The sequence below is a fragment of the Aythya fuligula genome, chromosome 19 (assembly GCF_009819795.1).
Source record: "Aythya fuligula isolate bAytFul2 chromosome 19, bAytFul2.pri, whole genome shotgun sequence".
In the NCBI taxonomy this organism is placed as follows: Eukaryota; Metazoa; Chordata; class Aves; order Anseriformes; family Anatidae; genus Aythya; species Aythya fuligula.
Window position 1 is genome coordinate 2749881 of NC_045577.1, and position 70327 is coordinate 2820207.

The window sequence follows — 70327 nt, forward strand, 5'->3', positions numbered from 1 at the left end:
CGGCATCGCGCCCGGCTCCACACGGGGCCGGGGGCACCGGAGGCAGAGAGGAGCCCGGCGTTCACTCGTCTGAGGGCAAAGAGCAGTGGAACGCACGAAGTGCCGGACAGCTTCGTTATCACGATGCAAAAAAAAAAAAACAGCTTCAAGTATCGAAGAAAACAAAACACGCGGCCAAAGGCTGGGTCGGCCTCTCACCCCTCCCCTTCCCTCACTCGAACACAAAGACAGAAGAAAACCCTGAGCAAAGCGCCGTCTGGATTCAGGAACCAAAGCAGGAAAGAAAAGAAGAACACAGCCACAGGAGCCTTCCAAAGTGCCTAGTTGTGCACTTGTTCAGAGATCCACACTCAGTACAGGACAAACTGTAAATGCCTTTAAAGCAGGCCTGTTAGTCACAGTAAAAATAAAAAATTATAATTAAAAAAAAAAAAAAAAGCCATACTTGGCTTTCACATGGCTGCCCCCATCCTCAGCATCATCACGCACGAGCCTGGTGCCCATGGGCACCCCACATTTCCCCATCCCAAGCCGGGGTGTATGGGGCCGGGCAGCAAGGCTGCACCGAGCCGTGGCTTTGGGGACGATGGACTGAGATCCCTCGGGGGATGTCCCCCACGGCCGGGTGCTCTCTTGGATCCACCCTCACCCAGCTGGGTCCCCGCAGGCAGCCCAGCCCGGGGACAGCAGCTCTGAACCACAAGCGGGCAGATAAATCACACAGGGCTTCTTCCCAGGAGGGCCTGTCCGGAGGACGAGCCAGAGGCCAAACGCCTCCTCCTCCCACTGACCGCTTCATGGAGGGGCACGAAGCTGATTAAAAAAAAAACAAAAAAACATAAAACAACCCTTTTTGTACCCAATACACTGCAGCTAAAGACGGAAGAGCAGACTGCCGGCCCCAGCGAGGTCCCAGCCTACGGCAGCCACCAAGGGACGTGGCTTTGGCAGCCCCCCCCGTGGGGCGCCGAGCAAGGAGAAGGAGACAAGGAGCCGCTCGGGGCGGGAGAGCGAGAGGAACGAAACCCAGAACCCAGCCGCATCGAGAAACAACACCAAAGGAAAAAGGGCAGGGCTCAGCCTGCAGCCCACGCATCCTCCCTGCACGCACGCCGGGACGCGGGGGCAGCCCCCGCTCCCTGCGCCGGGTCCTTCGCCGACCTTCCACCGACAGAAGCGTTGAACAATTTCCCCCACCCTGTGCCACTTGGCTAGAGCCGTTCCGCGAGAGAAAAATCCTGGCCAGTCAAACCACTCGTACCCTAACACATCTTGCTTTCCTGTGAAGCGACGGTGAAACTCTCTTTTCAAGGAAAAGGTTAACGATGGCTTTACTTCTGAGCTGAGAAATGGATGGGGTGGTGATGGCGGGGGTGGTTGGGGGGTGTCTAGCTTTTCTCCTCCCCTTCTTAGAAAAAGAAAAATAAGGAGAAAAAAAAAAAAAAAAAAAAAAGGAAAAAGCTACAATCTTATAGACTAACCTCAGGAATATCAAAAAAGGAGCCCAATAGTTTTTTCTTTTTTTAAGTAGGTCGCCACAGACCTAGTCGTTTACAGTATAACGAATGCGATTATTTCCTTCATAAATTTTAAATACAAGCAGAATAAAAATCACATTTTTTTCAGGCAACAGTAGCAGTTCAGTAGGTAAGTGGCTTGATCACATTTTTGTTTTGTATTAGTAATGCATGCAAGCAGCTTTAGTATTACAGATCCCTTATAGGTCACAAAACGTTTGCTCTCTTTATAAAGTCCCTCCGTAAGTACCATCTTGTCTTCTCACCGGAGTTTCGGGCCGGCTGGAGGAGCCAGAACCTTGTTCAAAAGGTTGCGGAGTGCTTTGGGTATCCGATGCCATAGCATCTGTGGCAGCTGCCTCTTGTATAACAGAGCCAGCCCCTTCGGCATCCTCGCTCTGTTCAAAGGACTGGCTGGATCCATTGCTTAGATCTACGTTCACCGTGTTAGTTCTCAGAGCTACTATAGTTCCTGAATCGCTCCTCCTTTCTGCATAGATTCGCTGCTCAAAGACCTGAGCAGAGTTGGGCTGGAATTCGGGATCCAGGGGGACACTGTTTGTGGTGGAGCCCATGACCGTGCGGTACATCTCCATCCCCTCCGGCAGCATGGACTTAATCTTCGGGAGCCAGCGCTTGCGGACCCGGCGGGCGTTGGTGCACATATCGGCCGCTATAACATTCATCTCGCTTTCCTTAAAGCTCGGGGCAAAATTCTGACAATACACTGCAAAGACAGGGATACACAGAGCTGAGGAGTCAGGGAAGCAACACCACGAGGCCGAGCAACTGCAGCCTCGCCCAACCTGGACGCGCGCCGATCGCCAGCAGGTGGAGGAGCTCGGACCCGCAGAAAAGGGCTCCTCAGCTCCAGGGGCAGCCGGGAAGGGATGCAGTGGAAGGCAGAGAAACCCCAAAGGGACTGGAGGAAGGGGGGTGGAGAAAGACCAAGCACTCCCTGGGGACCTGGAGAGCCCTGGCAGCACCAGGCTCCTGACCACTGGCCCCAGCTGCCAGCAGGGAAAGGCCAGAGGAGAAATGGGTGCACAGGAGGGCAACAGAGGCTCCTAAAAACGAGCTCCATCAGTGGCTCTGAGAACGTGGTGGTGCACAGCTAATGGGGAGGGGTGAGCTCGGTGAGCCCAGCCCTGCTCTCCACACGGGTAAGGCACCCGATGTTGTGGAGCAAGATCCAAGCACTGCCTTGACAAACAGCCATCGGTTACAGCTTGTGCACCGCCTCTTTCTAATACTTCCATTTTTATTCCTAAATCTTCCACCCTGCACACAACAGCATGCTGTGGGCACTGTCACTGCACTACGAAGCCTTTCCAACCTCCAAAATGACCTACGAGCCTCAACAGGGAGCACAGCTTGGCTGAAACGCTGCCTGCCCAGGCTGCCGGGGGGCTCTCGGAGAGCTCCACGCACAGGCTACAGGCAAGCACAAACAGCATTTCCTAGTGATTCTCTCTTTATGTACTGAACATCTGCTGGTTTATCCTTTTCCTCCATGTGCTGCAAATCTCAGAGGGTGGCTGGAAGGCCCCTGGAGTTCAGCAGCAGAGCAACAATCAGGGAGAGGAAAAGATTTATCTTCCAAATCTCTCTCTCTCGCAAAAAAAAAAAAAAAAAAAAAAGCTTAGAGTTTCATTTTCCAGCACAATATTTACATAAAGATTTACTATCCAGAATCCAGCGAGGGTGAGAGAACATTTGCTTTCCACCATATATCAAGCACACGCTGGACAGGCTCCGCCGTGCCGACCGTCAGCACTGCCCGCGGCACCGCGCTGCTCCGGCTCCAGCCAGCGCCGTGTCGGCAGCGCCCCGGCACGCAGGGGGAGCTCAGCAGCCACGATTAACCACGGGTTTCTGGAGCCTGCTGCAGAAAACTGAACCACCTGGGTGCCAGTAACACAACCCTCTTTTATCAGCACTGGCTGCTGGGCACAAGCTCGCCAAGCGAAGGGCACTCCGTCAGGTGCCCCACACTGGCTCCGAAGTCAAGAGTGTAAGCGGTGACACATGGGGACCTTACCTGCAGGACAGGGGAAGGGGTGCTCGTTTTGAACAGCTGAATCTTTCAGGCCCCAGCTCTAAGGCAGCCCAGCTGCTCTAGGGACAGACCTGCTGAGCCACACGGCACGATGCAGGGCTTTGCTTGGGGTTCAAATGTTAAAAACAAAAGCTAGTGCTGCTTTACGCAAACTTTTAAAAAGGAAATTATTTGCAGCAGGGTTCCTTTCAATCATTTTTTTAAAAAAGTCTATAAAACATATTCTAAAACATGTAAGCCAGGGCACAGAGACCTGGTTGTGCAGTATCAAGCTCTGCTTGATGCTAAAAGCTTGATTTTGATGTACTTCTTAGAGCACCCAATAATTAACTGGGAAATTTGTGTTTTAACACATAGCAAAACAGTTAGGTAGCAATAATGCTTTCTGTTAAGATATTGCCAAATAATAAAAAAAAAAAATCAGAACAAAAAATGACATGAAAAATTAATTTCCCTGTAACCTAATTTCACCATTAAGCTCCCCCTGTAACGCAACAGAGCGGGCCTTCCCTCCTTAGGTTTCGGCTTTGCTCCCGGCATGCTGTTCCGACACAGCAGCAGCAAACCTCTCTCCTTACATTTCACTGCATTAAGGACCCTGCTGTCCAGGGGCTTCCTGCTGGGGTCGCTGGTGGAGGACCGGATTCCAGTTCCGCAGCTATTGGCAAGTGTGTTCCTGCAAGAAAGGCAAAGGAAGATCCTTAACTGGGGACTCCGGGCCCAGCAGCCCTCCGAAGCCCCGCACAAAGACACCAGCCTCTTCTGCTTAGTTTGGGCAGGGGGCACCGAGCTACGAGATTTTAAGGCACAGAACTGGAAAATTTGGTGTTGAGGCTCAGGCATCGCTGAGAAACAGCAGAGAAATAAGCGTGGCATACACAGAGCATGGTGTGCTCACACATCATCTGCTAACGTAGTTAAACCACCAGAAAATAAACCAAGTCCCTGGAGGGAGCACGGGCTGCGAGAGGACATACCGATCAAAGAACGTGGCCAGAAGACGTCTCAGGAGGACCTTGTGTTTGACACCGGCACATAAGTGGCAATTCATCAGCTGCCCCCGCGTGATGTAAACACCTGAGCCTGGAAGAGAGGGAGAATTCAAAGTTAAGCCCTCGTGCTGCTGACAGGGGCCGCCTTCGACCCGGGATTTCTGCTTTGCTGCTCGGTCACGATCCCGACACAGCCCAGAGGGGAGTGTGCAGCCAGCAGGGGCATGGGCAAGGCTGGCGGGGCCGCTATTACAGCCCCTCGGGGTCTTGGCAAGAGCCAGGTAGTGGCACTCCCAATTTTAGCCATGCAGGAAGGAGGTCTGTGGAAGTCAAATGAGTGGAATTTTTTTTTCTCTTTTTCTTTTTTCTTTTTTTTTTTTCTTTTTCCAAAGACACACAGTACAAGGCTTTATCCTGTGATACCATATACATAACCAGTTTATCTATTTTTTTCTGAAGGAAGAAAACCCCAAACCGTTTGGCTTTTTCTTCTCTCCAGTGAAAGATCGAAGAGCACAACTAAACTGAAAACAACAAGAACAAAAAAAAAAACACCCAGCACAGAAAGCAGCACTCATTATGCTACAGATCTAACCGTTTCCAAAAATCCCAGCCCCTAACCTCTTGATACTTCTGGTGAGCTGGGAATTTTTGCTTCTAATGCCCAGAACTGCTGACTTTGAAACACACGGGCTTTAGGGATGTTCTCCGGCAGCTGGAGGAGCCCTGCCAAAGTGGCTTTAGCCATGCAGAGGTTTGGCAGCAGACCCCGCAGGTTCCTTCCCCTTCCCTACAGAGTGCCCAAAGGACAGGAGCACGCAGGCAGGGGGGAGCTGGGGCTGGGGCTTGGGCTTGCTTTTAATTAGGGCTAAATAACAGGCTATAGCGGGATCCAAAACACCCTACACTCCCGAGACATAAAAACATCTACCGGAGGAATAAAATTACCTCCTGGATTTCCAGCACAGCCTTCAGATTATTGTCCTTAATCTGCGGGATGAAGGCAGAGCTGCTGGGGGGTGGCTGTGCTGGGGGGGAAGGCAGCACCCCCGGCTGGGGGGGGCCCAAATTTGCTGCTGCATGGGGCAGTGTGCCCACCGAGCCCAGGGTTGCCAGAGGTTTTCCTGACCTTCGTGGAAAAAAGCTTGCAGAAGGCAAGCGAGCACCAGCGCGGGTTTCAGAGCGGCTCCGCGCACTGCATCTGCCCGTCGGATTTGCTGTGAGCATTGCGAGGCTGGTTTAAGACCCTCTCAGAGAAAGCTGCTGAAGTTTGCAGAATCAGCGATGGCACGAAAAATCCGAGACAAAGGAAAATGCTCGGAACGGAGAGTTTACGTGAGCCCTGGGTCCGGCCCCCCCCGGCTTGGGGACAGCAATTAGCTGCAGCGCCTTTCTGCCCCCAGTAGCAGTATTTTAACACAGAAGCCAGAACGCCAGCCGCTACCAAGGGTAACTTCACTTTAATAAATAAAAAATAACCCGGGCAGCCACTATCAGTTAGAGATATTAATCTACTTTCTTTTTCCAGATTGAAAAATGTAAATCAAGCAGAGCTGCCTCGAGCCAATTTGCAGCTCGCACTGTGAAAATAACCTGCACCACTTGATGTTTTTAAGAAGTCTCACCGAAAATGTAAATTTGTACAAAATGAATATTCCAGATACAAAATAAATACCGGTGGCTTTGTGCTGCGTTGTGCTGAGTGCTTTTCACTCCTGCCTGCCCCTGCAAACCCACCGTTGATCAGACAGGAGCCGTTCTGGGCAATCCCTGAAATGAAGATTCCCTCTGCAAACTGATGACAAAACCCTGCTACTCACCCAGAGATAAGAAGCCAGAAAGGACTACGGGTTTGGACTGATTGTGCTGCCATGCCTCCTTTTTACAGCGAGGGCTTTGCAGGTGTAAAGGAGGCTGCAGGTAAGGGACGTGGCACACAGGTCACCTCACCTACACAGCTACACGGGGGGAAAACAGGCAACTGCCATGCCGTGGGGGCAGCAAAAGGGATCTGGGGGAGCTCCCTGAAGCTCTTCAGACCAGATTCGATCCAGACAGCGCAGCACAGCTGCTCTGCCCTGCCCTGTGTCCAGCCCTGCAGCACCGGGACCCCCGCAAGCACCACCTCCCACCCCAACGCCCCTACGTCCCTCACAGAGCAGCCCTGAATTCTCCAGGGACAGTAAATTGCCCCCAAACCAAAAATAAAGATGCATGAAAGGACCGAGCAAAATTGATTCCTTCTCCTCCTTCCAACCGCAGCGTATGACAGCTTAAAACATCCCCCATTTAAAAAAAAAAAACTTCGACAGGTTTTTCAAAGCTTGTTCACTGACACAAATTTAATTTCTATTGCTTTGTAAATCTTATAGTGTGATGATTTTTTTTTTTTTTTTATAAGATCTGTGCATCTAAATCAAAATACAATTGCAATGCAGCCCACACCAATCAGGAAGAACACAAGCTGCAGAATTCAATTAAAATGCTAAATTAATTCAATTGAATAAATCCTGTTAATGACACATTTTTCTATCAGCAAATTAAAGGAAACTTAGAACTTTTTTAAAAAAAAAAAAAAGATGATTGGTGATGAATAATCCAGAAAGACACTGCAAGGGCACACAAAGCACACGGCTCCAGCAATGGTGCGAGATGAACAACGCATTTCAAGAAGGAAAGTATCAGTGATCTCCAGCGATTGCCAGGCTAAGAAAAGTTCCCCCCCTTATTACCTGCAACGAGCTCGAGTTTCTCTCCAGGATCTCCCTCTGAGTAGAGTTTTGGGTGGCAGCGGTATCCGATTTGACTGATAAGACTGGCTGGGAGAGCAACTAAATCCCGGCGTATGAGGACACAGGAGCGGTTCTCCAGCGGGATCTGCTCTGGCTTTTCTTGAGCAACTTCAAAATTAAAAGGGAAAGACATGAACACGGATTATTAGGCAGGCACAACGTTAAGAGAAGGTCAGGTTTCAGCTTTTCAGGAAGCTCCTGCAGCCACCCCTCGCTCCAGCAGCCGCTGCCTCGGGTCTGCAGCCCCATGTGGAGGCTCACCGGGCTCTCCACGGGCAGCAGCAGCCTCGCAGTTGTGCCTGGATGCTGTGAGAGGGACTCCTGGAGCCTAATTACACTTTAACTGGTTCTAGGTTAATCATTTATGAAAGTGGGCAGCTCTGCACATCTGCCATCAGTCTGGAAATGAAGCATGCAGCACCGGCTTCCCTGAGCACTCGCAGAAGAACAGGCTGGCAATCCAACCGCGGTCTCTAACACAGGCACTGAACTGCCCAGATTTGATAAATATCTACCTCAGAACCCTAAATGCTTCTTATGTTTTCCCTGCTGAAGTTACGGTCAGATTTTGCAGGCACACACAGCCCCAGGGATGGTCACCAGCTCACCTCCCTCACCACGACAAGAGACCAAAAATTGTGTTGAGCTGCGGCTGCAGGACCCAGTTACATGACTGCCATTTCCCTGCAGCATCTCCAGAGCCCACCAGCAAACACTGATGCTGGAAACCCCACGCAAATGCTTGAAAGCACAAATCCCAGCAGAACAGGGCTGACACGGGCGTACAGGGACTGTAGATGCACCAGGACAGGCTGGGAGCAGCTACAGCTCCTGGGTTTCATCCATCCCTCCCCAGGAAGGGCTGATAACGTGGCAAGTGCCATGCATGAAATCAAGTCCAGCTCTACGCTGCGATACCCGTGAACACCGATAAAAGAAAGACCAGCAATTAGAGCTTACGAACTCGAGACCTTCCCTCCTCAGGAGGCGACGCGCTCCGCAGCCGCGATGCCCTGTGGGCCGTGCTTCCTCTCTGCAGATAAACCAGCCAGTTTTGCAGACCTGTTGCTGCAGTAGCAGCACAAAGGGTCAGTGTTCCAGCTGGGACGTGCACGCCGTATCCAGTTGCTCCCTGCCACCACCGCAGGGGCTGGACCCGTCGGTGTCCTCCCCGCAGCACCGAGACCCTGCGCCGGGGCTGCGAGGGGCGCACGGCTCGTCCTTGTGTGACTCAGGACTGATGGCAGCAGCACAACCCATGTGCACACCTTCAAGCCCATGCCCCTGCCATCTCAGCCCTGTTATTTACACAAAGTGGCCGTGCTCCGTCCTGCTGCCGTGCAGGTTTAGGGCAGGAGACCTGAGGGACCTGTGCGCCCCGATGGTGATGGGCAGAGCGCCTCCCGTTAGGCACAACGCAAATAAAACAAAAGAGACGGGAGCCAAATATCCTTTTTATACCAGGGAGAAAAAAAAAAAAAAAAAACAAAATGGCCAGCTCTGCTGTCCTTCAGACGTTTGGTTCTGGCAGAGCGTGCCCACAGAAGCACTATGGCAGCACAAAGGCCCCTGCGAAGCAAACACAAACGTGGAGGGGGAGAGGGACGAGCAGCTCCTGCGAGGCACCGCAGGATGCTCCCGGCCAGCATCCCCTGAGTGCTTCTCTGCCGTGTACAAACCCAACCACATTCCTCCCAATTTCAGATGCCATCGACCTCACACGGCACTCGTTCTGCCGGTAAGTCCCCAGGAGCCTTGGGATGTGCAAGGTCTTTAACAGCAGCAGTGGGAGAAAGGCTCCGTGCTGCTGGGGTAAGCAGCTGCCAACAGCTTTCTGCCTTGCACGCACGACCCTGAAGCAGCAGGGTCACAAGGCAGAGGTGACAACGGGGCCATGTCTGTGCACATGGCTTGTGATAATTGCGATAATTGTGATAAATGCTGAGAGGGAGAGCAATGCCTGCTCCGAGCCTCTCTGCACACACACGGCATCCACGCTGCCGAGCAGAAATCCACCACAAAACCCCACCACAGACAGAAGCAGGATGCTCTGCCCTATTTGCGTAAAACTGCAATATAATACTTTATTTTTTTTTAAACTAATGACTCAGGTAAGAATTCCCCAAGATATTTATCTCCATCCACAAACTAGCAGATCCTGTGCTGCTAAAGAGAAGCTGATAGCGATGCTCAGGAAGGTTTCAGAGGCCTCCAGTGATTATTTTTTTTTGCAGGTATGAACTGCAGGTCTCCAGAGGAAGCAATTGCAATCAATACAAACACTTCAGAGCAGAAGGGACAGCCAGAAGGTCCTCACTACTTCTGAGCTAATACTTCTATAATTGAAAAAAGAAAAAAAAAAAGATAGAAGTCAGGCTTGGGACTGAAATAGCAACGGGTTGCTGCTGTGATCACACCGGGGCTCCTTCAGACGGCTGCATTGGGTAAAACCCACAGGGGCACCGCATGGTGTTGGCCATCCATCGTGGCACATGGGGGCTGAGGGGTTCCTTTCGCCCCACAGCACCCACCTGGTGGTGCTCTGCACCCCTGCAGCCCTGCCCTCCTCAGCCTGGCCTGGCTGAAGAACTGGAGCTCCTCCACCAGCACACCTCCTCTGCCCCCCGTCGCAAGCGATCGCTCCGTATAAAACCAGGCTGGGGCACCACAGAGCCCAGCGTAGCAATAACAAGGCACGCAGGAGAGAACGAGTGCTGCATCAGCACTTTTCCCGGAGAAATTTCAAAGAATGCGGCGTCAAACCCGCTCCCTGAAAGAAAAGCAGCTTTTGAGGGAAACAGCGGTGACACGCGGAAACCCGCACCGGGGAGAGCTGGTGGCAATCCTGCCTCGCGAGCACTCCTTGCTTTTGAAGTCAGCTCGTCTTAGACACATGGAGCCATGGAGAAGTTAACGTTTCTTCTGCTGAAATCAAATATTTCTGAAAAACAACCCAAAATCTGATCTAACAAGACAAAGTGCGCCCGATCCACTATTACAATTCGGGCACATCTCTCCTGCCGTCTACAAACCTCTCACTAAACAGGCGCACAAACCGTTTTTGGAATTCGTCTCGACTCAAGCATTAGCACAAACTCAATGCCCCCAAAGAAAAATGAGCAAAGATTGAGGGCTTTCAGCTCCCCCAGCCAGCAGATAGCCATCGCCGCGCACAGAACAGTTATGTAAAGCCACGGGACACAAGGGACACTTTGGTCCCATGTTCTCAAAGAAAGCAAGTCTGTTTGGCCTCTGTGCGCGGAAGAACAGGATAGTATTCGCTTCTAATTAATGTGTATCTTCAGAGGGCAGCAGCTCCTTCCCTTTCAATGGACGGGCAAACAATGTGAAGGATTGTGTGGTGCAGTTTTGTCCCCGACCACGAAAGCTGCCTGCCCGCGGCCTGCAGGAAATCGCTGCCGAGGGAGCAGCCATGGCCGCACGTCGGACGCTGAGGGATTTTATTTTCCAAATACACGTTTTTTCTGAAAGTTGTAGGGACACTGCAGCTCGTCATGAGTGGGGTGGGGTGGGAAATGTGGTGAGGGTGCAGCAGGTGCCCAGGTTCTGCCTCGTACCATCCCTGAGGCGTCCTGGGACCGCTCCTGAGTCCCCGCTTCCCACCAGCCTGCGCTCAACTCTTGGCCATTTGCTGACATAAACCACACCGGTGGGCAAGGAACAGCAACTTTGAGTTTAGGGATGGGAACCTGAGATACAGAAAGACCGGAGCGATGAACCCTCACCAAAAGCTCACCAAAATCCTGATGACAGAGCCACAAGTCACAAGCCCACAGCCACCACCATGGCCACCAAATCACCTCCATCCGCTCTGCGCCAACACTTGGGTAACTTCCCCCTGTTCTTTCCTGAGAAGTTCCTTTCCAAACGGCGATGCTTTACCAACGTCTGTACCCCACAAGCCCATTTTCTCCCCAAAATACCCTGCCCAAAAATAGCAGCCCCTGGCACGGCGAGCCCTCGGGGGGCGGCTGCCCGGAGCCTGGTGTGCCTGCCCGCACGCGTGGGTTGGGTGTGCGATGCAGCCCCAGCCGGGACAGTTTACATTTTCCAAACGGTCCATTTATAACAGCGTGCTAGAAGGCAGAGCTTTGATTTGTGACCTATTTATACAGGGAGGTAATCTGGAATTAGTATAGGAAAAATATTACTGGTTTATAAATACCCCTATCTTGCCTTGCTGCAGACCTCAGCCAGGAGTGAAACATCTGCCAGCCTAAAATTAAACATCTGTGCTTTACGGTGCGGAAACCGGGACCAGTTCACTGCCTAAAAAGGGCAGTGGCTGCCTGACCCCAGGGCTGGCCCTGTCCCCTGTCCCCAGCCTGGGGACGTGCTCCTGTGGCAGGGGGCAGGTTTCTCACCCTCACCAGCACCTCCGTGCCCGCACCTCGCAGCCTCGAGAAGCCTCCGTGCAAAGCCAGAGCAAAAGCACTCCAGCTAACACCCAGGGCATGCCCTTGGGAGCGTTTTGGTTCCTAAAAAAATGCACAAACCCTTTGCTCGGGGCATCCTCCTGCCCACAGCACCGCTGTCCGACCAGTCCCTGCACCGCGCTGCTCCCGGCTCTGCAGCTAGCACCAGCTACCTCATTCCGAGCGCAATTAGCTGGCTGCAAGATGTTAATGGGTTCCTCGCTACCGGCTGCGACTTCAAGTGTTGCAGCGTTTCTCCTCGTAGCTCGGTTTGGGATACTTCGCAGCCTGCGCCGGAGCCGCTCATTACAGATTCTGGGTTGTTTCTTGCCCTCTTTCCTTACTGTCAGGAATCAGAGGCCAGGAGAGAAAACTATTCTCTCAGCTAATTACCACGACCATCCTATAATGGCTATTTTAGATGAATTTTTAATGAAGTGTGCTCTTGTCAGTTCGGGATTTCATAACTTTCAAGTCCAGCCTTTCCATCCCAGCGATTTGCTGCATAAAGATTTCTTCTCCCCTGCAGAGGAGCGCTCGGCGAGCGGGAGGGAAGGGGGACCCTCGCCTCGCGCAACCTCGCCGCTGCCTGTCAAAATCGAATTAAAGGCATCTGCTAAGCAGCAAGCTGACTGACAGGAACGCAGAAACCACGCCAAGCATCTGCAAGTCCTGCTGCAGCCCACTTCAGAGCAGGCCCACGGCGCTGTAATTAAGAAGGATAAAAATACTTTGCTTTTGTTTAATATTTTCCCCGAGTTGTGCATTCCTCTGATCAGATGCTAGGAGCCTCAGCAGCCTCCCCGGCGTCTTCCAGGCCCGTGTTCTCCAGGTCCAGACCAACGTACGGGATCAGGAGCCACTCAGCACGCCGTGCTTAAGGTGTGGGCTTGTCCTGGCATTTATCTGCAGCCCCTTCTGCACACCCTGTGCTTTTTCCTGTGCGTGCCACTGCTGCTGCACGATCCCCGTCCCTGCGCGAGGCTCTCTCCTGCTCCCCCTTCCACCACCCTTTGCCAAGGTCGAGATGTGCTCGTCGTCGCCTCTTGGATCCCAGCCTCGGAGATTGTTTCTGAATGCAAAAAGGGGGCGAAGGAGAACAGATGAGAAAGCCCACGGGTGGGACTTGGTGCTGCCCCGGCCAGGCGTGGGCGAAACCCGCAGCAGGGGCCAGCGCCCGCACCCAGCACCACGGGCCCAGCGCTGCCGCTGCTGGGTGGGGAGAAAGTACAGAAAAAGGGGAAAAAAAAAATCTCTGAAATTCAGGGCTTAAGCTGCTGTGCTCTTCTCTGGCTTTGTTTTTGTTTTTACAAATGGGGCTCCTGGAAACCTTGGCAATCTGTTTTAAGCGGCTCCCCCCTCCCCCAGGCCTTTGTGAGGCTGCGGGCTCTACATGCCAGCAGCAGGATTAGCTGGCTCGCTCTCTTCCATCTTACGGTGTTGTTATGCTGCACCTTTTGAGGGTACAGTTTATCCCGAGTAATTAAAACACAGTTAGCTGTACAAGTCCCAGCCATAATGGAATAGCTTAGATTTTTTTTTTTTTTTTTTTTTTTTTTTTTTGCTTTAATCTCTTTTTTGTGTGCCCTGTTTTCCAGGAAGCCTGATACTATAGCTGGCTTCTTTAAAACAGGAAACTCCCTTGAAATGTGCTGGTGCGGAAGAGATATTTTAGCAGGAACATAGGATGCTGCAGCCTCGCCGGGGCTGCTCGGCGCGGGGCAGAGCCACGGCCGGGGCGCTGCCCACCTCGTGCCAGCTCCTAGCGCATCCAAGCGGTCCCAGGCTTCTCCCTGCAGGAGCCAGGCAGGAAAACCTTCCTTCCCCAGGACGACCAGCTCCCACGTGAGGGCTGGAAGGCTGAAACGCTGCCAGCGACGCCCAAGCAAGCTGCTGGCCTTTGCAGTTCTCCAGCTGGAAGCACGCTGGTGGCGCGGCAGCGAGAATCGGGCACCATCGCCCGCCTGGGTAATAGCTGCCTCCTGCTCCATCCCGCGGCTTTGTCCTGCCACAGCCTCCTGGCGTCCTGCAGAATTGGTTTTGTTCTGCTGCTATATAAACTGGCCCCACGACAGAGAAAGGCAAACACAGTGTACAAGGCTATAATCCCATTTCTCTGAAGAATAATGCTCCGAGCGCTCGGCGCTGAGGACAAGCCCATATTACTCGCTGCGTGCTCTACAGTGGGAAAACACAAAACAAAATAAAAACAAAACCAGCATGCAGGAAAACAGCCTTAATTCTCTTCGGCTCGACACCAGCGCTGGATTGCTGGCTGCTGGCACAGCCCCGTGCCCGGCGGGCACCCGGCCGCAGGACACCCGGTCCCCATCTGCCCGGCACGGGTGGTGACACTGCTCGGAGCGCGGCGCAGAAAGCAGAGAGGCTTCAGAGGCTCGTTTTCTCAGCAGATATTTCTAATCTTGAAATAGCATCACTGCTACTTGCATGCCTTCCCCCTGTCGCATAGGGTTTAGGAATTATTGCTTGTCTGTTTGCTGCCTGGCAGGCGGATGGGGCTGAGGGAAGTTCGGGCTCCTGCTCTTTGGGATGGGGTGGGAGAAGCAGGCTTTGGGCAAGGGAAAAGGTGGCGTTTGTCACATCTTCTCCCTTGCTTAAGAATCAAACCAAACGGCTTTGAGGAAAGCATGCCAGCTCCTCAACAAATGAGTTAAATATTTGCAAAATTAGCCCAGCAATCTCAGCAAAGCAGCAGCACGCAGAGGCAGCCCAAGGCTCGGGGCCACCAGACCCGGTGGCTCGTTCAGCCCGCAGAGACATCCCTGGAAGCACTCACAGACCCGAGCCACCGCCTCCAGCACCCCCCAGTCCCACACCCCCCAGCCCTGCACCATGCCTGGGCAGCAGGACCGCTAGCCTCACCCAGCCCGAGGGCAAAGAGAGGAATTCCAGTTAGTTATGGGCACAGCGGTTCTAATACAGAAAGAAAACGTTATCAATTTGCCTTTCCCTGCTCGACTACAATGCACCAGGCTGCTCTGGCACAGGAAATGGGTGCTACTGCAAGCAGGGGGGGGGAGCAGAGCCTCCCTGCTCGCCTTTCTGCAGATATCCCTAACGAGCATCTTCTGTGAAGATGATTTATTCGATGACGTTCGGAGGAAGGCAGAAGAACATGCTCACCACTTATTTCAAAGGGCCAGGAGGGAGCCTCACACCCCATGGCCCAGCCACACTGCCTCAGGACGATGCTGCCCTCCACGGGTGACCCTCGGGTGCCCCACGGGTGCCCCACAGCACAGGGATCGGCCGTGGGGCCAGGCGCCCACGGCGCGGCGCTCGCCAACGACGGCCTGCTTGGTGGCTGACGAGCCCATTTTGGGTGACGTAGCCTCTGACCTAAAGTGTCCCAGCTGGGGACACGGCACGTGAGCGGTGGCACCGGGGGACCTGCCCACGCCGTACCAGGACAGAGGCTTCCACCGCCTCAGGCTGCTGAGTGCAGATGTCCCCAGCACTGCAGGCACTGCAACGCACGTGAACGAGCAAAGTGCCCGAAGCCAACAGCCCCCAACCACCTGCACTGCCCGGAGAAGGACCGAGAAAAAACTTGAGGAGAGCAGAAAACCAAAGGATGGAGACGGTTCGTTACCAGAGTAGCCTCCCGAGGACTTGATGTACATCTGCCCGTACTGCTCCTCCACCATGGTGTCGTACGCCTCGTCGTCTTCCTCGTCCTCCTCGTTGTGGTAGGACGTGGGGCTGTCGGTGGTGGGAATGCTGCTGGCGCCGGGGCTGGTCCGCTCCCCCTGCGAGTACTGCACCTGCTGCACGTTGGGCAGGAGGGTGGCCAGGTTGGGCACCCCGTAGTAGGAGACCCGGGACAGCTTCAGGGGGCCGGCGGCGGGGCCACCGCCTCCCGCGCCGTCCCGGGTGGCCGGCTCGAGGGGCCGCTTGGCTGCCAAGCCGGGCACGGCGGCCGCCTGCAGCTCCAGGTTCTCGTGCTTGACGCGGGTGAGGAGCGGGATGGGCATGGAGGGGGACATGACGTAGGGCGCCGAGGCCGACTGCAGCTGGTTGCAGGGGCTCTGCGGCTCCGAGCTGGGGTCTTCGATCATGGCGGTCTGAGAGTCACAGTGGGGGGAGCTCACCTTGAACATCAAGTCTGTCCCTTTCTCCACGATGTGCTGGATCTGCAGGAAGCCCGCCGTGTACATCACCACCAGCTGCTCGCTCGCAGCCATGGTGAGCTTGCCGGTGTAGCAAAAGGAGAGGATCTGCTGGAAGCAAGCGGGGGGCACCGTCCCCGGCAGCTCGAAGGCGTTTTTGCTGTTCCCACTGAACAAGTCTCGGAAGTAGAGGCTGCTGGCGGCCAGCACCGCCCGGTGAGCCTTGAAGGCTTGGCCTTTCACCACGATGGAGACATCGCAGTACAGCCCCAGCAGCCGCTGCTCGTTCAGGCAGCCCAGCACGGTGTTCCCGAAGTTGGGAATCTCTATGTGCAACATCTGCGACATGGCTCAGGATCAGCTGGAGCTCCTCAGACATTCAATGCAGGGATATCCAAAGTAGGGCACATCTGAAAAAGGGAGAAGGCAGGGAGAAAGGAACAGCGTTTTTAGACAGTTCACCGGCACACGCAGAAGCAGAGGAACCAGCCTCGCCGCACATCAAAGGCTCCGAACTCAGCTCAGAGCCAATGCAGAGAAGCAATTGCTTATAAAATCACTTATCGATGTTTCTAAACAACGCTGAAAATGCTATTGGTGGATGGCAAGGGATATTCCAAAATTCAAATATTTTCTTAAAGTTGTGGTCTGTTTAAATAAACACCGCTGATTTATTCCCCCCGGGGTTTACTTTATGCAGGAAAATCTGAACCGTAATGGGAGAGGAGAGAACAGTAAAGCACACGTAAAACAGACAGACCTTGGGCAGCATTATATAAGAAACACAACAACAACCACCGGCGATGCTGAAACTACAGAAAAGATATTTTTAAAGCAACGTGCCATTTTGCCTGAAATAAATACAGGATTCTGTCGGGAGCAACAGCTCCCATGAAAAAGCACTCCACAGAGCGACCTTCCCGTTTGCACCAGAAAGAGGAAGCCTTTCGACAGCCAAACCCCTTCCCGACAGAATCATCCCGAACAAAACGGCTCTTAGCTAAAATTTGGGCAGATGCCCCAGCCCCAGCCGGGTGCTGCCCAGAGGCCGCTGGACCCTCCGACATGTGCCCTAGGTTTGGGGGTCCCGGCACAGCCCGGGGCAGCCCCCTCCCTCTTTTTTTCTGTCCCCCCCCACCCCGGTACCTTCCTGCGGCGGGGGCAATTTTGCCTCTCACATCCCAGGGGAAGGCTCGGCTGAACGTGGAGCCGGTGAGCGAGCCCCGCACGACGCCGAGGAGGTTAATTTTAGTGCATTCTGGGCACTAAAACTCCGGCGAAGCAAATCACTGCGTATTCAGCGGCACGCAGCCATAGCCCAGGACCCCCCCACCCCGGCCACCCCCCCCGCGAGCTCCGTGCCACAGTCCAGGAGATTTAAAATCCCCCCCCCCCCAAGCCTTTAACGCGGATGAAAAGAAAAACTACGTTTAACTAGTGCCGAAAGATCACAAGAACATCATTAAAAATAATCATGATAATAAAAAAAGAAGTTCATCAGAGAAGGATTAAAAAAAATAAATAAATCTGTTCCGAAAAGAGAATAACCCACAAAGAGCTGCTCTGTTCCCAGTGCTGGGGAAGAAAAAAAAAAAAAAAAAAAAAAAAAAAGAGTCCTATCTGCAAGGCCACGGGGTAACAGGAAGAAAAGGGAACGCGCTCAGAGCCAATTTAATTGTATCTGCATGGTTTAAAAAAAAAAATTCTTCCGAGCGAGGAACTTCTTGGACCCCTCGCCGCCTGCGCGGGCACGTACCTTACAGACCGCACATCCAGCGCCCGCCGGAGGGTCCCCGGTCCCTCCTTATCGCCCCGTCGGCTGCGCTCTGTGCGGCGACGGCGATGGCTCAGGGGGGAAAAAAATAGTATCAGCCCCTCCGTTTGTATCTGCTGGAGCTCAAGCTTTTACCAAGTCAAATCTCCACGGCAGTGCACAGCATCTAAATGAATAGGCCGGATGCAGATTAACATTCAGGCTGCTCTCTGCAATGAATAGAGCCCTTTGATTAGGGACCTGAAGTAAATGCCAGTTTCAAACCGAAGCTTTAAAAACAGAGAAATATCAGTGCCAGAGGAATGCTCTCAGTGTTGGTACAAGACAGACTTTTGATGAGTCACTGCAATGCAAACAAAGATGGCAGAAATACTGTACTGTATGCTGATGAAATGCTTAGTGGTGCCACGGCAACTGAGACAGGTTTTAAATTTATAGTGCAGTTTTGCATATGAATTACGCTGTAAACTGCCTCCCCTGCCATCTAGTACATCCAGAGTGTCAAAGCATTTAAACTATTCCAAACAGTCTGCAGCGCTGGCACTGCTGCTGGTAACTCCTCGGGCTTGGGGAAGGGGCGGCGAGCACAGCAGCCCGCACCCCAGCACCCCCACCCCGCACCCCAGCACCCCAAAATCCTGCCCTGAGCCCCGGCATCCCCCTGCTGCCACCCCAAAGGGGCACGGGAATGCCCAGGTCAGCACGAAATAAAGAAATAAAGGTGCTCTGTGGGCAGCCACAGGCATGGCCCACCTCCCGCCAGCCCCCCCCCCCTCCCCGAACATACAAGAAAGCCTTTCAAATGCAGGAAAAATGTTTACCCCTTGGGGAAAGCTTCTTTCAGTCTGTGGCTGAATCCACTAAAAGCAAATCCATTTGCTTAAGTAATGAAATCCTAGTCACATTGTCTCCTGGATTCAGATTTTAAATTACCTTCGCATTTATTGAGCATGTTTGGTGCTATTTTCTGGGAAAGAGGGTGGGGCCTTACTTTGCTTACTTATCTCTTGCCCAGAGCGTTTTTATTTCAATTATTGCTCTAGGATTTGTTTCAATGGCTCTGCTCAGATGGTCACACGCAGTTCGAATTTAAGAGATTAAAGATCCAGCCACCCTTAGACAAGGACGACAGGGGAGAGTGCAGACATGGTCTGTGGCACCCCATCTTGGTCCTTCCCCAGATTTTTGGCCCATATCTCCACTTTGCTGCCCTGGCACCTGCCTGGTGCACCAAGCTGTGCCCCCAGGACCACAGCGAGCTGCCCCTGTCCCCATTTGGGTGCCTGCCCTCAAACAGGGTGACCCCCAGCACCGCCACTGCCTGGCAGAGCTCCCAGATCAGCCCAGGTCTCCTCTGCCTCTTGCTGATGAGGGAAATAAAAGCACGAAGAGGTGACTGAGGCGACCACACATCTCCACAAGAAGGTTGGAGAAGACACCGCAATGGCCAAGCCCACAGCCCTCCTCCAACCACGACGCTGCCAGCTTGTCCAAAAAGTCATGGAGCCTCCCCCAGCAAACGCGGGTTCGCTCTAGATCTGTAAAAATTCCTGATTTTTTATGTGTGATTTATGCTTTCTGCTTTCGTCACATCAGCTAGGGTGGCAGGAGGGGACACGGAGAAGAGGTGGCCTCGTCTCTGTCCAGCCTCACCTCAGAGCGGCGCCCATGGGTCCCCAGGCCCAGCAGGGCTTGGGCAGGCCGTGCTTTGGGGTTTTAAGTTGAAAACTGACATTTAAGCAAGGGATCCTTGCTGGCAGCTTGGGACAAAGGTCCCCATGGGGTGAAAGTCCCTGCTCCCCCACCAGTCCCCCCCTAGCCCACACTGGCCCCATAGCAAGCCTCCTTCTGAGGGCCGGCCTCCACAGGGAGGCTTGCTTAGCGGGGTCAGCCCTGCTGGCACAGAATGAGGTAACTTAAAACAGGTAAAAATTATTACCATTGCTTAGAAGATGCTCTACAAACAGGTCAGACGTGCCAGGAGGCACCCACAACTCAAAAATAGCCAGAATTGCACTGTTTTGGGATATGTCTAAGCCAGCGAGGCAACAAAACTAGTGCCCCAGCCTAGCAAATGGTCGGCAGATTTCATTTTAAACTTGCCACGAAACATCAGAGTTTGAAGCAAGATGCTCCCTCCATTCCCCCCATCTCCCAGCAGGTTTCTGCTCTCAAACCAGCCAGGCCTCGCCAGGTGAGCGCCCACACCACCAGCCCCTGGCAGAGAAAGGCTCTGGCAAATGTAGAAATAATGGTAAAGGCAGTGACACCACCCAACGTCTGGGCTGGAAACACTACCCAGAACACAAGCAAACACTCAGGAGCTTTTAGAAGCCCAAATGACTTAAATTGCAGGCCAGAAGTGGTGTTTTTTTTTGTTTCTTCCTCCTTTTACCTCATCCCTTCATGGCAGAACTATGGGTAACCAAAATAAGACCAAGAAATGAGATAATGTTGTGTTGGAAGCCAAGCAGAACCTGCCCACCACCACACCTCGCATCCCCTAAAACCAGCAGCAGCCAGACATCACCACAGCAAGAGGGTGAAGTGAGTCCCTGTAGGGTGATCGGAGTTCTCCCAACACCACAAACCTTGGACAAAACCAGATTGAAAACAAACAAACCACCCCCTCCTAATTATTTCAGGTATGTGACAACTGAAACAAAACATCGTCTTGTTTTCTAATGGAAGCCTCTTACATGAGCTGTTAGATATACCAGGACAGTTTGTACGTTTCTGCGTGACTTCTGTAAAGTCAGAGCCTTTGCCACAAGAAGTTCATAAAAAATTCAGCTGCCATTTGATACAACTTCTGTGAGAGTTTCCAGGTTCTGCGTTCACATGCTTTGAGGAAAAAAAAAAAAAAAAGAAAAAGAAAAAAAGAAAAAAAAAAGCAGGTTTGCTCCGTCCTAAAGTATTTTTCTGCTCAAAGGCCTGAAATGTCAGGGCTAGACGACAACAAAGAAAAATGCATCGACCTGGAATATGATGCTGGCATCACATCTCCCACGGGAGTAATCAGAAATAATTAGATAATTTATTTAAATTGTCTTTTCCTTAGCCAAGGGGGAAAGGGGAGTCGCAGACTCAACCAAGAAAAAAAAAAAAAAAGCCAAAAAGGGTTCCTAAAAAAGGGTCCCTACCATAACTTTCTGAGAGGTGAGGCTGCGGGAGGACAAAGGCAGCAGAAACCCTCCGGCGGCCGGGGACAAAGCACCGCAGAGGGCTGCCACGTCCCAGGAGCACAAGGAAACAGCTGAAAAGTCCTGCCCTGGAGGGCCCCAGCGGGTCAAAAGAAACTTCCCTTTCTTCTGTAAATGAGGAGAGGGAGGGAAAATAATAAATGATTATAATAATCACATTTTTAAAAAATTGCACCCCTGGGCTTCAGGCTGCCGGGGCTGGAGCAGGGAGGTGCCGATCTGTTGGCAGCAGGGATGCTCGCTGACAGCCCGGCTCTGCCTGCAGGGTTTGGGGCTGTTTTCCCCTTTTTTACCAAGAGGGAATGCTCTTTTTGCCCAAGGGGGAGCATGCAGAAGCACGCTGCTCAGTGCCAGAGCCCTGCTGCTGCCACTCCCGGGAGGGGGGGGGGGGGGGGGGGGGGGGGGCAAAAGGTGCTGGATGGGTGCTGTGCACCCCTCCCAGGATGTGCCTGCAGCAGGAGACCCAACCGGAAAAAAAAAAAAAAAAAAGGAAAAAAGAAAAAAAAGGGGTCGTCCCCCCTGTTTTGGAAGTCCCAGTTTGGGGCAGGGACATGAAGGGAAGGGACTGGGGTCAGAGATGCAAAGTGCTGCGAATGCCAGTGCTGCTCAATGCCGTCTGTGGCAGGGGAAAGGAGCCAAGGTTAAGTTTGGTGCTCGGGTGCCAGGCACGGCTCCTCGGCTCCGTGCTGCGGCACCGGGGCTCCTGCAGCTCCAAAGTGCCTGGCTGCGAGAGGCAAGCGGGGCCGCGAGCTAACAGCCCCCGGCTTCAGTCTGGCAGCCGGCGGCGAGCGGCGAAGCGAGGTTATTTCTGGTCTGTTAAGGCAGGGAAATGGGAATTTGCAAAGCTGGGTAAGTAAGAGAAGCAGCGTGCGCAGGGCAGCCGCCTGCTCCTCCAAGTTCGCAGGGAAAGCGGGCGGCTCGGGATGCTGCTCCTGGGGGAGCGGTGGCGGCAGCAGCGCCGGTGGCAGCGTGTCCCCGCGGGGAGCGCTTCTCCCGGCAGCGCCCCGCGCTCCCTCCCGCTGCAGCGCTGGCAGCGGGGCTGCAGGATGCGTCCTGCTGCAAGGTGAGTCACTCGCAGCCTCCCCGAGCCGCCGCCGCTCGAGGTCACGGACCCGGGCAGGCTCCTGCCTCCGAAGCGCAGCGGTTCGGCCAAGGCGAGGCGTGTGGCTGCCATTATTTTTTTAATTAGGTTGTTTGTTTTGTTGTTTTCTTTTTTTTTTTCTTCCTCCTTATCTATCACTGATTTTAAGAGCTCGCAAAGCAAGGACATGCAAAAATAGAAAATGCAACATCTAATTATTTTTTTTTTTTTTCCACATTACTACAGGGAAAGGGGTAAAGGAGACATGGTTAGAAAATAAAACTATTCTGCAGAATGTCATTTTCTACAGCCTAACACAGCTCCTCAAGATCCAGCCAAAGTTACAAGCCCCTGAAGCACCAGAAAGCACACAGCACCCCGCTACCACGCCTGCTGCAAAGCCGTGCATTTCCTGCATCCCGTCACAAACACTAATTCACCTCCGTAACGCATCAAAAAGACAAGTGTCATGCTGAATCGTATTCTCCTCACTCCTCGCACACAACAGCAGAGCTAGCAATATATAACATGCATGACTCAGTCCTACCACCATGCCACCACAGAGCAGAAAGCCTTAAAATAAAGTAAATATCTTAAAAGGTCAATTAAGAAAAGCTTACAAAACATCAGACGCTGCTTCTCGCTAGAGCTCATTACCTAGTATGGTGGAGCTGCCTGTGTGTTTTTTTTTCTTGTGCAAGTTAGTCTGTGAGTCAGCATTAACACACATGAGAACATCAGGAATACTGCCTAGTTCTGATGCAATGGAGGTTGTAAAAAAAAAAAAAAAAAAACCTCGCGCTCCGTTTGGACAGGAGCCTGTAATTCAATTGCCTTTACTTTTCAATTACTGCATAGCCTACCGTTACCAAACTGCATAGGGGAAGGAAACTTTGCTTACATCTCTGTCTCAAAATTAATGACTTCTTACTTCTGGCTACAGTTTATTCTCCCTGCTTTCACAAAATAAAAAGTAGGCATAATATAAATTAACCCTTTGAGGGCGGCTGAGTCCCCGGAGCTCGCAGGATCTCCGTGTTTTGGGAGGAATTTTAGCACTGGGGAGTGACACTGCCAAAAAGTTCTGGCGAAGGCAGACATTTATACATTAAACTTTTAGTACTCTATAAAGCGAAGCTACAATTGCATCTGAGCTTGATCCTTAATGGAAATATAAGCTTGCAGATAAGGAAAGTTACATACTGCAGACATTTAACTCTGTTCTCGCAGGCTCGCAGCAGCAAACACGAGGTCACACGGGATGTTGTGCAGAAGTGGCACCACTGGGCTTTGGGTAAAGCCACCAAAAAACCTGGAGGTGCTGTGACAGGCAGAACAGGACACAAGGCAGTCACTGCAGCCCGTGATGCCCGTGTTTCGCTGTGCCTCCATGAGTGCCACAAGGTTACTGCGAGCCCACGAAGCCCCTGATGGAGCTTGTAGGGGCGCTGATTGCAGCCCACCTCGTCCCTTGGGGCAGCGGACCTGGGGAGCCCCCAGTGCTACCCAGCCAGGGCCGCCTTGGGCATCACAAGCAGGTTCCACATCCCAGTTTGGTTTGTTGGTTGCTTTTTATATGAAAACACAAGCACTAAACAATTCTTGGGTCTTTATGAACAAGTACAAGTCGTTATTAATGCTCATTAACCAAGAAGGAACCCCCCCAATATCCCAGACCGATCTTTCCGCAGCTTTGCTGGCACATAGCTCTGCCTGAGGCCAGCTGAGCCCTGGGTTGTTCCCCAAGCGTGTGGGACACTTGCATACAGATGAATCGAGTTTTAAAGGAAAAAAAAACCCAAGCAGCAACTCCCGGGCCAAGTTCTCATGTGCCAAACTTCCCAACCGCCGCGGCGCGGCTCGACAGCGTTTCAAAAGAATTCCAGCGCTGTTTTGAATACTGCTGACAATCTTCCTCGTCAAAATTTGTAATTTAAATACCTCCAACGCGAGAAGCGCGCGGCTCCCCGGGGTGCACCCGGCTCCCCCCACCCCAGCCCTGCTTTGGGATCAGCATCCCACAACGCTCCCCATCGCCCCCCATCATCCTTGGGCATCACGGGGGATCCTCCCCACGGTCCTCCAGCCACCAACACCTCCACGATGGTTCTCCAGATTACCGGGGGATGAACCGGCCCCGCACACTGCAGACCCTAATTCTCCCCTTTTCCCCATACTTTATGGGTGCGCCCACACGAACTGCCCGGATTCCTACAGCAAGGAAGGGTTAAGCCGAGGAGCCCCGGTGCCCAGCCCCGCAGTTAACCAGCAGATAAGACGTTCCTTCACATGACTTCGGATGTGTCAATAAACCAAAAATAATTCTATGCAAATAAGCCTAATTGTGGAGGAACAGCAAAATTAATTTCTTCGGGCACACGCAGTTTGAGAGGAAGCAGCTCCATTTTGGCTGAAGCATGTTTAAGATTCCCTCCCGGTGCTGCAGAGCACCTTGAAAGGTCGACGAGCGCTTTCATATTCTCGGATCCATCTACAACACTGCAGCAGATGAAACGGATTGACCTATACGAGAACCGAAACGGGCTAGGTGAAATAATCCATCAACACCCTTTCCCAGCCGCAGCAGCGTTTGTCATGGGCACGTTTGGAAAGAGCACCTACCTACTGCAGCTGATAGCGGGCTCGATAGGTTTTAAATAATGGCCACGCTCCCACGGGAGGTAACCAAACACGGCATAAATAGCTGCAGAGCAGCGGAGCCGGTACGCAACATAAAATACGTCCATATTAAAGTGTGCACGAAGCCTGTGCCCATTACTGAACTCATTAAAGACAGTGATACTTTGTAACACACTCTAATCTTTAATATTCATAGCTTGCTTCATTTGCATATCATGCCATAAATAGTTGAAGCAGAGGTAAAACACAAAGCGCTCTACTTGCATTTCTAATTATGCCTAAAATCAAATGTAAATCACAACACATCCAAGACAGAAAATATTAAATTTGCTGTCTCTCCATTAAAATATTAAAATAAATAATAAAAAAACCCAAACCAATTATTTTTTAGGAAGAAAATCCAAAGCACAGAGCCGGGATGACCCTGTTACGAGCAAGGGCTGCGGTGTCGGAGCTGGGCCCGTGGCCGTGTGCCTGGATGTGGCTGCAGCGACCCCACTGCCCATCCCGCTGCTCCCTGGTGCTCGCCCCGGGTTTGTGCCGTGTTTGCTTCCCTGTTTGTTCTCCTGTGCCCCATGCACCAAGCCCCAAGAACTGCAACCACCACCGAGCCGTGCTGCAGCTGCTCCTTTGACCTTGGGCTCTGAGGGAACAAAAGCAGCACTTTTCTGCGGGGAGGCTGGGAAATCTTAACCCAAGGAGGTGAATTTGGAGAATCGGATTGAGATCTAACTTGTGCTGCAGTGCTGCAGGCTGCTGCTGGCGGTGTGGGTGCGGAGGGACACACGGCCCTGCTGGATGGAAACCTCACAGCTGGGGAGCGGCCCCAAAGCCCATAGCGGGGTGCTCAGGACTATGTCTGGGTGACTCTGAGAGCTCTCCAACGCCCATGGCTCCATGAACATCTCCCCAGCCCTGCTGCATCGTGTGGCAAAGCAGCCCCAGCACCCAGCACTGCTGCCTGGGGACACCCGGAGCCTTCCTCCCCATCCCCCTCCTCCTCCTCTGCTCCTAAGTTGCTGCTAACGACAGGGAAGTGCAGCAACCACGGCACTCTGAATAAAGTTCTGAAGATCCATGGCCAAAAATTTCATTAAAATCTACCTAACCGAGTTTTGGAAAAGTGGGGCAAAAATTGCTTCTGCCAAAAGGCATTTTTGGAAGCCCCCAGACCCACACGCAGGATGGAGGAGGATGGCCCATGGCTTGCCACCAACCACCTCTGTGCTCCCCTTTCTTTTACCCCTTGGCCTGCAGCTGCACACTGTGGCGTAAGGAAGGACTGCCGAGGGTAGCTGTCCTCAGGGAAAAATGCACTTTTAAATCACTTCAGCTGGGACTGCTTGGGGATCTTGGCGTTTGCAGCACCCCAAGATCCCATCGCTGGCAGGCTCAGAGCCTTTTGCCACCCCCAGGCTCTTGCATGACACCGGCGCTTCTTCCTGCTGCCTCGCCAGGCTTCTTCCCAGTTCAAGAAAAATACCGTAGTTGTTCTACCACAGAGCTAAAGTATCTCTTCAGCAAGATCTACCTCCAAAGAATTCCAGAGCAGTAATTAAATTTAACCCCGAAAGGTGAGTGTTTACTCCTTTGTCCCGGTTAATACAGCTGGCATACAGAGAGAAGTGAAAGCGAGCTGCTCAGTGTGCAGAGCTTTTTTGCTGTTCATATGTACCCTGGCATTTTGCCCGGACCTATTTTTAAGCCCATTTACTAGAAATCCCACAAATTAAAGGAAATACGGATAATGTTGTAAGAATCCTTTGGGCCAAATAAAAGCTACACATAATTTTCCTTGCGCATCAGACTAAGATCCTTAACCACAAAAACCAGATTTCCCCAAAGCTCTTTTGCAACTGCGAGAGAATCTCGTTTTGTAAAAAAAAAATAATAATAATAATAATAAAAAAAAAAAGGTGCTCCGATTCCCGGCCGGATGCCGAGGGGCAGCGCAGCAGGTGGCATGAGGCACGAAGCGGACACTGCCAGGCCCAACAAGGCCGCTGGTGATGGCAGTGGAGCCTTCAGGGAGTGTTTATACATGTAGGGAGCCATGAGATGTGCCTTGAGGGGTTTTTGTCTGCACGGAGAGCTGTGTGGCCTCCAGAGGTGTGAGGCCTTGCTTCCCAGCTCAGCCCCAGCCATGTGTGGCGCATGCAGAGCATCGTATCACAGGGAGGCCCCAGTACATCCCAGTCCCGCCCAGCCCAGCCTGGACCCACTGCAGGACCCAGCCCCAAAATGTGCCCTGAGGGCAGTGACAGGAATCACAGAATGGTTTGGGTGAGCCCACACAGAGCCACAGACACGACCCCACCAGCCCAGGCTGCCCAAAGCCCCCCCAGCCTGGTCCTGGATGGGGCACCCACAGCTCCTTGGGGCACCCTGGGCCTCACCTCCCTCAGAGCGACCAATTTCTTCCTAATATCTGACCTAAACCTTCCCTCTTTTAGCTTAAAACCATCCCTGCCACCTCCAGCTCATAAAACTGCTCTGATCAAGCTCTAACAAAGCCATTCTCTGCGCCTGTAGCAGGTGGGAGTCCAGTGATAAGAAACGGGTGAGAGAAGTGCCCACAGCCAGGGCCGGGACAGAGGCAGCCAGATCCGTGCTGACCCCAGGAAGGGACTGCAGTGGGAGCAAAGTGCGGGCGTTCAAACCAAACCAAACCAAACCCAAGCCAAGAAACACACACCTGGGATTTAAAAGGAAACTAGCAAGCAGGTATGTTTCAACAGAATTCATAAAACAAGCATAAAAAGCCCCAAACCACACCAGTAAACGCGGCTTTTGGGGTTAGTCCTTGCGGGAGGGGGCTTCGCTCCCTGCAGCTGTGCGGCAGCAAGGTGAAGCAACCCTCATTAAACCTGCCTCTCCTTTCGGCCTCGTTCCTCCCCAGCAGTCCCTGAAAACGTCCTCCTCGCAAACATTTCAACCTCCTTTTAGAAAGAAAAATAATTACGCAGGGGAATAAACACTCCCCTTCTACAAACGCACAGAAGTGAGCAGTTAAACACGCAACTTTGGGAACTTTTCCAAGATTTATATGTTTTGCATGAAAAGCAAATGTTTTTTTCCTGCCTGGGAAAACATTTAAATGCCACGCTTAGGAAGCCAAGTCCGTTTGTTCCTGCTCAATGCTGCTTCTTGGGCAGAACCCAACCCGAGCCTCGAGCAGCCCAGGGACCGGTGCCCACCCCGTGGCCGAGCCCCTGCAGACCCTACACAGATGGGGCTCATCAGTGCCGCCCTTCTCGCTCCCCCCACGCAGCCGGATTCAGCCCAGACATGGGGTTTTCCACCCCTGCTCTCCGAGCAGAGGAGGCTCGGCAAACCTGGAGCCTTCCCCTGGTTAACAACCCAACCGGGCCATGACCCCAATCCGTTCTGCTTTCCTGGGAAGAGGAGGAGGAGGAGCTGGGAAGGAAGGGGTGAGGCTGAGCCTGGGAAGAAGGCAGGAGGATGCTTTACTTTTATTTCTCTCTATCCTACTCGACTTTTAACTGGCAATAAATTGAACCAGCTCTGGCCATTTCGGTAGCCACGAGCTGCCTCCTCATGGGGCAGGGCTGCCCCCCGGGCTCGGCTCCCCTTCTCTGCCCCCGAGCAACACCAGCAAGACCCTAAAATGTGGAGCTCTGCCCAGTCCCAATGCCAAGTCCTCGCTGGGACACCTGGATGCTTGTCACCGCAAAGCCCTCCTGCTTTTTGCAACAACACGGCAAGTGATTTCCCTCTATTTTCCCACTTATTTCTATATTTTTAAAATCTTTCTGGCCAGTTAGACCAGAACCATCACAATTGCGAAATCCAGGAAATGTGCTGCAACACTCTGTAATACTTGCAAGGCAATTAGCCAAAAACCTCACACAAATAAGCTTTTTTGCCACACCATTCTAACCACCAAGCATTAACCCATTTCTTAGGAAACGACATCTGCTGAAATAACTTCCTAATCTAGGAGCAGGCATGGAAAAAGAGCCGCCGCAGTATCTCTAGCCCGTGGTAAACAACATCTCCAGCCAGAGCTGCTCCACCAGAAGACCTCAAAGTCACCCTGGCTGAGTGCATGGCTTGTCCCGGGCTCTGTCCCCAAGGCATCAGCTCGCCAGGAAAGCTGGCACGTGGGGAGTTTTCCCTGCAGCATCCAGGCACCGGTGTATGGAAACACGGCGCTTCCTCGGAGAGCCCGTGGCGAAGGCGATGGCAGGAGAAGCCGAGGATTTTTGGGATGGGGGTTTGCACCACTGAGCTCTGCTTCTGTAGGACCCGAGCTGAACCCGACTGCGTTAGAAATAAATCACAGCACAGGCAGGACAGCTCCCAGGCAGTAATTGGGAAGAATAAAGAAGCCACTGGGCAATAACGCAGACAGCTTGGTTCAATTTCAAACCTCAGCGTTTACAGGGCTTTTTTTTTTCTTGGGAAGATGTCAAAATATAAGAAAAATTAAGGTTCATGATTTGCCCTAGGAAACTGTTATCATCTACAGATAAACTGAGGCAGAGCACGATAACATAACCAGCACCACATGCTGAACTAGAGCTCACAGGCAGCCAGACACAATTATGCTCAAATATCTTTCCCTATTCCAGATTAAAATAGCAGCTACGGTTCTGCGTTATTTATTACAACTCATTCCCACTCTCATTCTCTCTCCCTGCTTTTCCCTCTCCCCCATCCTAAAAAGCCAATAAAATAAAATAAAAAGCTTCCTTTTGGGAACGTGGCGGTAATAACGCCGCTACCATCTGTTGATAAGTCCAAGGACCTGCACGGGGAGGAAGCAGAGTGCGCAGATGAAAGGGAGTCAAATGTTTGCATGGTTTTATTGAGAAATGAAATCCAGCTTTAAACACAGTAAATCGGAGACTATTCTGAATCACCTCTTGAATTTTTTAATGCTACTCCTGGGAGCACTGAAGGTAAATATGTTAATTTGACTTCAATCACGGTTCAGGAAAAAAAAGCGCACTGTATTAGTTTAGGGTACCAAGTCTTAAAACTATTCATGCATCTCTGCATATTTTATACTCAGCAAATAAAGTTCCAAGGTTCTATAAGGAGGCTGCGAAATTATTCGGAGTAAGCAATAATGAGGCGTGCATTATATAAGGCTGATACTAATGGCAATCTATTATTAAAATTTAAGAGTTATAGCAGCTACATCCCGCACAGCCCTGTGCCCTTCCCCCAGCTGGAAGGGGATGCGGCACCCGGGGGGCAGTGGGGTCCCCAAAATTCCTCCCAGCCAGCTGCCTGCCATGCAGCACATACAGCGTGGGTCCCCCAAGGCTTCACGTTCCTTGCACCATGCTTTGGCTGCTGCTTCGGCGTAATGGATCTCCCAGAACGTGTTGGCATTAAAAAATTAACGAGGTTTCAAGTTTGCGTGCCTTAGCGATCCTCGCGGCTCCCTTGCCTCTTGATTTCTGTCGTGATACCCCACTCTGGAGGCAAGGAGGATGGAAATTTGACTGGCATGGTAAAAACTTACGTGCTTTCCTTCGTGTGCTCACGTGGGACACACCACGGCCACCACCCAATGCTTGTCCCGTGCCTCAGCTCCACACCTTTCTCTGCCCTGTCCCACACGTAAGCACCGGTGGCCAAACCACCACAAAAAGCGGGGTCGTGACTTATGGGGGCTGAACTGGTGCCCAAAGGAGCCCCAGGAAGAAAAGGGTAACTGCACCCTAGTGCTGCTAACAAAGTGAGCTCCTGATTCCGTTAAAAATAAAGGAAAAGGACACCAACCCAGAATTTGGCTCATTTTCATCTTTCCTACATCTTTCGGTGAGCATCAGAAGGAGTCTCTGGGGCTGTCAATCTGTAGGTGACAAGCACACACAGAAATAGTCGCGGCAGGAGGGCTGAGGAGCGGCAGCAGAGCGGTGCCTCCACGTTTAACTTGTTGCAGGCTCCCCTGGCCACGCTCCCTGACCCCACAGAGGGGCCGGGCACGCAGGGACCCATGGAGGGAAGGCCCCTTCGCCTCAAATGCAAAATTACAGCGTTCTGCTGGGGTACAGCAAAGGCAGTTTTTTAACAGAATGTGTAAGTTTAGACCTGAAAAGCGTTATTCTGCCTGGCCTTGGCCCCTTACCCCTACTCTGAGGTGGGCTGGGTGCAGCCACCGTGGCCAGCAGGAGCTCGGCACCAGGCCCCACAGAGGAGCAGGAGGCTCCAGGCCCTCCTCACCCGTACAAACGGTGCCCACCAAAAGCCACGGTGAGGAGCTCGGCTCAGCCCGACCTCCACTCCCCCAGCCCCGCTGCACCACCCGTGCACAGAAAGGCAGCTTTTCAACCCAAAACAGCCAGGAGAAAGGAGCCGGCACCGGCGGGCACTCGAGGGAGGCAGCAGGGCCCCGCTCGCCACAGGGCTGCTTCACACGCCAGCCCCTTGGTATTTTTTCCCAGAAGGAGAAACAGAAGATGCTTTCCATAAGCAGACGATTTCAGCAGCTAATTTTACCATCACTTATGGTCGACTTTATGACTAAGATTTCATGCTGACTATATTAATCCTGTCAAATCTCAGAGTGAGAGAGAAATGATACTGTATATTTTATGGCTGCAATAACTTCTAAGCCATTAGACATGCATGCTGACATGAAAGTAATCAAATTGATTTTTTCCCCTATTACAATGAAGAACTTTGCATGAGCATATAGCCTCCCTGGCAGAGGAATGAAACCCCAAGAACCTTGTGCTCGCTCAGGAAATTAAGAAATCACCACAAGACATTGTTCAGAAATTTGGGCATTCTGCTTACTTGCATGTTGTTGTCACTAAAGCAGAAAGGCACACGCTAGTCGAGCAAACGACCAACAAAAGACAATGCAAGGAATAATTTGAGGTTTTGGAAACAAGGCAAACATTGCAGCAGTTGCAATTAATTGCCTTCCGAGCATCAAAGGCTCCAGCGTGCCGTTGTTAACATTAACCGGGTGCGCCGAGCCCCTTGCACAGCTTCCTTGCCATGTTCTCAGGTGTTAAATATAAAAGTGAGAAGAGATCAGAAGAAGTTCAGAGGACTTCTCGGGAAACCCCGAAGACCTGGAGACACTACGGGATGCAGCACGGTGCCGTGATGAAGGGCTCAAACCCCCCCGAAGCTGAGCACTGGGAGAGCTGGGGCCAGATCCAGGTGCTCGAGGTGGCAGCAGCTCCATCCAGCCCTGCAGCATGGCCGGGCTGCGCCGGGGGAATTGGCAGACGGTGCTCAGCTGTCACCCTGTAAAAAGCCACTTTTCTCCTGGGGAAAAAGCAGCTGATCCCCAGGGGTGAGACGAGAGCTTAGATCCACAGGCAGAAGCGCTGCTGGAAGCTCATACCAGCAGCAGGAGCCCACCAAAGGCAGGGACGGGACCGTGCTGCGGGCAGGAGCCCTCTGCTCCCCCGTGCTGCTGTCCCCTTGTACTTACACGGGCAGGAAAAAAGAGATCATTAAAAATAATTGTTAAAAATGTAAGTAAGCCTTTAGTTTTAAATTACACTTGCTCTGTGGTTGTGTTTTTTTTTAAACCCCAACTCATAATTACACCTGGAATCACGAAACCTTTCCTTAACTACAGGAATTACCCGGGATTATGATTTAAGACCTTTAAACTGAGAGACCTGTAAAGTTCTGCAGAAAGTCAGCTCACAGCCATCCACCCCTCTGACGGGCAGACAAGGCACGGGACAATGGGTGCTGGGTGTTTTTTTTAATTTTATTAGTTTTTAGTTTAAATATAGATGTGTGTGTGCATGTGTGCAGCTTCTCTGGGCTAGCAAAAGAATTCTGGATTTAACCTGCACGCATTTAGTTGCGAATCAAAATGCTTCAGTGGTTCTCTCTCTACCAACAGCAATCAGTTCTGTCTTTTTTTTTTTTTTTTCTAAGCAAAAACTTGGAAGTACAGAAATGTAAAACCACAGCTACAAGGATCACTTCAACCAAGACTTGCAAAATGCCAGCTCTGGTGAATTAATTCAGCCCGTTACCCAAGGCATCTGTAACGTCATCTGAGCTGCTGCCGTCCAAGCGAGCAAAAGGTTTTCATAAAAGTTATTAAACAGAAGAAACTGCTTTTTGGGATAACTTTTTAGTTTAGTTCAGTTCAAATTTAAGAGTTAGCACCTCTCCCCGGCGACAGCTCACAGAAGCAGAGACTCACCCTTGCACCTTTAAAGCCTCGTTGCGCACCCCCTCCAACGCACTTTGTTACCCACTCCTTTACGTCTTACCTCTCAAAAACCAAATAAAAGCAGCCTGCAACTTCCCCATCATCTCCTCTGGGCTCTGCCCGGGCAGCAGGACAGAACCCCTGCTTTGCTGCCCGTGCCACTTCTGCCCGTGTTTACCCACCGCATATTTTTTAAATGACCCCCTCCCGCACGGCGCGCTGGGAGCGGCCGCACTGCACGCGTGACTCGCGGCGTTACGGCCCAGCACCAAGCTTGTCTCTCTGCCCACATTCCTCGGCAGTGACCGCATCCCCCGGCGCCGTCCTCGCACGGACCCGCGCCCTGCCACGTTACCCGTGGCCATGGGGGACCGGGGCTGGCACCCAGTGCACCAGGGGCAGCCGCGAGGGCTTGCTCCTGCTGCTGCTGCACCTCCTGCAATCAAGAAAGCACTTTTTTTTCTCTTTTTTATTTTAATCATATATAAGCAAAGGCTTTCCCAGCAGAAGGGGACCAGGTGACACCTGCAGTGATCCCGGCCACCCGGCACACACCAGGGCAATTTGGGCAGCCAGGCACCGGGCCCCGCTGCGGAGCGCGGCGCTTGTTTTGGGGCGGTGCGGTAACTGTCCTCCCACACACCCCTCCCGGTCTGGCCACTGCTGCCTCGCTCAGAACACAAGCACGCTATTCACCAGAGGGTCCCTTTAGCCAAATTGTGACAAAATTATGCTTTAAAGTTATTAGACAAAACACCCAACCCCATAGTTTTGCAAAGGTAGACGAGGTCTCCCGGGAGAGGCGGTGAACAATATCAATGAGTTTCTCATGACCTTACAGAGATTGCCATGACAACACGGTTTCAATCCTCCAAACATGGATATATTCATTTGCACCAGTGTGATTGAGAATAATTAGAGCGAGATTCTCCGCGCTGGGGAGACCGGGAGCCACAAAGCGGCGGCGACGCCGCGGCCGCACAGCCCTGCACGGAGCTCAGCCCGCGCCGCGCGATGGGGGAAGCGCTCACATTGAAATGTAAAAAAGAAAACCCACAACACTCTTTAGAGCCGTGTGACCTAATTCATTATAAAGAATGTCAGTTAGCAAACCTCTTAAATAAAACATTAAGCTAGAGGTAATTTGAAGCCTTGTGGATTTTGTTTTACTCAATTATTTTCTAATGCTTCAAGTTGAAGAATAAATATGCAGAAATAAAAAAAAAATACCAAGGGTTTCATTTAATTCTTTTGCAAAAGAAATGAAGACATCCATACTAAAACAAAATACCCTCTACCAAGCCAGATTTTTAATTAAAACTTTTAAGTCCTACAAGATTCTTCAAGGTTGCAATATCTGCTTTGGTTTCTTTGGGCTGAAGCTCAGCCGCTCGCTGATGCCAGGCTCTGAGTCAAGGTTCTTCCACTCCAGCACAAGGGAGAGGCAGGGGATGGGCAGCAGCGGGGCAGGTGGGGACAAAGCCTGCAGAAGAGCAGCAGAGGGCAGAGGACACCCCTGATGTGCACGATCTAATGCCAGGTTTACTGGGAAGGGGGGGAAAAACAACAGGAGGGAACTTGATGATCAGTGCTGCCAGTGCTCTTCGAGGAAATACCATCAAACCCAAGGAAATTCTGCCTCGTTCTACTGCAGCCTTCATGCAGAGCTTAGGCTTCCTTATAAAAAAAGTAAGCGAGAGGCCAGAAAAGTCTGCCTTTAGCTTAAAACTCCTGGGCAGGGTTTCCTTGCCTCCATCCCTGGGCACCCAGAGCGGGTGCGATGCACATGAGGACGTGGAGTTGTGGCCATCACCCCCAGCCTCCCTCAGATAGTATTCCCGAGGCTTCCATTTACAGGCTTTTCCAAAAGAAAAGGAAAATCAGCCATTTATATGCAGGAGCGTTGTCTTATTCTCTAACTGCAGCAGTTCAGGGGAGCAAACTTCCCTCTGCCCCATTTACAGCACACATTCCTGGATACAGACGCAGCGCAGAGCATCCCTGCTGCCTCCGCGGCGCAGCACCGGCAGCTGCTTGGTGGCGAACGGCAACAGCGCGGCAATTTAGGAAGAAGGACGGCCCCTGCGTCCGGCCGAAAATACAAGGGGAACACTGGGAAACAGAAATTAATGGTCTGCTGCGACAGATTAGCCTGCTGTCTGGGTGAACCCAGCACTGAACACAACGGCACGGGTGGTGCATCAGCACCCCAGCTCAGCTCCGGCCCTGGGGACAGATCCTGCCCGAGCTGCAGCAGACACGTGCAGCTTTTCCTCCAGCCCCACGTGGATCTGCAGGGATGGGGGATCTTGGTGGGACAGCTGCCCATCACTCCCCAACCTGCACCATGGGATCAGCACGTGCCTCCAGAAGAGCCTTGGAGCAGAAACGGGGAGAGCTGGAGCTGCGCTTGGATGTGCGCGTGGCAGAGGCACCATTTTCAAGGGGACACCAGGAAGAGGTTTGCAGGAACGCGTTCAGCAGAGCTCCTCCGACAAGCCCGTGCTGCGAGGGGAAACATCCAGGAAACGAAAACCCCGACGATCAGATATGCCTTCCTGCCACCGCGGTTAGAGCGGAACACCTCGCCGCTTTGATTCATCCTTTACACAAACCAAACCAAACAAAATAACAACCCAAACCAAACACTCCTTTTCCCGAAACTCAGCAAGCAGGCTGCAGGGAAATGCCTGGGGCTGACCAGGGGCCAGCTGCTGCCACCCCTTGCCTCTGCCACCCCTCACCACTGCATCAGCTGCACCCCACAGCCACTTTTAGGGTGCCCCAAGTTCTCCTGTGCAGTGTTACCCAGCTGAGCACCGACACACACAAGTCCTTCCGAGATGGACAGGCCCTGACGGATCTGCTCCTCTGCACACTGCAGCAGAGCAGGAACAAGGATTAGTATTCACCCGCTAATAACGGGGAAACCCTGCAGCTAGAGGTGGAGTCGGTCGGTGCCTGAGCATCCAGCCTAAGTTGCTTGATGAATGCTAACTATGACTTCCAGCTTATTTATCTAATTTGGTTTGATTTTTAAAATATTGAGTTATCTAACCAGACAAAAAAAAAAAAAAAATAGTCTGAAAATTTCCCGTGCTGGTGAAAACTCACTCTGCTACTTTACGACAGGATAATTCAATATATATCTCTGAATATTACTGACCTTTCTCAATCACATTTGTATTGAGAAATGCCTAAAGAAATTTCAGGACAAAGGCTACAGTTTTTCAAAATGGTCTGAAGTGTCTGAAAAACGGGGTTCTGCAGTGAATGAGCCTTTTCAGCTCCCACTGCCATCCACAGCCTGTAAATATTTTAGCCATATGAGCTGGTTACAATATTTATTTGGGTCTATTTTTGTCAATCAATCCATACAGCAGAACATCCGATACCTACAGAACAACCCAGTGGAGTCTGGTTTCTGTACCGGGAGCAGATCAGAACCGATACAAGGAGTTTCTAACACAAAAAAGAAATGGATGAGGGATGAAGTCAGTGGCCAATTCACCACGACTTCAGCAAGGGCTAGGATTTCCTGCAGGAACGTGCTGATGCCCAGAAACACAAAGCGGGCAGGGCTGGAGCAGCTCGGGGCAGGACAAGCCCTCGCACCAACAGTGACCATTCACGGGGGCTTGAAGCAATGTCCTGAGCACACGAATTCTCCCCCTGTCCCCCTGAATCCACGAGGTACAATATCCCCCCCTCACGCAACCCTGCCCTGGTTTTAAAATTCATATTTTATCAGCTTGAGTTGAGAAAATCCAGCAGAAAGGCACAAATGGATTGTGCTAGTAAGCAGAAAAACTGTTACATCTTCTGAATGTAATTTTGCCAAAAGCTTCTGCACAATTTTTTTTTGTCACGCTTTGCATTATGAAGGAAATTTCTTTTTAGAAGAACAGGAGAGCGATTTGCATAATATTCTTTGCAAGTTAATATCAGCCTCTGATAATGATCTCTGCATAATGCAAAAACGTTTGAGAAGACTGTTACAACACTAAGTAATCATATTTTAAATTATGTTTCCCTTTATAGAAAGGTGTTGCAAAAACACACAGACATGAAATCTGTCTGTTGAAGTCCTCAGCACCACCTGACCATCTTCCCACTATTCTACTGTTACATATTGCAACACCGCCTTTCAAAATCTTACAAAACAAAAATTACGCTGCAACAGTCTGGCTTCACAGAAGGCAGAGCTTTTTCCTGTGCCGATGCTACGGCGCAGTAGATTTCACAAGAGCCTCTGATGTTCCCTGCCAGTTAAGCAAGGAGCTGCAAATTAAGCCGTAACACAATTAGGCACGCCGCATCAGCACCAGGCCGGTGGTGGCACCCCCAGTAGGCCGCAAAGCCCCTCGTGGGTGCTGGAAATGGGGACCCCACAACCCCTGACGCTTTGTCTGGGATGCTCCCGACCCTGAGCTGACTGCTGGCAGCCCCCGAGCCCCCCAGCAGCTCGCTGGGTGCTGCTGAGGTGCTAATTGCTGGTGTTAATCAGGCCGGGAGCTGGCCGTGAGGGTTGGGGAGAGGCCGCCTGCTCCTTCAGGCCCCATGGCAGCTCCTGGATGTGGGCATGGAGCGTTTCCCTCTAGATTTACCTCCCTGCATCTAGCAAGGGATGTGGGTGGGAAGGTACCGGCCCGGTGTGTTACACGGGTACCGTGCCACCGGGGCCTAACAGCCCCAGCCAAAAGGTTCAAACCCCAGCTAACCACAACCCACGTCCCCAGCACGTGGCAGGGCAGAACGCTGAGGGCGTTTTTGGGTTTCTCACCTGGCTGCACGCGGCTCCAGCCGGCCTGCAGAAAGGAATCGATGCAGACAGCGTGGGGTGGGCAATGGGTTTGCCCCCTGCAAGCCTCGAGACCAGATGGAAAGCTCACGAACTGCTTGACGGACATGGGAGGAAGGAGCAGTTTGCAGGTGGAAGGCCTTGCACTGGTTTTTCAAGGCAGTTGAAATAAGTCACGACCTTCACTATTTCAAACCTTAAAACCTTAAAATGGCTTCAGGCTGCAGGCTCTGCTCGGGATGCAGCCCACGAGCTCACCCCAGAGCTCACCCTGATGTCCAGCGAGCGATCCTGCCAGCCTGCAGCAGATCCCTCACCTCCGGGCAGCAGCTCCTGCCTAGCTGAGCACCACGCAGAGCCCGGCCAGCCTGAAGCCTGAAGAGACTGCATCTTTATAGGAAGTACGTGCTGGGCTTTGGTTAAAAAATAAAATAAGTATTTGTGGTCTGGGTGAGATCTGTAAGCCTTGATAACAGCTGAACAGCTCTGGGCTGCCTGCAGAGAAGGATCTATCCGCGCAGGCAGCAGCCACAAGTCCTCCCTCTGCATTGCTCCGTACACGAGGAAACTTCCTAAATTTGACTGTGAAAATATTCACAAAGATATCGAGTGGCTGGGAACTTGCCGCCACTCTCTTCAGGAGCGCCTGTTCTATCAGGGCTACAGGACCAGAAATGCCAACACCGTGCAAGGATAAAACAGAGCCTGTGTGCCAAAATTGGCATTGCAGTCTGGAAACAGGAGCATCACCAGCACCAGTGGGTCCAAAACCCTGCACAGATCTGAGCTGAGTTGCCTCAGCTCTGCCCTGACTGCAGGTATCACAATCCTGCTCACTGCTTGCACTGCAAAGCATTAGATGCAGGCTGAGGCCAAAGTAACATGTTCATGGTTGCACAACGGAAAAAGAGAGAAAAGGAGTAAACAGTTGTCTGAAAAAGAGAGTTATTGGATTTCTTCAAGTGACTTAAAATGAAATTCCCACAGATTTTATTGGGCTGCTCAGGTTATCGATCCTGGCGTGCTCCTTTTCAGGTCTGCAGCACAGCAGCTCACCTCGCCGTGCCAGCAGCGCGCGCTGGGGGACATTTGGGGCTGCTTTGTTCTGCTCCCTCTCCTTGGCCCACGACTGCCAGGCACATCGCTGGAGCGAGCCAGGGATTTCCAACAGCGACGCCTTTGTTCCCTGCTCGGAGGTGGGAGAGAGCAGGGGAAGCCCCCGTGCCCCTGGGGAAGGGGAGCACACAACACCACGGCCCCCAGTGCCTCCTGGGGCCAGCCCCACGCCCTGGGGGTGCTGTCTGGGCAGGGACACACCAGGACAGCTCGCTGCCACCTCATTGCCCTGGTGGTGGCTTCCACCCCCGTGCCAGAGGCAGCCTGCTCCATGAGAAGAAATGCCTCGGGCTTGGCCCACGGGTGCCGCACTCCTGTGCACGTCACGAGCTCATCTGACCCACGGAGCTGCACCGAGGTGGAGCTACGCTCCGTGACCCTCGTGTTCACGTCACGTGAGATGATTCCGAGTCCCTGCCCCGAATTCTCAGGTTATAAATTCAGGCAATGCCTAACCACTTGACACGGAACAACAACGTTACGCATTAAATTATTTACCCACTTCAAAAGGAGATAAAACACTTCAAAACCTGCACGCAAACGGTGAGCTCAGAACTCAAGGCAGCCCTGGATCACCCAACACTGTCCAACGTGGGGTCCCTTGTGGGGACCTGCTCGGTGCCCACGGCTCCACAGGACGTGAACTGAACCCCAAGCAACCCCACTTTCCCCCCAGCCCTGCAGAAGTCCCAGCTCTGGACGGTTCGGGGGCTCAAAAGGGTCCTGCTCAGCACCACACCACCACCTGCCCTGCACGGACAGTCCCACTGCCCTGCAACCTCCCAGTTCCCACGTAGCTTCCCTGAACCCCTGCTCGCAGCAGGGAGGCGAGCAGGGCTGGGACACCACTCCTCTGGGCTGCCAGCCAGCTCCCTCATCAGGACGCGCTCATCCTTTGACTTCACAGCTGATCCCCTCACCTTACTGCCTCATTCAGCGGCACACCCAGCCCATTGCCAAGCCCATTGCCAAGCCCATGCCCCATCCCGCTGCTGAGAAAGCCTTCAGCAAGGGATCCGCGCTCACAACCTTCCCCAACACCCTGCAGGAGGTGCAGGAGATGGGCAGCTCTTAGCACACAAGGAAAACGTCCAGAAACCTTCAAGAGAAAGCGCCCAGGCAGCGAGCACGGCTCGGGCCGAGCAGCACAGAGTGTTCTAGATGGGCTGGAGGCTTGGCAGGGCTCGAACGGCCAGGCGCAGCCCGTGGACCTGGAGAAGCCATGGCACGGTTCCTAGGAGCTGTCTGATGAGTCAAGAAGTCCCGTTGTTCGGCTCGCTGCACGGCCCGAGGATTAGCCAACCCTTCTCTTCAGCCTACCCCGCAGCTGGGGGGGGGTGGGAGCGCTGGCCCCCTTCCAAATATTGTGCAAACTGCCGAAAACCTATTAAAAATAATTAATAATCATAATCGCCCAACCTCTAGAAACACCGTTTTGGAGGAAGGGAGAAAACACGAAGCCATAACAGCAAATTATTTCCTCTTCTCCCATACCCCTCACAAACTCACCAGCACCCGACGCGATGCCCTCGCCACGCAGAGCCCTGCTGGCAGCAGGACCCCACAGCTCGTGGGCTTTTTATTCCTGCAGACACCCCCAGAGAGCCAAGGCGAACTTCCCAGCTTCTCCTTTCTAAAAGGCTTCCCCCTCTCCCTCCTTTTCTTCCCCCACTCTTTTAAAATCCAATTATAGCACAGCTCTCTCAGCAGGGGTCAGTGTAGAATAAGAATCGCCAGAGTTAATGGACACAGGACCAAAAAAAAAAAAGATGAATGCCTAAATGGTTTCAAAAGTTGTATGATGCAGATTTCATTAACATTTTAATTGTAACGTATCTTTTTAATCTGCTTTCACACTAATGGTTTTATAGGCTTCAAAAAAGAAAAAACTGCTGACAACAAAAATATCAACATACAAAAATTAACAGAGAGAACTTGGGGCTGTAATGGGAAACGAACGAAATGCAGAAAGCCGTGTTAATGATGCATTAAGAGCAGAGACTGTGCTTAAACAAGAGTCAAAATTTAATGCTCCAATTGCACGCCTGGGCACCCCTTCCCCTGGCTCCTTGCGGGCCCCAGGTAGCACGACCCAAGGCAGGCACACATTTATGAAAAAAAGGGTGTTTTAAACTTGTTGATTCACCTGATTTATTCCTGGTGATATACCAGAGCCACAGACCGGGATAAGGCTTTTTTCTGCTGTTGTTCTTATTGCCCTGCGTACGGATGGCTTTGTCCTTGCTCTGCAGGCTCGGGTACCGTGGCCACGGCAGTGCTCACGTGAAAAATGCAGTCATAACCCCTGGGCAAACTTAACTGGGAGACAGCTAAACCTGAGCAGCGGTGTTCTGGTAAGCACAGGCATGCGTCCACGACATCTGTGTGTATGAAGAGGCACGCACAAAAGGAGGAGGGAGCAGCAAAGCAGGCAGACGAAGTTTCAACACAAGTTTTCTTTGTGCAGAGCAGCGACCAAGTGGCACGGCCCCTGGCCGGGAGGCTGGCCTGCAGCTCAGACACGCTGCAAAAAATGAAGTAAAAGGCTGCAAAGTCAGGCAACGGAGTCCGTCAAAACTCGTCAGGAGGGCTGAGATCAGCCAGAGTGATTCAAACTCTCCGTACGGCTGTAAGCAAATCACAAAAACTTGAGTCTGTGGTGGGAGCATGATCCCAAAGGTAACCCACAGCACATCACCCTGCCCAGCTTTACTCCTGCAAAGGCTGCCCCAGCTGGCACAGCCCTTCAAAAGCTTTCCAGGGAAAAAACACCCATGGGGAGGGTGAGCCCCTGCTCGTGGGCACCCCAATCCCACAGGCTGTGAGGGCTCAGCTCAGCACCTCCATGAAACGCCTGCACCCACGGGACCGTGTGGGTGCCAGGGCAGCGGGTGGGTGCCTCCTGCCCTGCGCTGCCTGGCCCCAGCTGCCTCTGCCCTCCCAAACCGAGCACTTCCAGCCTCGGAGTGTGCAAAACCTCTCTCCCCATCTCTGTCAGGCCACTGCCTTCCACGTGGGATGCCCCGAAATGCCAGCCGTGTTTACACACCTGCATCTCGTGCCTCTGCGCAGCATAATCCCTGCACAGCTTCGCGTGCTGGGAAGCACTGAGGGCTGAGCATTATCGCTCCTCTGTTTTGCCACTGCTGTATCTTCGCTAAACTGCGTCTTTTACGACATCTCCGCAGGAAATTATGGTATTCTCCAGCCCTGCTCTTGTTTTGCTAATGCCTCATATAATCGGAGCGTAAATGTTTGTCCTATGACAGCGAGAACTGGCATGTGAAATATGTACCCCCACACAATATATATAACCGAGGCTGCCATATGCTTCCCCAGTGGATAGCATGATACGAACGCGCTCGTGGAGCCCAGCCAGCGCTGGCACCAGAACACAGGACCCTTTCCACACAACTGCGCTGCCATCGGGCCCACGAGCCTGACGAAGCACAAGCTCGGTCATATTTAACTCGCAACGCTTCGCACACGCTGCTCCTCGACCCGCTGCCGAAATTCCAGCTCCAGATACCCCGGGATGAAACACATCCGTCTCCTTCCCCCAGGACCAACAGACCCCGAAGAGCCCCGATGGTTACGAATCGGACACCACGAGGAAAGAGGATTTTTCTCCTTTTTTCCCCTCGTGATTAACGGGTCCCGATGCCGGCCGTATCTTGGTGGGGTCACGCTGCATCTCGCCCCGGTGCCTGTATATGGCCACCCCGACAGGTGTCGAGAATCGCTGCATCGGGATGGGGTAGGACCCGCCAAGTTACTTGTGTTCGAGTGGACAGATCGGAATCGCCCAGAAGTTTGAAAATCCACCTTTTTTTCCAAAAACTGTACCCATTTTCGCAGCCCCCCCCACGCCGGTTTGTTACTGGAGGGCAGCTGGTGGCTGCTGAAGCAGCAGCGGCGGCGATTTCTCCGCCCCATCCACCCACCTAAGGGAAAAAATGCGCTGAAATATTTGCCTCGATAGGAAACGAAACATAAAAATGTACTTGACATGCAAATTATATAAAGAAAAAACTGATGTGAGGACCTGCAAAAGGCTGAAGCAGAAGCAGGCTGTCTGCGAGCAGCGCTGGGAGCACATGGAGCACCGAGCCCGTGCCAAGAGCCATTTATCTTCATTTTAAGGGGCGGCGAGCTTCGGAGGGTCTCTGTCACCGCACCGAACAAGTGGCCACGCTCGGCACACGCGGCCCAAGTCCTGCGAGCAGCTACAAGCACCCGTCCTGCCGCTGTCCCCATGGGTTTCAGCCCTCCGAGACCCCTCCAGCAGGGGACAGGAGCCCGGCGAGCTCCCTCCATCCACCCGCGGCTCCGCGCGGCACAGGCTGTCCCCGCAGGATGATTTTTATTACCTCCGTCCCCATTTAGGAGCCATCACATGACAAAAAGGGAGCGCAACGCCGCCCAGCTGAGCTCTCCCCGGGACTGCTTCTCCCTGCCCGGGATCGTGTCACGTTAACAAGTTTTCCCGTACCGGCAGCATTTGTGGGTACAAACACTGTAGGATTTCATGTATATATATATATATTTTTTTTTTAATTTTCTGTTCTGCCTCCAAACATTTGCTTAAAAACAAGTTGAACTTAAAAAAAAAAAAAAAAATATCGCTAATGAATCACAGTTCCTAGCAAATGAGCAATTGCAGTTGACACAATGAATTATGCCTGAAGCAAGCTGGGAAGCATATTTTGCAAATGATCTCATCCACAGGCAAACCTGGCATGACACTTGATTTGCTAAAAAAGACACAAAGGCTGTCAAAATTCCTGTCACTTCGCAAATAAAGTCAGGTAGAGAAAACCAACAGCCTCACCCTCTTTAGCATGCTTAACCTATTTCTCAGGTTCTGCACTGGCTCGATTCAGAGGAGCCCTGCGCCACACACGCCCTGTAGGTGTTTCCATCCAAACTTGTTTGAGCCCGGTGAGAGCAGGAGGCCACCGGCCCTGCCTCGACCTCCCGAGGCGCTGCAGACCCCGAGGGAAGCTCGGGTGGCAAAAAGCCCCCGGCTCAAACCCTAAGTTTGAGGGGCTAAGTGCAGCACGGCGCGGAGCTCTCCGGCCGTCAGGTACGCTGGGGAACTTCCACTTCAGTTTATTTTCCTGATAAAATCTTATTTTATTTTATTTTTACATTTCAGCAGAATGCTTGCATTTTATTTCTTTAATTTCATCCGACTAGACTCAAAGAAATGTAAAATAAAATTTTTAAAAAATTAAGGAAAAGGCAATTAAAGTGCTGCCCTTCCTTTCAGTTCTGCCCCGTGCTCTTCAGCATCACCGGGGCTCCCCGGGACCCACTCCTTTCAGCCCAGCCCAGCTGTTTACCCCTCTGCAGGTCCCACTAAAAACCCGCCTGGCTCCTAAAACCTGGGAAAAATCCAAACCTAAGGCTGAAGCCTCATTCTAACCCCATTTTGTCAGGCCTGGGTATTTTTAACCACAGGCATTGTACAGAGCAAACCAGCAGCACAGTCACATCACCGTTTTGCAGGGTTGTTTTGCTATGTTTATCCACAACCCAATGGGTCCGCACAATCCTTTACAGCATGCCCGCCTATCGCATCCGAGAGCCATGTACCAATTTAAGTGCTATTATGTCAATAAAGCCAGCTTTCAAATAAAGTACATATCTGCAGAGGTACGCAGCCCAGCTCCAGCCCTCCAGAAGGCCTGGCAGGGAAATCTGACTTTATAATAAGACGGTCTAAAATAAATATTTCCATTCCAGCGCGAGATGGTTTGCATCCCGACTCGGATAAGCGCACACAAGTCCAGAGGTTTCTCTGAAGCAGACCCAAACCCCTCCCGGACTGCAAAGAGCAGGCTCTCAAAGGGGTTTTTGGCCCTTCCCCGTGCACCCATCGGCGGAGCCGATGACCGTGAGCCGTGTGGCTCAGCACCACAGCTCCAGGTCTTGGCCAGGACCCAGTCCTGACCTGACCCCCCCCAAGCTTTACAGAAGGGCTTGGGCAGGGCGAGAGGATTTCTATTCTCTGGAGTCGTTTAAGCAGCCGCTGTTGGAGTTCCCCCGACAAAGGATCTTATTTAACCGTGCCCATCTCCTACTGATGGGCACGGAGGTTGAGAAAAGAAGGATGAGCCCTGAGCAAGCCAAACCTGAAAGAAAAACAGCGAGGGCAACTCGGGGATGGGGAGATCACCCCACAGCCACCCCCAGGCGGTGCACGGGGCCCTTTGCCCATGCAGGAGCCTGGACACGAAGCTCCCCGCTCCCAGAGCACCAGAACCCACCCGGTGCCGGTGCCAAAACCCAGTGGCACCAGGCAGGTGCTCCCAGGCAGGCTCGATTCTGGCAGCTGTGAAAGTTTGGTGTAAAAGAGAGCGTGAACAGCTGGGTTTGGTATCACAGGTGTCCTTGGGGAAGCCCTGCAAGTGCCCAGCCTCTCCCAAAGACGACTGAGATGCTTTTGCCACAGCGGGCCCCGTACAGCTACATGGAGACCTCCTGTTTATGCACTTACTGCAATCTGATTTCTCTCCAACTATTTGAATTATTTAGCAAGCGTTGGAAGTTTTCTCCCAGAAATTCTAAGTTTGAGAAATCCCTCCCTACCCTCTAATGCTCAAACATCTCAACTTTGCTCCCAGAAGCCTTCATTATAAGACCTCTACAGGAGAATAAAAGAACCTACAGCAGTCACAGCTGTCTTCGGTGCAGCACAGAAGGACATTCGTTCTCAGAGGGAGGAGGTCAGGATCCCTAATTATTTTAGGTTTGCTGCTTACTTCAGATCAGACTGTTATTACCTCGATTATCCACACCTTGAGGTCATGCACCGACTGTCCCAGGCAAGGCAAGCAACATCAATTCAACTAATAAGCAAACGTTTGGCTTTATCCTTTCTAGTTGAAGGCTTGTATGGAACGGGGAGCTTCCAGAGCCGCGTGTCCGGGGCGATTCCTGCGGGAAGCCCCCTACGACACGACCCCATCCTCCGGGGCAGGGAGGAGGCAGCGATGCCTCCGCTTTGTTTACCGCCCGCGCCTTCTACTACTCTTTAATATTTCAGCTGGAGGAGGCGAAGCAGCGTGCCAGAGCCTCAATTACGCGGGACACGAGGCGAAGGCTTGGCAGGCGCCGAGCACATCGGGGGGCTGCCCGCAGCCTCCCCAACGCCCCCCGGCAGGAGCAGGAAGGCAGCGCTGAGCCTCAGCCCCCAACCCGCTGCCCAACCGAGCCTCCGCACCCCGACAGCCGGGGCAGGTGCCTCGCATCCAGCTTTTGGGGCGCGGAGCCCCCCCTGGAGCCCCCCGCAAGCTGCAGCCCCATGGGGGCTCTGGGCAAGCCCCATCCCTGCCGTCCCCCCCCCACTCTCCCGGTGCTTTCCACGTTGGCCCGGCTGGGCTCGCTTGTTCCCCGCCGTCCTTTTGCTTTTGTTTTCCTGCTCCTCCGCAGCGCCCCCCCCCATTATTTCCCCCCTTTCTCCCCCCCTGTGCCCGCAGCCCCCCGGCTGCCAACCACCAACGCGCCCCCCCCCCCCCGGCACCTCCCTGCAGCCCACGGAGCGGGACACGCGTGGGGACCCCCCCTACACCCCAATAACCCCATAACCCCTATAATCCCCTATACCCCCCCCTCCACCCTCCGGCACACCGCATCCCCAGTGAGGGGGGGGTCCCCAAGGGGTGCACCCCCCCCGCAGGACGGGGACACAGAACGGGACACGCGTGGGGACCCCCAACACACCCCTATAACCCCATAACCCTTATAAGCCCCCCCTAAGTCCCCACACCCCTCCGGTATACCGCATCCCCGGGTGGGGTGGGGGTGTCCTTAGGGGTGCGTCTCCCTCTCAGGACAAGGACACGGAGCAGGACACGCGTGGGGACCCCCCCACACACCCCTATAACTCCCTACCCCTTATAACCCCCATAACCCCCCCTAACCTCCGATACACCGCATCCCCCGTGGGAGGGGGGGTCCCTAGGGGGTGCACCCCCCTTGAGGACAAGGACACGAAGCAGGACACGCGTGGGCACCCCCCACCCCCCCTATAACCCCATACCCCTTATAACACCCCATAACCCTCCCCACACCCTGTACACCATATCCCAGCGGAGGGGGGGGGGTCCCTAGGGGGTGCACCCCCGCTGAGGACAAGGACACGAAGCAGGACACGCGTGGGCACCCCATAAACCCCCCCAAAACCCCCCTTAACCCCCCTCATCCCCACGAGGACAGGGGTGCGTGGGGAGGAAGAGGAGGGGGGGGGGGGGTCCCAAAAACCTGCGCCCCACAACAGGACGGCGCCGCGCCGCGCCCCCCAACCCCGCTAGGAGGAGGGAGAGGAAGAAGAGGAAGAGGAGGAGGAGGAGGAAGGCTGTCCTGGGGTGGGGTGGGGGGGCTCACCTGAGGGGTGCCGGCCCCATGGACGGGCGGCGCGGCGCTGCCCGGGGCCTAGCGGCGGCAGGAAGTGATTCCAGCCGCTCCTCGCCCCGGCCGGCCCCGGCCTCGCCCAGCGCCGCCGGGCGCCGCGCACAGGCGGCCCCCGCCGGGGGAGGGGACGGGGGAGGACCCGGGGGGGGGTGAAGGAGGGGTTAAGGGGGGGTTAATGAGGGGGTACCCGGCCCCCCGTCGCGGTTTGTGGGGTGCCGGAGGGGCGCGGGACCGGGAATGGGGTTGGGGGGTTTGGGGGGTTTGGGGGGGGGGGGGGGCGCGCACGCCGTGGATCGGGGGGGGTCCTGGGTGGGTGTCCCGAGGGAAGGTCCCGGTTTTGGGGAGGGAAAGGGGAAAGTGTGGAGGGAGGGGGGTTTTGGGGACTGTGCGGTGAGGTGGTGTGGCTGGGTGGAGGGGTTGGGTGGGAGGCTGGTGGTGTGGGATAAATGGGGTTGGAAGTGGGGAAGGTGCTGTATGGCACTGCACAGCATGGCACGGCACAGTACAGCACTGCACAGCATGGCACGGCATTGCACAGCACAGCATGGCACAGCACAGCACAGTACAGCACCGAACTGCATTGCACAGCACTGCACAGTACAGCACGGCACGGCACTGCATTGCATTGCACAGCACAGCATGGCACTGCATTGCACAGCACGGCATGGCATGGCACGGCACAGGACTGCATAGCTCAGCATGGCACAGCACAGAACAGCATTGCACGGCACTGCACAGCACAGTGCAGCACTACACAGCATTGCACAGCACCGCATGGCATGGTACGGTACGGCACTGCACCACACTGCATGGCACAGCACTGCACTGCACAGCCTGGCACAGCACGGCACAGCACAGCCCACTTGCCTGCAGTGCTCGCAGGGCCATTTCCTTCCCTTGTGTGACAAAGTGGGCTGCAGTGCAGGGGGATCTCGCTGCTCTGCCCCCTCACCTGTGGCTATCGCTCACCTGAGATTTGTGGTTTTGGGATCGGGGAGCAGGGACCAGGCAGGAGCTTGTGAGCCGCCCCCAGCGCCACATGGCCCAGCTCCATGGTGGGGATGCTCCAGCGCTGTCCCCTCGGTGAGGAAATCCTGCAGAGCTCGCTCGGAGGTCGCACTGAAGGACAGGACGGTGTGACCTGCACGTGTCCCCATGGCGCAGCCCTGAAGTACCCGCTGTCTGCAGCAATCCCGTTCGCTGCCACCGCCAAAGCCAGCGCGGTGGTTTCCCAGCACCTTATCTGGTTTGTTTTTGTCATTAAGTCAGTTCTTGCCACCTACAACTTCCCACTTTCGTTGGCTCCTACCTGTGCTATCACAGAGTCGGTCCTGGGCACGTTCCCCAGCCTGGGCCCTGCTCCTTTGAACACTTGTGCAAACGTCCCACGGAGGGGGCACGACCCACAGGGGGGCTCCCACAGGCGGGGGGCACTGGCAGGACCCCGGCATCCCAAGGGACGGGGTTTGGAGGGAGCACATGCAGCACCTGCTCTCCTTGGGGAAGGGGCGAGCGAGCTGTGGTGCTGGTACGAAGCACGGATGCTGCCTCCCCATAAATCACGAGGGAATTTGTTTTTGACAAAGTCCCTCAACGTCGGCAGTAAACTGACACCTGCACTGACCTCTAACTGCAGTTGCGGGCTAGAGCCTGGCCGGCCCCGTGTGCACGGCCTCAGCTCTGCCGGCTGCCTCCAGCTCTGCCCCATTCCTCCACACCGTCTCCCTGCCATTTCCCTGCCACGGAAAGCCTTTGAAGCATCACAAAGAAAAGCGGAATTATCCGAAGGAGCACTGCTTGGGACTTGGGAACACGAAGAAATTTTCATTCCAAATTTCACTCTACAGCCTAAAAAGTCTCGTTTTGTTTCCTTGTTTCTCTAAGCCCTAAGTATTAAAATCAGTGAACCTATTTGCATGATTAAAGTGAGCAGTGTTAGCCCTATGCCTTCGAAATAAATTTCAAAGGAATAACAAAAACCTCTTTAAAGTATGAGCCTCTTTCTGTCTGCTTTGCATATAAGATTGTGTCAGAACTTCTTTGAATCTGGAAGTTTCTTTTCTCTCACACATTTATCATTTTGAGGCTGCCTTAAAATCTGCAAAGAAATATCCCCATATTTTAAAAATCAACATCAGATCCTTAGAGCTGCTCAAGGCTGAGGAATTTCATTAGCACTCGACACTTTAAAAAACAGTGTCAGGTCAGGACAAACACATTTTCTTTGCTGCGCAAGATAAAATTGTTTTTTTAGAAATGATGCATGAGAAATATGTCCCCATACCGCACTCGGAGATAAAGCAATCATAGTCCCCTTAAACGTGACATTCCCTGCTCCTCTTCCCTGTGCTTCACTGAGGGATCTCACCGCGATGCTCCAGGTCTGTCTGCACCCACCTGGGAACCCGCTCGCTGGCTCACGGGGGGCAAACGGGGCGAGCAGCCCACCCCGGGGGCACGGAGCAGCCGGGGGGGCTGGGGGCATCCTGCCCTTCCCCGGGTGCTTACATAGGACAGAAAATGTGGCTTGCCAAGGGCCTTTCCTCAGCTTCGGAGGAGAGCAGAAAGCCTGCTAATGCGCCAGCCCGGAGACCGCCGCTGCTCCCTTCAGCCATGGGCATTTTAAAAATGTTCTGTGATGGAGAAAGAAACATTTCTTAAGTACCATTTGATGTCTCCGAATGGCTCCAGGGCTAGAGAAAACATGTTTATTTACTACTGTGCTGAATTTAATGCAAAAGATTGGTTCAGAGACTAGAGGAAACAAAATAGGCAACATTTTCCGTAATGTCTGCAAAGTGTTCTTGGGATGATGAAAATATTTTCTTTCTTTCTCTCTCTTCCCTGCATTTTTTTTTAATCAAGCATTTCAAATTGAAGAACGGCTTGAGGGCTGAAGAAATCACTTGATAAAACACCCAACATTTACATTCTTGCAGGAGACAAGCTAACGTTTTATTTTTTTTTCTTCCATCCAAACAGTAGTTAGTGCAGCAGAGGAAATAAAACTGCAGCACGGCACATCTGCGTTAACCCTTCCTGGCTGCAGCTCTCACGTTAAAATTTAGCCACCCACTGCAAAGCTTTAGAGATGCTGTTCCCTTTCCAAATCCCAGGGTGTAAGGACTCTGAGGATGGTTGAGATACTCTTTATGGTGCTTCCCAGCTTTATTTCTAAACACCTGCGTGAGGGAGCTGGGCTGCCTGGGTACCTCACCTGGAGCTGCCAGGGAGCCTGTGGCAAAATCGTGTTGTACCACGACTCTGAACAAAGCCAGGGAAAACCAACTCGTTTTGTAGAGACGTGGCTTTCAAGCAAACTCCATAATGAGCAGGACCCACAAGATCTTTCCAATCCTCACACCTTCGGAGGGCTGAGAAACAGATCCGTGGCCGTAACAGGACGCATTCTTGTAGCTGGGACACAAGTTTGCTTTGTGGGTAGAAAAAGCGTTATCTACTTAGTCTAATACATGCAACCAGTGTTTGTCTTGCACTGTGAACTACAAGGCAATCTGGAAAGGAGAGAAAATTACTTGCTACCAGAAACCTTTCTTTTGATGGTACATTTAGCTAACACTTCAGCGTAATTGGTATTCATACGAGAGGAGAGGACACAGCAGCTGTATGACAGCCGTGCAAAGTTCAGGGGGATTAACACACCATCATGGATAGCAGTAAACGGCAAAGCAAAATGTATCCAAAAGCCTCGTTTACATATTTTATTTGTTTATGGCAGAGGGATTTGCCTGTTTCTCTCCCCACCACCCCAGCCAGGTGATGAGTGCTGGGTGCCCTGCCAGAGCAGGGACAGCCTTAAATGTCCCTGTGCAGAATCTGGCCAGCTGAAGGGAGCCAAGAGTGTGCTCCCAGGGGGTTTGCTGTGGGAGGACACACGGGTCCTGGCCATGGGGAACAGTGCAGACACCCAGTGACACCCCACTCAGCCACAAAGCTCAAAATGGGCCCTCAGTTAGGCACTATGCCCACCTCTCCCTTCAGACATGGGGATAAAGAGGTTAAATGGCAACTGGGGACCATCACAGGAATTCATCCGGCCGCTCTGCAGCCTTAGTCTTCTGCTCTTTTGCTCCTTGACCACTCCGTGGTGTCTTCATTTCACTTCCCCCCCTTGGAGTTAGGCCCCGCTCCAAAGGGCAGCATGGCCTGGCGCCTCCTGCAGCTCCCGGGCAGGGCCTCCTCCTGCATCGCCCCTCACACAGAGTTTCACAAGTCGCTTGTGGAACAAGGCAGTGCCCGGCGAGAATTGGGCTGTACCAGTTGTGGGTTTTTAGAAATAAAGCTCTTTCTGTGGAGCAGCAAGGCGAGGTGCAGGCATCTCAGCGATAGGCAGCACGGCATGAGTGGCGGGTGTTTGGCCTACAGCCAGGCTTATTGTTTTCCATTAAAATGGTTAGGAATAAGTTAAAATAAACAGAATTTGGGAGTGCCTCCAAGGGGTCTGCATTGTCCTGACTAAGCCGGTACAAGGTCGTGTGTAAAAAGGCTTTACTTATTTGTACATGCAGAAAGCCTTGAGCTCCTGTCATGAGAATTGCTCCACAAGTGCCTGGCATTGCTTCTTTCCTTTCTGGGCCTCCCAAGAGACAAGGGTATGACAATAACAAAAATAATGTATCATTGGCCTTTTAAATAGCCGTCCATTACGTAATGGTACAGTGACCGTGAAACAGGAGGAGAGAAAACCCGGTCCCAGGAGGCATTTTCACTTTGGCTGCATTAATTCACACACCAGGGGTTGAATGCCTCGGTTTGCTGAATTTCCTGGGCTCCGATGCTGGAAGGAAGCACCACGGCTCCTGACCTCCCTGTACACAGGCTGCAGGCTCCTCTCCCAAGAGCAGCATTAAAATAAAATTTTCAGAAAAAAAAACATCTACTTTCATCTTGAGAATGCAAAGTGTTTGTGGATAGATACCTCTTCTTGTAAATGATCCTGATGGTTAATTGCCTTTACTGCTCAGAAATTTTATTTAATTTGACTTGGCACAATTCACGAGATTAAAATACCTTTGCTTTCAGATGCTTCTTCCACGCCCAGGGACCCAGCTGCTCAACTTTCCCTTCAGTTAAATGAAAGAACTCAGCTCGCCAGCTTCTTTCCCAGCCCCAGCTCTTCTGGAGATGCTCTGCCGATCTCCCCGCGTGCCTCCTGGCCCATCTCGAAGCCTGGGCATCCCTTTGGGACGCAGCTTCCTGCTATTCCTGCCCAGGAGTGTTCGGTCTCACCTGTCCCAAAGCAATTGTGGCTTGCTGTAAGCCATCCCTACAAGCCCTCTCCTCTCTTTCACAAGCCCTAAGCTCTGGCCGTGCTCTCTGCTCCCCACACATGTGACAACACATCTCCAACGTGAGTGCCTTGCCAAACCACCCGGTGACCGCAGTGATACGTGACAGGTTTATCTCCCACTGCATTGTGTTGTATTTGGGGTCACACATTTGCTCTAAGGAGTCCAAAGCTCGGGGAAGGAGCAAAGTGTGGGCTGTGCTCCGTGTCCCCATGTAGTGCAGAGGGGTGTTTGCTGCCAGTCCGGGGCTTTTGGGGACAAGGAGCAGCACCGGTGACGTATCTCGCACCCCAACTCCCTGCAGCACGTTGCTGACATAACCAACGCTTTTTTCAATGTCTTTCTTGAACCGCAATTCCAATTAACTTAAAAAGCCCAAAAGAGACCAATGAGCAACCAACTGCAGGGTGTTCAGCCTCTCCCTAAAGATTCCCTTCCATCCCTCACCGCTTTGTGGTTTAGATGCACAGCAGCATAACCAAGGTGCCTAAAATCAGGTGGTTTTGGAGGGGCAAGTAATGCTGGCCAGGTGGGTTTGTGTCTGTGCTGCAGGAGACACCTCCATCACCAGGAGGAAGGAAAAACCGCCTGGGGTGAAGCCAGGCAGTTAATTTTTGCCAGTTAAGCATGTAAATGACAGACTGGCATAATTGGTCTGTGTTCCCCATTCCTTTCTGCAGAACATTTGGGCTTGAAACGCCTGTGATGTGGCAGGTACAGCAAGTCGCTCATGTCAGAGCGGTGCCTCCCAGTCAGTATTTGGGTGCTGGAGGAGGAAAAAGGCACCCCTGGCTCAGGGCGGGCTGCAAGCCCTGTTCCCAGGGGCCCGTGCTTGGTGTCCCCGGCAGGGAATAAGCTGTTTCACCCCTGGAAACGGGCTCACACTGACACCAAAGATTTTATCTCATAACGCTGGCATGTGGAGAGCTAAAGCAGCAGGTCTGGGCTGGCCAGTACTTCTATAGTGAGAGACAAGTGGGGCAGGAGAAAACACTGCCTGGTGCAGCGCCTCTCCATTTGCATACCGATACGGGCAGAGGTCGTTCTGCTGGGACAGCCAGCTGCAAGCTACAATAAAATGGGGCACAGACCCCAGGCACCTGGAAAAAACAAGAGGGGCTGAAATCTACCTGCGGGCCTCATCTGACCGCTGTTCCCCAGCTGCCTGTGGCACTGCAAGGCCGCTCCTGTGAAGCCCTCCGGGGAAGCCGGGTGTTATTGTCTTTAGTTTCAGTCACACCGACTTCTCCCCAGGATAAATGTTCCACGTGGCTTGTTCTGCAGAGCTGACGGAGGATTTTAAAACGGCAGATCCCAAAGATGACCTCTCCCATAATCTTGGTGCACTGCACACAAAAGATTTCCAAAACGACTCCTGCTGCTGCTGAAGCCAAGCCAAAATTCTTAATATTTTCCACACAAACAGTATGATCTTATCATGGGAGCTGCAGTCAGGGCCCACACGTTGGCACAGCTACTTTACTATTGCAGGGAAAATCTCAAATTGAGAAATTTTCGAGTAGCCATGATCGCTCCTGAAGCGCAGCCTTACTCTTTGTTCTGTTCTCTCTCTGGACAATGCTGCAAGGGGTGAGAAAACTCCACCAGCCTAAGACCTACTGGAAAGAAGACTTCAGCCTCTTGATTTTCCAGAAGGTTTCCCATAATAGTTTTGAGAACTTTTGTTTCCCACTGTTAAAGGGGGATTTAATTCTGATCTCCTCCTTGGGAGCTTGGCAGTGACACAACGTCCTGCCTGGCCCTTGGCTTCTCCATCACCATGGGACCTGCTCCAGGTGCTGCTGCTCCTGGTTGGCACCAAGGGAATCAAGAGGGCCTGGCTGTGTGCAGGGAAGCGTGGAAAAAACCCTCCGTGATTTACCCACACGAGGTTCAATAAACATTAGATCTGATGGCATTCATCGTTTTTTCATAGCATGCTCGATTACTGCCTCAGTTATTGCTCAAATGACATCATTCCTGGCACAGGAATTGATTGATTTTTTAATGAATATTCATATGGCATTTCAGCCAGGAGTAGGCATTAATATTCCAAGAAAGAAGAATGAAACGCACATCCTAATTTAATGAATGATTGTAAATATGTATCTGATGGATAATGCGACGACGAACGTTTAGAAAGGCATCCATAGCCACCTCTGATGCTTCCCTGAGGAACAAAGGGAAAACCAGGGCGCAGGCAGGGCTAACGGGGCAAGGTGGGACCTGGGCACCCCTCAGGGTTCTTTCACCCAGCCCAGTCCAAAATTCCCATTGCTGAGGCTCTCCGTGGGGAGGCAGGAGGCGAGGAGAGGAGAAGGCAGAGAGCTCCAACCCCATGTCCTCCCCGTCCCCGTCCCACCCCACTGGAGACACGGGGCCTTTCCCTCCACTGTGGCAGGAGGCACAGCGCCGGCTCCGTCCTCCGGGCCGCCCTGTCATGTTCGATACGCCTCACCGTGTTAGGAATTCCAGGCTCGCGGTCCCCACTTGTACATATATTTGTCAGACACTCTGAAGATGTCTCCCTGTTCCGAGCGCTGATCCTTTGTGAAGGCGACAGTTGTAGTGCTTAAAGGGAGGCAGCGGGCCGGCTTCTCCCCCGGCTCGTGCCAGTCCCAGCCCAGGGAAGTATTAAAATACAGGCTTAGCGTGTCGCCTCTTAAACACACGTTTAATTTAAATATGTGGTCGGGCCCGTGGGGACGCTGCGCACCTAAAGCATCCTCTGGAAGCAGGGCTTAAATCAGGGCATCGCCGTTAAAGTCACCGAGGTGACAGGCGTGGAAGGCTATTTATACCCAGCGGCTTTCCATTGTGCAAGGCAGAGAACAGCCCCTTCTGCTGACGAAGCAGAAACGCGCCTCGTCCCCACATGAAATGGAAAAAAAAGCGATACCCTAAATCCACCGCAGTCACAGCCACAACTGCACTGAGGTCTTCCCAGGATCGAGGAGGAGGAGCCGGGACCCCAACGGGTGCAGAACTCGTGTGTGGTTTTTTTTTTTTCCCCTCTCCAATCAAATCAACCACTTGCTATTCCTCTTAGCAGCTGGCAGCTGGCAGGGAAAAAAAAAAAAAAAAAAAAAAAAAAAAAGATACCTTTGCAGGCCAGCTCCTGAAAATCCAACTTAAGCGAGCAGCCAGGGACCATGGCTCTGTTCCCCCAGCGCTCCCAAGAGCAGCCCTGCAGCCAGGGCTCTTGTTTGCACATCTCGGTGCGTGGGACCGAGTTTGCCGATAAAAATATATACAAAGTTATGCTTGGTATGGAACAAGCAGGCAGTAGCTGCTGAAGACTTCACGACATCCTGCTGCTGGCGCGCCTCCAAAATACCAAAACAAAACAAAATTCAGTTGGCATCTCTGCAGATTGGAGCGAGTTTGCTTTTTGCGGCAATTGCTGAACAAACGTTTCGGTGCTGTGCCGCCTCCCCCGCCCCTGCCTTCTCCCCCGAATCATGTGCTAGAAGGATGCAGAAGATGTTCAAGGTCGTGGGAGGCCGCCGAGCGGACCCCCCCTGCCCATCTCTCGTGCCACCGCGGTGCCTTCTCCCAATGGGTTCACCCCGGGGCTTCGGCTTCCCATCACACCACATACTTTTGGACCTCACCATGGCGGTGCAGCGTGCACAGGGCTGAATTCAAGCCCCTGTGCATGCCTTTCACTCACAAAAAACAAGCTCCTTGTCCTGCCGAGGGTCCCACCCGTGCAGAGCCAGCCGGGTTTTTTGATGCCAGCCTGGGGAAAAACCCGCAGCGGTGCCCTGCAGTGGGGGACTTCAGGGTTTGGCCTCATATTTCTTGTGCCACGCGCTGACACAAATCAATGTACACCTCCTGTATGTACGCACATTGCGACTTGACCTTCTGAGCATCGCTTTCAAATGTTTTATTTATTTCCCCGAGAACAGGCAGTTTTGTTCGAGAACACAAGGTGAAATTCCGACCTCGCTGAAGGCACTGAGCCTTTGCCATCGACTCCAGCAGAACCAGACATTTATCCCGAGCTATTACCAGGTTACAGGGTTTGGTTCTTGCTTCACTTCTTAGCTGATGTTTGATGTTTTAAAGGAAGACCCAACAAATCCTTGAGCCCTTCTGTGCACGCCCAACATTCCCAAAGAGAGAAAAAAGCAGCATCAGTCCCCTCCTGCCCTCTCGGGGAGGCAGTTATGGGTCTCGAGGTGTCAAAATTGCTCGCCCTCATTGTTGCACATCGCTATCACGTTGTTACCTATCACCAAAATTACCCTGTTTTCTCAAAACCAGGCAGCGCATTCACCTCCTTCTGAAGGCATTCATAACGTGCGAATACAGGCATGATTTAAACAATCTCTGCAGAAACCAACAGTTCTGCTATCACAAAGAGAGACTTTGGGCAGCCAGGTGTCACAGACACATCGCCACCTGCCCTGGCTGGCACCGCCGAGCCCTGCAGGGCAGCCCCCGGGCTCAGCGCGGTGTGTGCCTGCAGCCCGAGGAGCTCTCTTTGTGTGCTGTCTTCATCAGCGCATCAAATGCTCTCAGTGAAATGCTGCCTTCTTCTGTTTATTTGTCACAACTGATGCTCTGGTGAGCGGTAAATAGGAAATTTGTTGGCAAATCAGCAGCGCCAGCCTGGGACCCAGCTTCCCGGGGAAAAGGAGGAAGCAGCAGTGCCTACACCGCACACGGCCGCAAGCAAACGCTTTTCCAAGGAACTGTTTGGCAGCTTTCATTTGAAGTTTACATAAAAAAAAAAGTAAAAGAAAACCTTGGAAGAATTTCTCTTGGCTTGGAGCTTTTTTTATAAAATACACGTTTCAAGCCACCTCTGCCTGCCTGGGGTGGCTCGGTGTGATCAGGTCCCATGGCCACATGAGTCCCTGAGCATAGGGGTGCTGGCAGCGGGCTGATGTGAAATGGCACCTTCGTGACAGCAGGGACACCACCAACGAAGCACACAGCAGCAGTCGGTCCTTCTGAGGTCTGTGTGCACGGGGCCGCTGTCCCCACACAGCTTCAGCCCCCCTGGATGTCCGGACAACCCAGCAGGAGTCCTCCCAGCGGCCGCACCAGGCTTTTAAAACACACAGCACCGTGATTTCTGTTCATTTTTCGAGGCAGGGAGAGAAGGCTCCTACGAAAAAAAAACTCTTTGCCCATCTAAATTCTCCCCATTACTGAGCAAATGGTTTGCAACAGCAAATTTATTCCGCAGCGTCTCCCGTGCTCTTTTTTTTTTTTTTTCTGTTGTTTGAAAAAGCCACAAACAGATTGTGATTTTCTCTAACGGATTCACCATCTGGGAAATTTTTCATGCAACTCCTTTCCTCAGTGGGAGCAAGTTACTCAGAGGGGAATTCCCAGCAGAGAGCAGAATCTGAAGGGATGGGTGGTTCATTTAATTAGCATGCATAATCCCGACGTCCTTACTCAGGCAAAACTCTCACCAGGGCCAACAGGAGATTTATTATTTTTTTTTTTTTTGAAAGAACCAGCTAAGGCCTTTGGTATTTGTCTCTTGGTGTTATAAACGGCATTTTCCATGCAAGGGAAAGTTGGCTTTTGTGTGCGTTAGGAGCTCTGATCTACTCCAGCCCCGTGCCCGAGGTCAGGATGTGGCCCTTGGAGGCTCCGTCACGCGGCCGGGCGCTGGGGGGGAGCTGCGGGAGCTGCTCCCTTTCGCACACTTCCCAGCCTGGGCAAACATCACACGCTTCTGACCGACCACGCTCTGCGGCCCCAGACTGTGGGCTGGAGGGCAGCGGGGAAAGAGGCTCTGTGAGATCTCAGCTGGGGCCAGCGCAGCGTTTGCGCAGCCCCAGGGCAAGTTTGGTGCTCGGTTTCCCTCCCAGATGAATTCAGTGCTCGAAAAAGAAGCTGGAGACGTGGGCAAGCTCCTTTTATCCGTGCTGAGAAGCTGGTAAAGCAGCCGGAGCCCAGCCTCCGATCTCAAGCCACTCGAGCAGGGAGCTCAGAGAGGGCCCTGACAGCGCGGCTCTGCCTCACCCCAGCGCAGTCTGGAGAGCTGCACAAGCTCTTAACGCTGAGCAATCCTCCCTGACTCATCACTGGACAAAACTTCGCTTTGAAGTGACATTTTCTGGGCACGATGACTGCTTTGAAGCGGGAAGACAAAATTAGTGCAGAGAGTTGGCAGGTGAAGAAATGAGATTTTTTTTTTTTTTTTTTTTCCCCGGCAGCAGAGCTGTCCAGGAGCTATGGAAACCTTGTTTGGCTAAATCAAATCATGGAAAGATAACAGGGCTTCATATTTTCCAGCGACGTCTTCCCTGGAACAGCACGCTATCTGTGTGTGTGCTAGAGCCTCCAGAACAGCCAGAGCCGTTCCTGAAAGTAAACGTGCCCACTGCTTTCTGTGACCGGGAATAAATGCTGCCTCCTGCCCCACAGAGGGGAAAAAAAAAAATATCACAGGCTTCGGAGAGCCCTGGGAAGAATTACAAGGAGCTTTTAGCCAGCTAAGGCCCTTTAAGGTAGGGGCTTCCAGTGCCTTTCCAAGAAGTATGCCTACAGATTGTGTCAGAATCCCACCTGGAATTGCTTTTATGGAAAATGCAACCCCGATCCGAAAGCTGTACAGACAGAAGGCAAAGGCTCAGGGAGTGAGCAGAATGTCCTGCCCCAGCACAGTGCCTGCACGTGAAGAAACCCCGAGGCTGCTGCCCACGGACCCTTCGGGCTGGGGGCACCCCAAGGTGCCCGGGTAGGTGCTCACCATAGGGACTGAGCAAACGAGGCCTCCCCGAGGAGATGGCAAAGGCTCGTGTATTTAAATACAGCATTAATAGCAGAAATTGCATTGTTTTAAAGTACATCCCTTAGCATGATGCTCCACAGCACTCAACCAACGTTGCCATCTGCCACCAGGCGCATTTCTGAGCGCCGCTTACTGTTCCTCCTGCAATCCTAAAAAGGAGAATGCATCCATCCTTGCCCAAGTCACCCCGTGTTGCAAGCCTTCTTCCCCTTTCTTTCGAGTCCTCCGCTGTGATTCTTCAGCTGCTCGGTTCGGAGCATCTCTTCCATGCAAAGCTGTGGCTGCTCTATCCACACAAATTCCTCTCCAGGAGTTGAGCCCCAACACCATCTGCAATGGCTCTCTCTGTGCCTTGCCAGTCACTGGGGAGCAAATCCTGTCTGGTTTATGGATTTCACGCTGCTGCACGTCACTGTAGCACCTTCCACATAAGAGCAACAGGAATTACGGTGTCCATCAGAAGTGGCAGTCCTTCAAATCACTCCAACGCCCCTGATGGGCAAACGCAGGCTGCCTGCTAGAGCCAAAGCCTAGGAGCTAGAAATCCGGGCTGTACCCAGCCCTCAGCACGTCACTGAATGACCTTTCCAGGAGGCAAAAGCAGCGTTTTACCCAACTCTCAGTTATCTTTCTGAGCCATAACCACAGAGGGCCTGACTGTCCCCTGCTCTGCTCCTGCTGTATTTGCACCAGCGCAGAGGGGAAGAGGATGTAGGCTCTCCCCGCATCAGAACGATACCAGCACCACAGAGCTGTTCCTTTTTCTCCATAAGCAATCGACCCATCAACATGTTATAAAAAAAAAAAATAACTTTAATGTAGGTGGCATGTTCCGTACAGAATTTAACAGGCACCCAAAACACCAGCTGTTCTCGTGTTCTGCAGCGTTAACAAGGTGAAGCTCCAACGCTTGGGTCTCGTTTGTGCATTCCCAGGCTAGGCAAGAGGCCGAGGCAGCTTTGCCACCGCACACACCAGCACCTCCCTGCCCTTACACCCACACCACACTCAGCTCTGGTGGGCAGGAGGAGCTGGGGAAACCCTCCCAAGGGACAGGGCAGGGCTGGCACGGGGCCGGGAGGGACAGGCTCCCCCAGATCAGCATTTCTAGTGTTTTTCCTAAGTGCCCTCAAGGCCATTTGTAGCCCGGTAAGCACAATAGCAATATTTAAAGCCCAAACATGGCAGCAAGAAAGCAAACAAACAAACAGAATAACATGAGAGGGAACAAGCTAGCTGCTCTTGTTCGGGACGGCATCAGCGTGAAGGAATGTTAAAATATAAATTCCAAATGATTTTAAAGTTACAGCCATTTAAACAGCCAGACAGGGAAGACAACACACTTCAAAGCCCGATCTACCCCATCCAGCATCAATGACTTCGGAAAGATTAAAAAAAGCAACCCCAAAGAGCACAAACTTCCCCACAGCTGCCAGTACCTGCTTTGCATTAGGCATTTCTGGCAAGGAGCACTACGAGCCATTTGTCTGCCTTGAAAAGCAGAAAGTCCAGCTCCCGCCCGTTTCCTTATTTGCTGTGTTATAGCAAATGTTTTTCCCCCTCTTTATTAAAAATGCCAGGTTTCTCAATGAAAATATTATGGGGAAAATAAACAGCTTGTTCTTTGCACATACTTAACATTTATTCTGCCTTTTCCTCCCACCCTGTTGTGGCTTGGCTCCCCTTAAGCTTGTAAGGAACTTGTAGAATCTCAACTCCTTGAGAAAAAATGTTTTGGCAAAGCAATCCTAAAAGCCTTAAAAAAAAAAATCTCAAAAACACTGAATTTAAATTCTGAATCATTACCAAGATCTTACTTATTCCGCAGTCTCCTGGGGATGTTGTGAGGTTTAATTAGCTCTAGCTGGAAAACGCTCTGAAGAGAAGTGCCGTGAAGGTGCCAAATGCTGCTCTACTCATGTAGATCTAAAATGTTCAAATTATTACATCATAAAACAAATCATTTGAAAATTAACTCCTTTTCCTTGCCAGCGTGCCTTCAAAGGGAGCTCCTTTCCCCCCGCAGGCTGGTTGTATCAAACTGCCTGAGCGCTGCAAGGTGTCCAAGTGCTGGTAACGACCAAGAACGAGAGCATTTTGAACCTCACCTTGCCTCCAAGGTCTCCTCAATTATTTAATCTTCAGGTTGTCTTTGTGTGCAGCTGCACTCTAAATTCAGGGCATTCTGTCAGCAGTTTGGCTGTGTTTGTAACAGAATGGGCAATCGCTTCCCACTGTCTTCTAAGCAACCTCTCCCCGAGCTCTCTCTCTCTCGAGGAACAGTTGAAGATTTGGCAAATGCTCCTTTTTTTGTGATTTGGTGGGGATTTGTACCTCTTCCTCAGTAAACACTATCAAATGGGGATGCAGAGAGATGACAGAAAGCCCACACAATAAAACTGATCTTGTTTGGGCTGTCGCTGCTGCAGGAGCACCCAGCAGCTGGGGCAGGTGCAGGTGGGGAGCAGAGCAGCACCCCCAGGCACCACAAGTCACCCTTTCACCCTGCGTTATAGGCAGTGCTGACAAACAGCTGCTCCGAGGTGAAATTGGTCCTGCCTTCAACTGGTGCCCGTGCTGCTTGAAGCAGAGGGCAAAGGAGAGATGCTGCTGGGCTCCTGGCTGTCCTCTCAGCGTGTCCTGGGGCTGTTTGCTCTCTGGCTGCAATTCCCTGCAGGAATTCCCTCGCACAGCCACCGCAGGATGCCCGCAGCCTGCGCGGTGCCCCGGGCTGACAGGGGAACTGGGGAGGAGGAAAGCACCAGGCTGGGAATTACTGGGAACTGTGGGAATCACCTCAGCCCACAGAGCAGGCTGCAGCTGGGACCTGCAGGACACGAGGTCCCGCTGTCCCCAGCGTGGTCCCAGCACAGAGCTCTGGGGAGCTCCACAGTGAGGAGGAAACTTCCAGACAGCTCGCGGCACGCGCCGGGCTACGTCCTTCCTGCAGAAACAGCCTCTGGCTCTCCCGGGGCTAATCCCAAGTTCATGCCAGCGCTGCCCATTATTTATTCAGCTCTGTGTGCTCAGACTGCATTATCTGTAATGCTTGATAATGAGATAATTTCTGGTTTTGCTTTAGCTTAGGGCTTCAGACAGAAGCTTCCCTATTTTGCATCTGTAAGCCTACAAATCAAAGGATGTCAGCAAAAGGCTCCACCGCACGCACTGAAAACACTCACAGGCTGAAATATCGAGTGTCCTCCCCTGGGCGCACGCTGACTTTGTTCTCAACCACATTCCCATCGCAAAGCAAAGATCATAAGGGGATGGTCACGTACCTCCAGTCTTGCTTATTCTATTGTGATTGACTCCGATGATTTCAGGGGGCAAAAAAAAGGGTCTAATTTTTACCAGCTTGCTTTTAGCAGTTCTTAAAGAAAGAGTAATGTTCCATTACAAGAAACAAAACCAAACCATAAAAAAAAACACAATCAAAATAAACTTTGGAATAGGTTCTTGTCTCCATAAATACAGAGTTACCTAACTGACTGCAGAGGAACAGTCTGAGATCTTAGACCGTGACCATTAAAACCAAGCTTAATGCTTAATTCTCTTCCTCAGCTGCTAGCAAAGCTCTCCATGCGCACCACCACAAAGGTAGGGGTGTTTTTTGTAAGTCTGGAGGACCACCACTGCCATTGCAGACCGTACAATGCTTTCAAGGGTCAGCCAGCCTCATCTCGCTGTGTTCTGTAAGACAGAAGCACCTCTGTGAGGAACCTGCAGCTAACCAGCCCAGGGGGATGTAGAAAAAACCACCAAGATCTAAATGCTAAGAACCACTGCAAAGGGTTCCCATAATCACTGCAAGATGATAACGCCTTTGCTATGATGGGAATTTCAAGAGCACTGACACTGAACTCTGCCCCCCTCGCTCCAGTGGATTTGCTCTGTCAGGGGAAGACTCCAGTTACTCAGCACTAACTGCCTGAAAAGGACAAAACCATTCGAATCACAGCAAAGTGAACAAGACAATACGGTGCTGAATGCAAATCTTGCACGAATCTTAAAAAACAAACCAAAAAACAGCGTTTAATTTGGCCCTGTATTCTTAGTTGGGAATATGCAAAAAGCAAACTACACAGAGAAAGGACAGCACGGGTCAAACAGGGTACACGTTACATGCCTGAGACATGGAGGAATGTTTTTGTTTAAAAAGGGTGAAGACCAATTCAGAGCGTGGGGTGCAAAGTTATCTGGCTTCTTTCCCTCCAGAAAAACCACTGCTTTTTTTTACAGGAACAGCAGCAAAGGCAGGCGCCTATGGGCAAGAAGAAACGTGTATTAACTTGCACTACGCAAAGAAAAAACACCCGATCAAGTGTTGCACCTTGATGATCAAAATGGCGCCTTAACCCTCAAAAAAAATATATACAAATTCCAGAGACAAGTACATTAATTTATCAATAAAAAGTAGCACTGATAAATAAATTAATTTATATTAAAAAAAAAAAGAAAAGAGGATAATTGACACATTTGGGGGTAGAAGAACAGTCACCTTCTTGGCCCACATGCGCTTGGTTTATTTACATATCCACAAATACCATGAAACACCATCCCAGCCCCCCCACTAGCAGCATGGTCACATGAATTCCGTAGATGAGCAGTTCATTCATGAGGCTGAAGTCTACCCGCCTTCGCCCCAGTAAGAGGAGGATGATGGAGAGTTTGTACTGGAAACGCAGAAAGATCCGGATGCCGAGGTACTGAAGGCAAAACAAGATAGAGAGTGCCACCCAGAGGATGGAGGTAAAGAGGCTGCAGCTGAAGTACAGCAGGAAACGAATGAATCCGTACATCCATCGGGATTTGAGATAGATGTCGAAGTTGTTGTACTTGGTGCGCACCAAGTGAGTGGTCCTCACCGGGCCACAGGCCGAGTGCAGGCAGGTGGTGTGGGGGCCGTGGAACGAGCGGACCCGGCGGGGAATGGGGATCACAGGCATCGGGCACCCCACCGCTCACCGAGTCCCAGGGCAGGACTTACAGGGCACATAGCAAATATCATCCGTTAACGTGGAAGAGCTCCAACAGCCTGGGAACGCTAACTCTTTGCTGAGTTTCCAGGAAGGAAGGGACCTGCAGGAAGGCAGAGAAGGAAAACACGTTTCAGTAGCCCCAGCAGGAGGACGCGCAGCAGGACAGACGCTCTGCAGCTCGGTTACGTACAAATGCTTTGCACAACTCCAGTTCTTCGCTTACAACAACTTTGCTAACAACTTACGGCTCACCAGGCAGCCATGCAGCAGCACAATTCTGTTTGCCATCACCCAGGCAGATCCCCCAAAGCACCCAAGCAGCAGCAGCACCAGCTTTAACCTGTTACAAGCCTTACGGTGTTAATGGAGGAAAGAAGGGAGCTTTGTTCCAGAACTACCCCAGCTAATTAGGGCTCTTCTTAATCAAACAGAAGTCCTGCAACATCCCACCAATGCAAAAAGTAATATTAATGTGTGTTTGCATGGGATCAGTTTTCTCTTGTTTAGTTTCTGAAGTTCTCCAAGTGCTTTTACAAGTGAGCTCTACAGCCCAGACACGGCGGTGATTCTAGATTTCTGCCCACTGCAGATCCCGGCAAAGCTTCACCAAATAAACAAACTGAAAGTAATAAAAGGTCTCGCAAGAGCCATGAGGCAATCGTGTTTTTCACACTCTACAGGATGTGCCTCCCCTGCTCAGATGAGCCTCGCGGTCCCCCTGTCATTGCACCCCACAGCGTGGCAGCATCTCAAAGATACCCAGGAGTTTGTTTCTCCTTCTGTGTCCTGCAGAGACAAATGAAATATCTTGACCTTCTGGAGTGTTTAGAATTTACAATCTTAACTTCCTTCCACACGCCCGCTGTTGTTATCTGAGGGATGAGCAGCAGCCTGCGAGCTGCTCTCTGCTTCACCCCAGGCTTATGATGTGCCAAATTCCGGGAATTATGAAATGACAATGCACTCCTCAGATAACGCTGGAGAACAACAGGGACTTCCCCTGCCTCCTCGCACACCCAGGCACTCAGGCACTTGAACAAGAGATCCTATCACTGTTAAAATAAGAGTAATTTAAAAGTTAATTCAGGATTTTTTTTATTGTTACTACCTAAACTAATCACAGAGTCAACGATAAGGCTAAAGGCAACTGTAGCCTGATATCAAAAACCTTCTCTGCGGCAGCGTGCCACTGAGTAAATCTTTTCACTTCTCCCTGCCTCAAATTGTACACGTGTGGCAATAACAGCTCTGAGCACTGCTGCGAGGTCCCAGCTTTAATTACCTAAAATTTCTCTAACAGAGGAAAGGAATCTGTTGGCTCTACATGAATCAAGCTAATAAAAAGGAGGATGAGTTAGCTTATGATTAAGGAATTGTGATAATTGAGCTCTGGTCTCAACTACAAAAACCACCGGTGTAATTTAAGTGCCTCCTTGTCATAATTTCCTGCCGGTAAAGAGGAAATGCTCGGTAGCTCACACGTATGTTACAAGGATGTATTTTGCAAGGCATATAAGGTGGTCAGATGCTAACCCAACACTGCTTAAGGACAACAGTTTTGTGCCTGGAGCGTGCAGCGGAGCGTGCCTTCCACGTGCTCTGCATCAGCTGCTCAGTGTTTGCCTTCAGAGGTGCTTTTGGAGGAACAAATTAGCAAGACAAGTTAAAAATTCATATTCTGTGGACTTGGAGCACTGCATTTCTGATAATGCCGCCTCTTCTTACAGCCTCCTTCAGCGGGACATGAAAAACAGCTTATAATTCCCAGCAAACTCTGGCTCAGCTCCTTATCCTGATTCCCTGAGCAGCCACGGAGAAATCAGTGTGAGCACGAGAGAAGCACTTGGTGAAAGCACGCCTGAGCAGCACAGCACAACCCCCATGGGCATAAGTTACAGTTTCTGGGGCAAACTCAGCACGCTGGCCTCACATCTGATGAGCTGGAGAAGAGTTTAGGTTCTCTTTGACACAACCTTCAGTAGGTGAATCTGAGAGAACTGCCCCAAACAGCTCAGCTGCAGAACTTATTTGGTGCGAACAGCAACGACTCGCTCACATTCACTGTGCCCACCACATAAATAAACAGCCCCCGGGAGCTTGATGTCTTCAGATAAATTGAAATGCCAACACCGTGCCAGCCACAAACAGGGGGATGCTGTGCAAACGGGAAACTTCCCGAAGTATTACATTGCTAACGGCGCTGCCATCCACCCAGCAGGTCGATAATCCGCTGCTGTTCCTGGGTGCCGCTTAACTCCCCCAATACAAAAGGGCAGCTTTCCTGAGACACCTGGCCTCCTAGGAGGAAGGAAAGAAACAGCTAAGGCGCTTCACAGACCCACAACATCCCACACACGAGTTGAGCTAAGAGATAAAAGGAGAGCTCAGGCCGCAGATCGCTCATTTTGTGCGTTAACGGGTTCAGAATCACAATTTTTAATCTGCCAACGCTTTCAAAAAGCAGGAGGCACTCGATGCTCCGTATGTCACAGCTGACTGCTGCACGCTGCAAAGAATCTCCCCCCCCCCTCCTCCTTCACCAACGGCGAGAGGCCGGGGCCCACCGGCACACCCCAAACACCCCCGGTAACGCCTCAGGAAGGGGCCGAGGCCTCCCCCGGGGCCTCCCCTCGCCTCCCGGAGCCTCCCCTCGCCCCCCTCGCCCCCGTCCCGCTCTCACCGCCGTGCCCATGGCCTCCCGCCGGGCGGCGGCCGCCGAGCCCGAGCGTCCCGGGCCCGGGCTGACGGTAGGCCCGGGCCTAGTGGCGGGCGCCGCACTGCGCATGTGCGGGGAGCGGCCGCGCTCCGGTTCCGGCCCGCGGCGGCGGCGGCGGCGGCGACGGCAACGGGGAGGGAGCGGCCGCGGCGGCGCGCGGGGATGGCGTCATCACGCAGCGCCCGCAAGGCGGAAGCGGGAAGGGCGGCGCGTTGCCATGGCAACGGGGCCTGGAAGGCTTCAGGCGGCGGGGAGCGGGACTAGGCCTCAGGGAGGGGGGCACCGAGCCCCTCGGGGTGGTTCGGGGAGGTGTGGAAAAGCCTGGCTGTGTGTTAGGCGCGGTGTGAGCGACCCAGGCTGCTGGGGAGCCGAAAAGACACCGAAAAGACACCGAAAAGACACCAAAAGCTCCTAAAACACACACAGGAGGAGGACGGATCAGAGGCGAAATAAAAAGGAGGAAAAACAAAAACAAACAAACAAACAAACAAAAAAAACCAACCCAAAACAAAAAAGCCCTCCCTGCTGTTTCCCTTTAGATTCAATTAAGAATTACTTTCTGTAATGGAAAGAATACAAAACATTTTATTATTTTATTATTATTATTATTATTATTGGCCCCCTGCCCCACTTGCCATCCAGGCACTGTCGCAGTAGAAAAACATTAAATAATAATAACTCGAGCCATCTGCCAGCAGCGAGCCGTGCTGCGCTGCACAGGCAGCTGAAGGCACCAGGCCAAATACCTCCGAGCGCACCAACTGGCTCCGACGCGCGCGCCCCGCTCTGGGCACTCCCTGCTCACCCACAGCAGCCTCTGCCCCGCGGAGCTTTTTTGTTCCGCAAACACAACGAGGGGCCCGAGGTGCTGGATATACAGCGAGGGAAAATCCCAGCCAAGGCGAGGAGCGGTGGTGTGCTCCTCGTAAATTGCCCGTTTCTGTTCTCCCACCTACCTTCTGGTGGGAGGGAGAAGGGGAGGCGCAGAGCTGATGCATTTTTCCCTGATGGCATGAAATGAGAACATCTGTTCGGTGACTAAGATTAGCACAAGAGCCACGTTTCATTTATTTCGCTCCGCCATTGCATAGAGCAGGGAGTCAGGGATGGGAATTTCAGCCCAAGCAACAGCATTATGAAAGTACTTTGATCTTTCCAGCTTTGGCTTGGAGAATGAATGCAAGCGTTGAAGAGGGGACTCCTGGCTTCCCACAGGAATTGCTCCAGGCAGGCGACGTCTGCCATTGCCTCCAGAAACACCCAAAGAACTCCACTGCCCAACCCAAAACCCGTACACAAGCACAAGGGGGTGACACCACAACATCAGTGCTGAGACCAACCCTTTCCATTTTTTAGGTCAGGATGACAAAAAGCAAGGCAGCACCATTCAGCCTGAAATACGTTGACCACTTCGCTGCTTAAATAAATGTGTATCATCTTAAAAAATATACAGTCCCCGGGTCAGGCATGAATTGAAGCTTTGACATTCAAAAAGGTGAGGTCCTAAGCAACTGCTTGTGCTGCAGCCCGAAGAGAACCCGCCCACAGCACTCCAGCGGGGCTCTCGGTTGTATTTCTTTCCTGTGCTAATTTTACTAAAGACACAACTCATATTCCTGTTGATTGAACAGTTTTGTGTTGACAGCATTGAAGATTTGTGATGAAACTTATCATCAGCCCAGAGAGCGGGCCATTAGTACTAGTCACAGCGGCCAGCCAGCGCTGATATATTTTATGGCACGCTTCGAAGACAAACATACACATTTATATGTCACTTGTTGCAATATAAATGCTAACTTGTACTTCTTTCAAAACTTTTAATGAATTGTATACATTTCATGAGATTTATAGCATGAACCGAATTGCTCAAAATATTACTTTAAACATATTTGTCACTTTGGCAACAGAACAAAAAAAATCTGGAAGATATTGCGTTTAGAAATAAATCATAAATATATGCATCTTAAAAGAGTTTATTTCAGTCATTAATAGTTGATGGCCCCCCCCCAGTGCAGGATTTAAAGTTAAATTATGCAAAATCAAAAACAAACCTTATAATACTTAATCAAACATGCATAAAACTGTCAGGGCCAAATAAATTCTCTCAATTAACTTGCTTCAGATTGTGATTGCATTTACTAATTTAATCAACACTAGAATAATTTGGAGACTGGGTAATGATAAATTACTATGGTGCTGCACATGAAGAGCCACTAAGGTAGTGTGCTAAGACAAGAATGCAAGAAATGCTTGCTAGGCTGAGGGAAAAAAAGTAGCAGCAGAGTTATCTCATTTTATAACGGAAACATATTTTCAGTCCCATTTTTGGGGGAGATTTCTTTTCAGTAAAAACCTTAAAACACCTTTCACGAATAGATCTTGTGTGGATGCATGTCTTTAATGTTAGTCCAGTGAGTCAATCCCGTTTCAATCTGAGATGAGTTAAGAGGTGAAACAGTTCAATGTAGACATTTGCTCCACATTTCTTGCTCATTTTGTGAATGTGATCTTTCGCTCTGAACACAAGGCGAGGGACTCTGACTTACAGTCCTGCTTGCTGGCACCGCTTCACACTTTGGCCTCAGTCAAGTCGTTTAGGCTGGAGCTGGAGTAACAATCCTCTAATATCGAGATGTCCTTTAGCTCCATCCTTTTGCACTTAGAATGGATCTGCACTTTCTGACCCCTGTCTAGAAAAAGCTTTCAATACTATTACTTGTGGAGAGCTAAACATTTGATTTTTGCAAGCGTAAGCAAGGTTTTATGGAGAGGTTCTCATTTAGAGGTTCATTTGAAGGAGGCTGTAAGGTATTCAACCCTGTAAAATACCTGGACCTCTGAAAATCAGACCCATATTTGGTCTGAAACCTTTCTACATCTGTTTTACAAAAAATAACTATGCCCATATTGCTACTGTGGGAATTAACTCATTATTGCAATACTCTTCCTCTTCTTCTCTCTCTTTTTTTTTTTTTTTTTTTCCCTTTCTGCAAAATATCCCCTCCAGTGGCTAGCTTTACATTTCTGAAAGCTTTTATTTGAAACAGATTTTGTGTGTACATTTATAAATGTATAACACCCAGTACTGTTTGGCCACCAGCAGAAATCTGTAAACCTGTGTGCTGAAAAGTATATCCAGAAAGGTAGCTAACAAGCTTCTTTCAGTGACACAGAAACACCTCCTGGTACAGTAAGTATAAAACCATATAGATAGCCATAATTTCAGAGGTCTTAAAGATAATAAACATGTTAACATGGTATTTTCAAGCTAGTATTCACTGCTGGCAACCTGTCACATCCAAAAACACCATCCAAAACCAACGGCATCTTGTGCAAATTCACTTGGGTTTTGCTAAACCGGTCTGTAAAGCTGAAATATAACAAACAGAGGAATTAATTCTTTCCTTTTCCTTAAAGGAGAT

At 51.9% G+C, this 70327-nt stretch overlaps 2 protein-coding genes across 6 annotated transcripts; both read right to left on the bottom strand.

Moving 5' to 3' along the window:
• Positions 1-1518: 1518 nt before the first annotated feature.
• On the bottom strand, positions 1519-47205 carry NACC2 (NACC family member 2). 4 transcript variants are annotated; one of them, XM_032200370.1, is made up of 6 exons: positions 47106-47205; positions 15410-16336; positions 7301-7468; positions 4554-4659; positions 4155-4252; positions 1519-2244 (listed from the first exon to the last, which is right to left on the bottom strand). In XM_032200370.1, the coding sequence occupies exons 2-6, from the start codon at positions 16272-16274 to the stop codon at positions 1745-1747; spliced, it is 1737 nt and encodes a 578-aa protein (XP_032056261.1). In that variant the 5' UTR covers positions 16275-16336; positions 47106-47205; the 3' UTR covers positions 1519-1744. The 4 variants fall into 4 exon arrangements, with proteins under 4 accessions (XP_032056261.1, XP_032056262.1, XP_032056260.1 ...); XM_032200371.1 differs by lacking the exon at positions 47106-47205 and adding an exon at positions 22642-22727; XM_032200369.1 differs by lacking the exon at positions 47106-47205 and adding an exon at positions 22605-22727.
• Positions 47206-63237: 16032 nt separating this feature from the next.
• TMEM250 (transmembrane protein 250) lies at positions 63238-67012 on the bottom strand. Of its 2 annotated transcripts, XM_032200259.1 has the most exons (3): positions 66870-67012; positions 66377-66487; positions 63238-64289 (listed from the first exon to the last, which is right to left on the bottom strand). In XM_032200259.1, the coding sequence occupies exon 3, from the start codon at positions 64154-64156 to the stop codon at positions 63737-63739; it is 420 nt and encodes a 139-aa protein (XP_032056150.1). In that variant the 5' UTR covers positions 64157-64289; positions 66377-66487; positions 66870-67012; the 3' UTR covers positions 63238-63736. The 2 variants fall into 2 exon arrangements, with proteins under 2 accessions (XP_032056150.1, XP_032056151.1); XM_032200260.1 differs by lacking the exon at positions 66377-66487.
• Between the last annotated feature and the right edge of the window lie 3315 nt (positions 67013-70327).

Bases quoted from the DNA above. Each gene is read 5' to 3' on its own strand.
- NACC2 (XM_032200370.1), bottom strand. From the start codon at position 16,274: ATGTCGCAGATGTTGCACATAGAGATTCCCAACTTCGGGAACACCGTG. The intron at 7,469-15,409 runs GTAACGAACCGT...TTAATTTTGAAG, and splicing joins GTCCTCGGGAGGCTACTCTG to TTGCTCAAGAAAAGCCAGAG. The intron at 4,660-7,300 runs GTAATAAGGGGG...CCTCTCTTCCAG, and splicing joins GAAACTCGAGCTCGTTGCAG to GCTCAGGTGTTTACATCACG.
- TMEM250 (XM_032200260.1), bottom strand. From the start codon at position 64,156: ATGCCTGTGATCCCCATTCCCCGCCGGGTCCGCTCGTTCCACGGCCCC.